This window comes from Zea mays, chromosome 5 (genome assembly GCF_902167145.1).
Source record: "Zea mays cultivar B73 chromosome 5, Zm-B73-REFERENCE-NAM-5.0, whole genome shotgun sequence".
Lineage (NCBI taxonomy): Eukaryota > Viridiplantae > Streptophyta > Magnoliopsida > Poales > Poaceae > Zea > Zea mays.
Genome location: NC_050100.1, coordinates 225241466 through 225313350, shown reverse-complemented (window position 1 = coordinate 225313350; position 71885 = coordinate 225241466). Strand labels below are relative to the sequence as shown.

General features: G+C 47.9%; 2 protein-coding genes and 1 pseudogene across 2 annotated transcripts; 2 read left to right on the top strand and 1 right to left on the bottom strand.

Annotated features, from left to right (window-relative positions):
- The first annotated feature begins 28171 nt into the window (after positions 1 to 28171).
- On the top strand, positions 28172 to 30324 carry LOC109939895 (probable polygalacturonase; annotated as a pseudogene).
- A 2678-nt stretch (positions 30325 to 33002) lies between these two features.
- On the bottom strand, positions 33003 to 33726 carry LOC103628912 (aminopeptidase M1-A). Its single transcript, XM_008649030.1, has 3 exons — positions 33618 to 33726; positions 33212 to 33316; positions 33003 to 33128 (listed from the first exon to the last, which is right to left on the bottom strand). Exons 1-3 carry the CDS (start codon positions 33699 to 33701, stop codon positions 33003 to 33005), a joined length of 315 nt encoding a protein of 104 aa, XP_008647252.1. The 5' UTR covers positions 33702 to 33726.
- A 7882-nt stretch (positions 33727 to 41608) lies between these two features.
- Positions 41609 to 44961, top strand: LOC100281557 (beta-catenin-like protein 1). Its single transcript, NM_001154476.3, has 8 exons — positions 41609 to 42682; positions 42807 to 42891; positions 43694 to 43790; positions 43874 to 43937; positions 44026 to 44082; positions 44197 to 44234; positions 44332 to 44413; positions 44566 to 44961. Exons 1-8 carry the CDS (start codon positions 41657 to 41659, stop codon positions 44653 to 44655), a joined length of 1539 nt encoding a protein of 512 aa, NP_001147948.1. The 5' UTR covers positions 41609 to 41656; the 3' UTR covers positions 44656 to 44961.
- Positions 44962 to 71885: the final 26924 nt, after the last annotated feature.

Below are 71885 nucleotides of genomic sequence, written 5' to 3'. Positions count from 1 at the left end.
TGTTACTTCTTTGACCATCATTATATAATATTTATTACAAACAAGTCCAATAAAAATCAAGGTTCATTTGTGTTTAGCCGGTTAGCCTTAATCATAAAAGTAAGATGCTCCCTTTGTTTTAAAATATGATGTTTAAGACAGGCAATTATTTCCTTTGTTAACTATTTAACCTGTCCAGGTGTCATACATTTAAAAAACAAAAACATAGGGAGTATTTAATAGATAAAGAAATAGACACCAGAAAAGGATACATAAGCATGCCTCACTGGTGAACGGAAGATAATTTCATCTCCTCCATTCAAGGTAATCTTGGCAGCCTTGTCTAAAGATTTCCCATTGACATGGACAACTTTGGATTCAAAGACTTCAAGGAGTGCACCTCACTAGAACAAAATGTCAGAATAAAAGGGGAACAAATGCAGGGGAAAAAATCATAATAACACAACTGCAGAGCGTGCACACTAAATAGAAGTATTTGCACTTTGCAGTATTGCACATAATCTGCTAAGCACAAATTTTATTAGCCATAAAAAACATTAAACTGAGTTCTTTTCTGCATAGCTCTTAGTTTAGTAAAACTGATATGGTAATGAGATCTAGATTTTATACCGTAAAATTTAAGGATTGAATTAGGATTGAGCTCTATGTCGATTTATTTTTGAACTAAAATTAATTGAGGACCCAACTTATTGTAAAAAATCGACAATTGGCACGTGGATCTAAAAGTAAAATGACATGTTATTATGTACCATATCCACTACTCAATGCAACTAACCTGGCATAGTAGCATCATTGACATTGGAAAGCAAAACTGTGTCATTGTGTTATGTTCAGAACTTTTTTGCTGATGGTTCTGTTTACAGGTGTCCATTGTCGAGTTGAATCATAATACCCACTTGCCTTCCTTCCCACAATGATCTCTCTCCAGTAACTACAAAAGCTGGTGGAAGTGTTGCCAACACAATCCGTGGGCTCTCAGTTGGTTTTGGAATACCAACTGGAATAATTGGAGCTCGTGGGGATGACAACCAGGGACTATTGTTTGTCAACAATATGAGTTTTAGTGGTGTAGCAAGTTTAAGGGCCAAAAAAGGGCACACCGCTCAGGTAGCCTAATATCTGAAGCCAGAATTTATTACCATTGTGCAGACCGACTCTAGTTAATACAAAGTTGGTGATGAAGACTATTGTGGTTATGACTATATCCTTGTAGGGCAGCTTTTAGAAGTTAGAATCAGCAACTTCGTAACTCACCAGCTATTATTCCTTACACCTCCGTCAGTTTCTAAACTTATATAACGAATTAACAGTAAAGTATTTAGAGCTGTTCAAACTACATAGCACGACCTGATACATTTTGTGAGTACCATAACATGGGCTTGCAATTTGATTGCTGAGTCAATTACCAAAAAGTTACCAAGATGTGGGGTTTCGATTGTTGTTCTGTTATCAGCTCACAGGGCGACTAACACTAATTGGCAAGTATGTATGGATGAGGTGAACCTGTAAGGAGCTGCTGTCCAAGTTACTGAAAACGTATGTGGTGTCATGGTTTGAAATATGCTGGTCACTTTTTTACCTAACACGCAAGAGTAATAAGAATATTTGCTGGCCAAATATTGAAAGACAAAATTTCAATTATCTGTTTCTGTTCAATGTTTGGAGAGATATTTTTGGTGTCGACTTTTGCAAAATTTTGCAGCTAATCAAGTAGCTATTTGGATGAGGTGAACCTGTAAGGAGCAGGTGGGCTGGTTTGGCGGCTAGGAACCCGGAGGTCGGGCGGGTGGGGCTGGGGGCGGGGCGGTCTACAATGAAGCCTTAATAGTTAGTACAGACTTGTCTGTTAAATATAGCCTTGTTTTTCTGATTTAACCCTCTGCGACTTAGAAACAGGAAGCGACATTCAGTTTTGTATCCATGAGTTATCTTGTTGATATGCAGTGAAGTAACTCACATAGATCAGCACCTATTTGTTTCAATATTAACTTCCCTGTCTATAACAGTACTTTATGTTACAACTAAATGAGGGTTAATGTCAAATCTCTGTTAAGTATTGTGCCATTGAGGTGTATCGTCTAATGACTGAAGTTGGGGGTTTCTGATGTTATTACTTTCTGGAAGTAAGATTTTGGTAATATTTTCCTGAGATGTTTTCAAAGGATCACATGTGAAAATTAAATCCTTAGAATAAAATTGTGGGGATTAACAAGGATGCATACATTTTTTCGGGTTCATCTGTAAGGAGGGCCTTGGATTTGGATATGTGTAATCACTACTACTTCATCTTATGGCATTTCAATGTTTTTTTCACTATAAAAGGAAATCTAAACAAGGTTGTAGTTGCTTAGCCCAAATGTCAGGAAGCCTTTTAAGGTGCTAGCACTGAACCATCAGACTATGTACGTGGTCTCGATCAGAAAGCAAAACGCTTGTCTCTGGGAAGAAAGCAAAACGCTCGTGTATTCTTTATAGTTTAGGTGTCAAGGAATTGAGGAACAGACAATTTTGAGCTGTATAATTTTGTGAGATCGGATGAGTGTTGATTGTTTCAGTTTCGGCCAAGAAGGAAAAAAGAAGCCATGAATTTTGGTCTTGGGCGACCAGCTTAATTTGCAGGAGTCCTAGATGAACAAGGCTAAATATGCTAGCGTCGAAATGAACTAATAAATCTTGCAGAAGGATTGGAGAGAAAACCGACACACTGCCTCTGCAACCAAGTCAGCTATGGTGAGATGGTGGCATGTGACAATGATTTCTGAAGTTTTAGACATGAATTTGTCTTGCAGAAGGATTGGGAACCAGAGCCTTTTCCGAGGGCAGAACACATTTTGCTTTTCCCCTGTATATTTTCCATTCAGTGTCAGTCGTATGGTGGTGTTGGGTCTCTTTAGACAAACTGGGGACTGTTGCTTATCCTAAAAATTCGATTGTATTGTGTGGCATGAAATGATCGATGTCAAAGAATATTTTGAACATGCTGCCACCTAATTATACTTTTCATATGAACATCATAAGGAAGAAGTGATGTTTGCATAATGTGTTATGCCCTCGGAAAAGGCTCTGGTTCCCAATCTGCTCCCATGACATTGATAACGATCGATCAATCCCTACTCTAGTTTGAGAAGCTTTTAATTTTTTGTGCCTTTGACTGAAATAACTAAAATACTTGGATCTGTTTGGATCGTCTTCTGGACAGCTAACTAAGGATTAATTTTAATTGTGTTTGGGCAACTAACTAAGGATTAATGACAACGGGATCTACCTAGGGGTGGTAATGAGATCTAGATTTTATACTATAAAATTTAAGGATTGAATTAGGATTGAACTCTGGAAAGCAAAACTGTGTCATTGTGTTATGTTCAGAATTTTTATGTGCTAATGGATACAAACGACAAACATAAAGGATTTCCATTGGGATTAAAAGCTAACAACAGGTTCACAGTAGTTTCATAGAGATCAAATATTCATGTCAACACCAACCAAACTATGGGAGGAATAAAGAATTGAAACCAAAGGAAATGGACCGTACCTCAAGAGTATTAATACCTCCAAGAACAAAAATGATAAGAACAGATTGATCGCCAAAGGCTGGTTTAGACTGCAAATAGAACAAAACTTAGAACTCTGCAATTAAATGGAAACAGACAAAAAGACTGAGGAACTTACCTGTCCAAGCCCGAATCTACTTAGATTAATAACCAGCCCGGATTGGATTGACCCTCCTTGGGCCTCAAGAGGGCCTCCAGCTTGTCCATGGCGCCGGTCAGTGCCTGCAGACCAGCCGTGTTGGGCAGTGGGCCCGCAACGGTGCCGACTTCTGCCGGCGCCATCGACGGCTTCGCGGTGTCTGCCTCCGTGCACCCAACCTACCACCAGCGAGATCGCAATAACAACAAAAACCAGATCAAAACCAGAGACCTGAAGGGGCTACATGCATGGGGGATGGAGGGAGATCCGGACCTTGGCTCGCTTCGGGGGCTGCAACGACGCGACATCGTCACCCGCCCTCGGACCCGCCCCCGCGTTCTCCGCGGGCGCCGATGCAGGCGATGCCGACATATTGGATTTTCAATTTCCGGGGCAGGCGGGTAGCGGGGCTTGCGCGACGTCTGTGCGGGCGGTTCAGAACCGGAGGGTTTCGCGGCGGCGGCGGGCGGGCGGGCGTTCGGTTGCGGCGGGTTTCGTGGGGCAGGCAGGCAGGCAGCGGGGCTTGCGCGACGTCCGTGCGGGCGGTCCGGAGGGTTTCGCGGCGGCGGCGGGCGTGCGGGCGTTCGGTTGCGGCGGGTTTCGCTGGGGCTGGGCGCGCGGTAGCGGGAGGTGTTGGGGAGCGGCGGGGGCAGTCTACACTCCTCTCTTAATAGTTGTAGAGAAGTGAATCATCTTAAAACGTAACAATTAGAATTGTTTAAGGACCTTACTTGTTATGAAATAGAGTTAGAGCAATTATTTTTGTTTATGTTATATTTTATATTAATCAAACTTTGGTCTAACATTGTTCCTCCTCTAGATCGTAACATCGTAGCCTAGCCATCGGAGTATGCGGATTGATGTTGCCGTCAATAGTGCTCCATCCACTCGATGATGTGACCTTAGTGGTTCGATTGGAGCCTAGCGGATGTTGGGATCCGACGTCGAGTGTCTTCGTGACGAGCACACCGGTCGTGGATGTGAAGTCGAGCACGGTGTGCGCCTCCTTGACCCTGGTTCACATCATCGCCTACTTCGTGCAAGCTTGTGTTGCCTCCCCCTCTTCCTTCGTGCTTGAGTGTAACCTCCTCCCTCGAGTCAGACCGACACGTTGGTTGGTCGTGCTTCTCAGACACCTTAAAAATAGTCTGTTAATAGATTATGTCTCATCCGTTAATAGATCAAAACGCCATGTCTTGTCTGGCATGTTACCGTTGAGAGCATCTAGAGGGTGTGAATAGGTGATCCTGTAAAAACTTAAATCTTAAAGCCACAAACTTGATTAAGTGTTAGAGCAATAAAGCCAAGTGGCTAGAGAGGAGTTCTTGCGAAACACAATAACCACAAAAAGATCAACACAGAGAGGCACAGTGGTTTATCCCGTGGTTCGGCCAAGTCCAACACTTGCCTACTCCACGTTGTGGCGTCCCAACGGACGAGGGTTGCATTCAACCCTTTCAAGTGGTCTAAAGACCCACTTGAATACCACAGTGTTTCTCTTCCTTTCACTATATCCTGTTTGCGAGGAATCTCCACAACTTGGAGTCTCTCGCCCTTACAAAAGATGATCACAAATGAACACGGAAGTAAGGATGGGATGAACAACACACACAAGTCCACAGCAATACGCACACACACACGACCAAGACTTGAGCTCAAATGAATATCACAAAGTTCTCACTAGAACGGATCTCAAATCACTAAGAATGTCAAACGAGTGCGCAAAGACGAAGTGTGAATGATCAAAAATGCTCAAAGTATGTTTGGTGTACTCCTTCATGCGCCTAGGGGTCCCTTTTATAGCCCCAAGGCAGCTAGGAGCCGTTGAGAGCAATCTAGGAAGGCAAATCTTGCCTTCTGTCGACTGGTGCACCGGACAGTCTGGTGCACCACCGGACACTGTCCGGTGCAGATCTCTTTCCTATTCTAGCGCAGCCGACCGTTGAAGATTTGGAGCCGTTGGCGCACCGGACACTGTCCGGTGCACACCGGACAGTCCGGTGCCCCCATCAGACCGTTGGCTCGGCCACGCGTCACGCGCGGATTGCGCGGTCGACCGTTGGCTCGGCCGACCGTTGGCTCACCGGACAGTCCGGTGCACCACCGGACAGTCCGATGATTTATAGCCGTACGCCGCCGTTCAATTCCCGAGAGTGGCCTTTACACCAGAGCCAGCCTGGCGCACCGGACACTGTCTGGTGCACCACCGGACAGTCCGGTGCACCCAGACTGAGCAGAGTCTTGGCTGCTCGAGCCAAGTCTTTTCCATTTTTCTTTTCTCTGATTCTATCACTTGGACAAATATGTTAGCACACAAAATCCAATGTACTAAGTCTAGAATCATACCTTTGTATTGATTTGCACTTTGTCCACCATTTGGCATAGTTTAACACATAACCATTTGTGTTGGACACTTAATCACCAAAATACTTAGAAATGGCCCAAGGGCACATTTCCCTTTCAATCTCCCCCTTTTTGGTGATTTATGCCAACACAACAAAAAGCAACATATAGAAGTGCAACATCAATGCAAATGAGAACAAGAATTTGTTTTGATTCAAATTTGGCATATTTGGATCATTCTTTGCCACCACTTGGTTTGTTTTTGCAAATCAAATTCAATTTTCTATCTCTAAGTCAAATTCACTTGTTGAGGCATAGAGAAAGGTATTCCACGAGAAATTTATCAATGATTCAAAAACTCCCCCTTTTTCCCATAATCAAACATTCTCCCCATAAGAGACCAAATAAGAGACTATAAGAGTATTTTGACAAAACAAAAACTCTAACTCTACTATTTTCAAAATTCTCAAGTGGTAGTTGATCCATTTCTTGCTTTGGCCTTGACTTCCCCCCTTTGGCATCAAGCACCAAAACGGGATCAATCTTGGCCCTTAAACCCCATTACCTCACCAAAATCTTCAACTTAGAGTAAAGAGGCAATAAGAGCATGGAAATGAACTTGGAGTTTGTTACCCTCTCATCGGAGTGCAGTGGAAGTCTTTCATGGTCCAAGTCCATCTTTCCCTTTCAATCCACCTTTGAGACTAAATCAAGCAAGCTCAAACACATGGTTAGTCTCAAAGGGTCAAGTTGTAGCACATCTCCCCCTAAATATGTGCATTGCTTGCAATTGGACTTGTGAGGTCCAGGGAGTGCTTGTACAACTTGAGCACCATAAATAAACAACAAAATGCATGATCAAAGGCATAAAACACATGTATGCTATAAATCAATCCAAGTTCCGCGAATCTAAGACATTTAGCTCACTACGCAGCCTGCAAAAGGTCTTCTCATCTAAAGGCTTGGTAAAGATATCGACTAGCTGGTTCTCAGTGCTAACATAAAACACTTCAATATCTCACTTTTGCTGGTTGTCGGGGACCATAATTAGGGGTACCCCCAAGACTCCTGATCTCAGCTGGTAACCCCCATCATCACAAAGCTGCAAAGGCCTGATGGGTGCGATTAAGTCAAGGCTCGGTCCACTCAAGGGACACGATCTCGCCTCGCCCGAGCCCAGCCTCGGGCAAGGGCACGACCCCGGAGGATTCACGTCTCGCCCGAGGGCCCCCTCAAGCAACGGACACACCTTCGGCTCGCCCGAGGCCCAGTCTTCGCCAAGAAGCAACCTTGGCCAAATCGCCACGACGACCGACCGTATCGCAGGGGCATTTAATGCAAGGATGGCCTGACACCTTATCCTGACGCGCGCCCTTCAGTCGACAGAGCTGAAGTGACCGCAGTCACTTCGCCGCTCCACTGACCGGCCTGACAAGAGGACAGCGTCGCCTGCGCCGCTCCGACTGCTGTGCCACTCGACAGAGTGAGGCTGACAGCAGCCAAGTCCGGCCTCGGGCGCCATAGGAAGCTCCGCCTCGCCTGACCTTAGGGCTCGGCCTTGGCCTCGGCCCCGGAAGACGACGAACTCCGCCTCGCCCGACCCCAGGGCTCGGACTCGGCCTCGGCCCCGGAAGACGACGAACTCCGCCTCGCCCGACCCTAGGGCTCGGACTCGACCTCGGCCCTAGAAGACGACGAACTCCGCCTCGCCCGACCCCAGGGCTAGGACTCGACCTCGGCCCCGGAAGACGACGAACTCCGCCTCGCCCGACCCCAGGGCTCGGACTCGGCCTCGGCCCCGGAAGACGACGAACTCCGCCTCGCCCGACCCCAGGGCTCGGACTCGGCCTCGGCCCCGGAAGACGACGAACTCCGCCTCGCCCGACCCCAGGGCTCGGACTCAGCCCTGGCCTCAGCCGACGGTCTCCGCCTCGCCCGACCCAAAGGCTCGGACTCGACCTCGACCTCGGAAGACAGACTCGACCTCGACCTCGGAGGAGCCTCCGCCTCGCCCTACCCAGGGCTCGGACTAACCACATCACAGGAGGGGCCATCATTACCCTACCCCTAGCTAGCTCTGGCTACGGGGAACAAGACCGGCGTCCCATCTGGCTCGCCCCGGTAAAACAAATAATGATGGCGCCCCGCGTGCTCCATGACAACGGCGGCTCTCAGCCCCCTTACGGAAGCAAGGAGACGTCAGCAAGGACTTGATAGCCCCGACAGCTGTCCTTCCGCAAGGCTCCAGCGCTCCTCCGACGGCCACGACATCACACGAACAGGGTGCCAAAACCTCTCCGGCTGCCACGACGGCATGTACTTAGGGCACTAGCTCCTCTCTGCTAGACACGTTAGCACACTGCTACATCTCCCATTGTACACCTGGACCCTCTCCTTATGCCTATAAAAGGAAGGTCCAGGGCCCTCTTACAGAGGGTTGGCCGCGCGGGGAGGACGGGACGGCGCGTGCAGGCCTCTCGCTCCCTCCCACGCGGACGCTTGTAATCCCCTACTGCAAGCGCACCCGACCTGGGCGCGTGACAAACACGAAGGCCGCGGGTTTCCCCTTTTACGCCTGCCTCCCTCCGGCTTTTCCCCCCTTCGCGCTCCGTCTCGCGCCGACCCATCTGGGCTGGGGCACGCGACGACAATTTACTCGTCGGTCAAGGGACCCCCCGGGGTCGAAACGCCGACAGTTGGCGCGCCAGGTAGGGGCCTGCTGCGTGTAGACGAACAGCTTCCCGTCAAGCTCTAGATGGATAGTCCCCAGCAACCTTTCCAGCCCGGGACGGTGCTCCGTTTCGGGAGTCTTGAGTTCATGTCCCTCGACGGCAGCTACGACATGATACTCCTTCCCCCGCCGCGCGACAGCGACAATGGCGGCCGACAATCCGCCCGCCGGCGACGGAATCGACGACGTCTTCCCCACGTGGCGGAAGAACAACATTCTGGTTTGTCCCGTCGCCTCCCCCGCCGACGGAGGAGGAGGCGGGGCAACCAAGGCCAAGCAGGAGGCAGCACCTCGTCGGCTGTCGAGCGAGTCGACGGCGCCGGCGCCCCAACGGGGGACACGTCGGGCATCGACCTCGCGTCTGAGACGAAGACAAGCGTTGTTTCCTCGCAACGCGCCAACTCCAAGCGGACGGATGACGCCAGCACGCTCGCAAAGGACTTGCTGGGCATCACCCTCGTACCTGAGACGACGGTGCAGTCTGCCCCTGACGTGACTTCGTCACCGCCCGTCGACCAAGAGGTACCGACCGATTCCCATCTCGTGCCTTTTGGATTCAGCCTCGACCCACCAATCGACTTCGCTTCGGTGGACGCTTTCATAGAGGTGAGTCCAAACCCTCCGGGGTACGGTATGCGGTCACCTTGGGACCGGACGACAGCCGTCTCGACCTACGAGCCCTCGGGTTCCGAGGAAGATGACGAGCCCGACTTTTGTTGGGATTTCTCTGGACTTGGTAATCCAGTGCCGCGCGAGACTTCATGACCGCATGCGACTACTGCCTCTCCGATTGTTCCGACGGTAGCCGCAGCTTCGGCGACGAGGACTGCGGCCCAAGTCGTGAATGTTTCCACGTCGATCTAGGGGGTCCCGGCGAAGGCAACCATCTTGGTATACCGGAAAACGGTGATCCCCCTAGGCCTACGCCTCGCGTTGACATCCTTCGGGAGCTAGCTGTGGTCCCAGTCCCTGCGGGGGGTCAGGACTCATAGCTCGAGCAAATCCGCGAGATGTAGGCCAGGCTCGACGAGGGAGCAGGAACACTTGAGCCGTTCCGTCGGGACATCGGGCAGGAATGGGCAGGCCAACCTCCGGCCGGAGAAGCGCGTCATCTACCCCAGGGCATCCAGCACCGCATCGCCGACGATGTCAGGGCAAGGCCGCCACCGGCTTCCAGTGGGGTCGGCCAGAACCTGGCTGCAGCGGCAATACTTCTCCGCGCGATGCCGGAACCATCAACCACCGAGGGGCGGCGTATCTAGGGAGAGCTCAAGAATCTCCTGGAGGATGCCGCGGTCCGACGGGCCGAAAGCTCTGCTTCCCGAAGGCAGGGCTACCCCTCAGAGCATCGCGTCGCGACTTCCCGATTCATGCGGGAAGCCTCGGTCCACACCGGGCGCACGCGCAACACAGCTCCTGCGGCCCCGGGTCGCCTTGGCAACGAGCACCATCACCGCAACCGTCGAGCCCACCTCGACGAAAAGGTGCGCCGAGGCTACCACCCCAGGCGTGGGGGACGCTACGACAGCGGGGAGGATCGGAGTCCCTCGCCCGAACCACCCGGTCCGCAGGCTTTCAGCCGGGCCATACGACGGGCGCCGTTCCCGACCTGGTTCCGAACCCTGACTACTATCACAAAGTACTCAGGGGAGACGAGGCCGGAACTGTGGCTCGCGGACTACCGGCTGGCCTGTCACCTGGGTGGAACGGACGACGACAACCTCATCATCCGCAACCTCCCCCTGTTCCTCTCCGACACCGCTCGAGCCTGGCTGGAGCATTTGCCTCCGGGGCAGATCTCCAACTGGGACGACCTGGTCCTAGCCTTCGCGGGCAACTTCCAGGGCACGTACGTGCGCCCTGGGAACTCCTGGGATCTCCGAAGCTGCCGCCAGCAGCCGGGAGAGTCTCTCCGGGACTACATCCGGCGATTCTCGAAGCAGCGCACCGAGCTGCCCAACGTCACCGACTCGGATGCCATCGGCGCGTTCCTCGCCGGCACCACCTGCCGCGACCTGGTGAGCAAGCTGGGTCGCAAGACCCCCACCAGGGCGAGTGAGCTGATGGACATCGCCACCAAGTTCGCCTCTGGCCAGGAGGCGGTTGAGGCCATCTTCCGGAAGGATAAGCAGCCCCAGGGCCGCCAGCCGGAAGATGTCCCCGAGGCGTCCACTCAGCGCGGCACCAAGAAGAAAGGCAAGAAGAAGTCGCATGAGAAACGCGTCGCCGCCGACGCGGACCTTGTCGCCGCCGCTGAGTACAAGAACCCTCGGAAACCTCCCGGATGCACCAATCTCTTCGACAAGATGCTCAAGGAGTCGTGCCCCTATCATCAGGGGCCCGTCAAGCACACCCTTGAGAATGCGCCATGCTTTGGTGCCACTTTCACAAGGTCGGGCCACCTGCGGAAGGTGGCAGGGCCCACGACGACGATAAGAAGGAGGATCGCAAGGCAGGAGAGTTCCCCGAGGTCCACGACTGCTTCATGATCTACGGTGGGCAAGTGGCGAACGCCTCGGCTCGGCACCGCAAGCAAGGGCGTCGGGAGGTCTGCTCGGTAAAGGTGGCGGCGCCAGTCTACCTAGACTGGTCCGATAAGCCCATCACCTTCGACCAGGGCGACCACCCCGACCGCGTGCCGAGTCCGGGGAAATACCCGCTCGTTGTCGACCCCGTCATCGGCAACGTCAGGCTCACCAAGGTCCTCATGGACGGAGGCAGCAGCCTCAACATCATCTACGTCGAGACCCTCGGGCTCCTGCGGATCGATCTGTCCTCGGTCCGGGTAGGCGCGGCGCCTTTCCACAGGATCATCCCCGGGAAACGCGTCCAGCCCCTCGGACAACTCGATCTACCCGTCTGCTTCGGGACTCCCTCCAACTTCCGAAGGGAAACCCTCACGTTCGAGGTGGTCGGGTTCCGAGGAACCTACCACACAGTGTTGGGGAGGCCATGCTACGCCAAGTTCATGGCCGTCCCCTACTACACCTACCTCAAGCTCAAGATGTCGGGCCCCAACGGGGTCATCACCGTCGGCCCCACGTACCGACACGCGTACGAATGCGACGTGGAGTGCGTGGAGTACGCCGAGGCCCTCGCCGAATCCGAGGCCCTCATCGCCGACCTGGAGAGCCTCTCCAAGGAGGCGCCACACGTGAAGCGCCATGCCGGCAACTTCGAGCCAGCGGAGACGGTTAAGTCTGTCCCTCTCAACCCCAGCAACGACACCTCCAAGCAGATCCGGATCAGCTCTGAGCTCGATCCCAAATAGGAAGCAGTGCCCGTCGACTTTCTCCGCGCAAACGCCGACGTTTTCGCGTGGAGTCCCTCGGACATGCCCGGCATACCGAGGGATGTCGCCGAGCACTCGCTGGATATTCGAGCTGGAGCCCGACCCGTGAAGCAGCCTCTGCGTCGATTCGACGAAGAAAAGCGCAGAGCCATAGGCGAGGAGATCCACAAGCTAATGGCGGCAGGGTTCATCAAAGATGTATTCCATCCCGAATGGCTCGCCAACCCTGTGCTTGTGAGAAAGAAAGGAGGGAAATGGCGGATGTGTGTAAACTACACTGGTCTAAACAAAGCATGTCCAAAAGTTCCCTACCTTCTGCCTCGCATCGATCAAATCGTGGATTCCACTGCTGGGTGTGAAACCCTGTCTTTCCTCGATGCCTACTCAGGGTATCACCAAATCAGGATGAAAGAGTCCGACCAGCTCGCGACTTCTTTCATCACACCTTTTGGCATGTACTGCTATGTTACCATGCCGTTTGGTTTGAGGAATGCGGGTGCGACATACCAAAGGTGCATGAACCATGTGTTCGGCGAACACATTGGTCGAACGGTTGAGGCTTACGTCGATGACATCGTAGTCAAGACAAGGAAAGCCTCCGACCTCCTTTCCGACCTTGAAGCGACATTCCGGTGTCTCAAGGCGAAAGGCGTAAAACTCAATCCTGAGAAGTGCGTCTTCGGAGTCCCCCGAGGCATGCTCTTGGGGTTCATTGTCTCCGAGCGGGGCATCGAGGCCAACCCGGAGAAAATCGCGGCCATCACCAACATGGGGCCCATCAAGGACTTGAAAGGCGTACAGAGGGTCACGAGGTGCCTTGCGGCTCTGAGTCGCTTCATCTCGCGCCTCGGCGAAAGAGGCCTACCTCTGTACCGCCTCTTAAGAAAGGCCGAGTGCTTCACTTGGACCCCTGAGGCCGAGGAAGCCCTCGGGAACCTGAAGGCGCTCCTCACGAACGCGCCCATCTTGGTGCCCCCGCTGCCGGAGAAGCCCTCTTGGTCTACGTCGCCGCTACCACTCAGGTGGTCAACGCCGCGATCGTGGTTGAGAGACGAGAAGAGGGGCATGCATTGCCCGTCCAGAGGCCAGTCTACTTCATCAGTGAGGTACTGTCCGAGACCAAGATCCGCTACCCACAAATTCAGAAGTTGTTGTACGCGGTGATCCTGACGCGGCGGAAGTTGCGACACTACTTCGAGTCTCATCCGGTGACTGTGGTGTCATCCTTCCCCCTGGGGGAGATCATCCAGTGCCGAGAGGCCTCGGGTAGGATTGCAAAGTGGGCGGTGGAAATCATGGGCGAGACAATCTTGTTCGCTCCTCGGAAGGCCATCAAGTCCCAAGTCTTGGCGGACTTTGTGGCTGAATGGGTCGACACCCAGCTCCCAACAGCTCCGATCTAACCTGAACTCTGGACCATGTTTTTCGACGGGTCGCTGATGAAGACAGGGGCAGGCGCGGGCTTGCTCTTCATCTCGCCCCTCGGGAAGCACCTACGTTACGTGCTACGCCTCCACTTCCCGGCGTCCAACAATGTGGCTGAGTACGAGGCTCTGGTCAATGGGTTGCGCATCGCCATCGAGCTAGGGGTCTGACGCCTCGACGCTCGCGGTGACTCGCAGCTCGTCATTGACCAAGTCATGAAGAACTCCCACTACCGCGACCCAAAGATGGAAGCCTACTGCGATGAGGTTCGGCGCCTGGAGGACAAGTTCTACGGGCTCGAGCTCAACCACATCGCCCGACGATACAACGAGACTGCGAATGAGCTGGCTAAGATAGCCTCGGGGTGAACAACGGTTCCCCCGGACGTCTTCTCCCGAGACCTGCATCAACCCTCCGTCAAGACCAACGACGCGCCCGAGCCCGAGGAAGCCTCGGCCCAGCCCGAGGCACCCTCGGCCCAGCCCGAGGCACCCTCGGCCCCCGAGGGTGAGGCACTACGCGTCGAGGAGGAGTGGAGCGGGGTCACGCCTAATCGAAACTGGCAGACCCCGTACCTGCAATATCTCCACCGAGGAGAGCTACCCCTCGACCGAGCCGAAGCTCGGCGGTTGGCGCGGCGTGCCAAGTCGTTCGTCTTGCTGGGGGACGAGAAGGAGCTCTACCACCACGGCCCCTCAAGCATCCTCCAGCGATGCATATCCATCACCGAAGGCCAGGAGCTCTTACAAGAAATACACTCGGGGGCTTGCGGTCATCACGCAGCGCCTCGAGCCCTTGTTGGAAACGCCTTCCGACAAGGTTTCTACTGGGGACCGCGGTGGCCGACGCCACTAGAATTGTCCGCACCTGCCAAGGATGTCAGTTCTATGCGAGGCAGACACACTTGCCCGCTCAGGCCCTGCAGACGATACCCATCACCTGGTCGTTTGCTGTGTGGGGTCTGGACCTCGTCGGCCCCTTGCAAAAGGCACCCGGGGGCTACACGCACCTACTGGTCGCCATCGACAAATTCTCCAAGTGGATTGAGGTCCGACCCCTAAACAACATCAGGTCCGAACAGGCGGTGGCGTTCTTCACCAACATCATCCATCGCTTTGGGGTCCCGAACTCCATCATCACCGACAACGGCACCCAGTTCACCGGCAGAAAGTTCCTGGACTTCTGCGAGGATCACCACATCCGGGTGGACTGGGCCGCCGTGGCTCACCCCATGACGAATGGGCAAGTAGAGCGTGCCAACGGCATGATTCTGCAAGGCCTCAAGCCACGGATCTACAACGACCTCAACAAGTTCGGCAAGCGATGGATGAAGGAGCTCCCCTCGGTGGTTTGGAGTCTGAGGACAACGCCGAGCCGAGCCACGGGCTTCACACCGTTCTTTCTAGTCTATGGGGCCGAGGCCATCTTGCCCACAGACTTAGAATACGGTTCCCCGAGGACGAGGGCCTACAACGACCAAAGCAATCGAGCTAACCGAGAAGACTCACTGGACTAGCTGGAAGAGGCTCGAGACATGGCCTTACTACGCTCGGCGTGGTACCAGCAGTCCCTGCGACGCTACCACGCCCGAGGGGTTCGGTCCCGAGACCTCCAGGTGGGCGACTTGGTGCTTCGGCTACGGCAAGACGCCCAAGGGCGGCACAAGCTCACGCCTCCCTGGGAAGGGCCGTTCGTCATCGCCAAAGTTCTGAAGCCCGGGACGTACAAGCTGGCCAACAGTCAAGGCGAGGTCTACAGCAACGCTTGGAACATCCGACAACTACGTCGCTTCTACCCTTAAGATGCTTTCAAGTCGTTTGTACACCTCATTCACACACAAAGTCTAACCATCAAGGGTCAGCCTTGCCTCGGCAAAGCCCGACCCTCCCTCGGGGGCTAGAAGGGGGGAACCCCCTCCGCGTCAAAATTTTCCTCGGGAAAGATCTTTCTGCCAGAACGTCTTTCGTGCTTTTCGACTACTTCGAAAGTGGGATCCTGAAAACGACGGAGTACATGTAAGCAGCCAAGGTTGACCGAGCCGAGGGACTCCTACGCCTCCGGGATACGGATACCTCACTCATCACCTTCTGCGATAAGTAACTCACGCTCGGATAGGTGATTCCGCGGACCGAACAAGTCTTCACGCTCGAAAACTCTTCTGCCGAAACGATTTTTCGGGCCTTCTCGACTATATCGATAGCAGAATCCTACGGACGAGTAAGAGTACACGTAAGCGGCAAGGCCGACCGAGCCGAGGGACTCCTACGCCTCCGGGATATGGATACCTCACTAATCACCTTCTGTGAAAAGTAACTCTCGCTCGGACAAACAATTCTGATTCCGACAAATAAGTCCAGATACTCAAAACAAGAGGAAAAGAAACACAGGTTTACAACACAACGACAATATGTTTGGGCCTCGGCGGCCGCAGAAAACATACGCACACTACAAGATAAACCGATCCTGCAGGCTCGGACCTTGACGGAGGGGGAGCAGCAGCACCCTCGGCGTCAACTACACCTTCGGCAAAGTCCGACCGAGCCTCGGACGGCAACACGGTCGGAGGATCTCTACTCCGAAGGACGACATCAGCACCGCACCCGGGCCATCGCCGCCAGGGTCTTCTCCAGGAATCCGACCCGAGCAGACGGCTCGGCCGGCCACCCCGAAGCCTCGGCCAGCTGTCCCCCGAGGACATCAGTCCGGCTCGTGGCCTCGGCAACTCGACTCCGGCGTCGGTCCCGCCAGTGGACGGCTCGGCCAGGCTCCGGCCGACGAAGTCTTCTTTTCAAGCCAACTCTGCCTCTGTCCATGCTGACACCGCTGCCTCCGGCTTCGGCTCATCGAAGAGCGGCCGAGGGTTCCTTTAACTAAGCAAGAGAAGCCTCGGGCGGCAAGGCCGACCGAGCCGAGGGAATCCTACGCCTCCGGGATATGGATACCTCACTCGTCGCCTTCGCACGAGGCAACTCACACTTGGTTAAGCGGTTCAGTTAGCCGACAGGCGAGTCCTAGTGCTCGAAATGAGGAAAAAACACGGCTCCGTGCCGAAAATACATACATGTTCAGGCCCCGATAGCCACAATGAACAAGACACCGGCACTCAAGGTGCCATTACAAACGGAACTCCGGATCCACCTCCGCAGGTACGAATAACCCCCCACGATTGGAGGGCCTGTGGAGCAACAGAAGGCCGACGGATGGCTCGCTGCCGCCCGCTCCAGCAGCGGCGACAACGACTTCTGCTCCGAGCGGCCGAACAGCAGCAGCGATGACCTCAGGGCGGATGCTGCTGCCATAAAACCCTCGCCCACGTCCCCACTCGAGGGGCGAGGACGAGCAGAATGCCGTAGAGTTGGAGGTCAGTCCGCGGGCGGCACCGACTATCTCGTCGGCGGAGAAACCTCTTCCGGCTGCGGCGGCGGAAGGTGGCACCGAAAGCAGCGCCGAAGCCGCTCGGACCGGAGAGCCGGACACGGGGCAGCTGCCAGCGCCACGAACGGCGAACGCCCTTCCTCCCGATCACTGAGGGAAGGAGCGGGCCGCTGCCCGCGCGGAGACCGACCCCAACTCGGCACACTCCCCTCCCCAGCACTAATGATGAACATCCTTGAAGCTGAGGGAGGGGCAGAGGTCGCAAACCGGCTTGCTTCTCCCCACCCAGGAGCTGGTGGTCACCGTCTTGGGTGACCACCGGCGAGGGGATGCAGCCGGGCTGGCTGATGAAAATCCTTGAAGCCGAACGATGGCTGAAAGGTACCAACTTCCGCGAAGTTGCGTTCCTCCAACGACAAGGCGGAAGAATTGTGAGTGTCCCCCATCCGTTGGCTCGGAAAGGTGGAAAGACGCGACGCATAAGGGGAGCGCGAAGACATGGTTGCCTTTCAAGGGGGTCACCCTCCTTTTAAAGGCAACTCTCCCCACTTGCGTCCTCAGCCATCGCGGGCTGAGTCTTCTCCAACACGCTCCAAGGTCCTCCCCCTACGACACGGGGGCTGGGTCCCACGCGTCATGCAAGCTGGCCCAAGGCAGAAGAAGCCAAACCGCCGCGCGCGGTGCGCGCAACTACCCAGCGGTTACGAGCATTCCTCCACTTTCGCCCAGACCAGCGGGTGAAAGGGCGGACCGCCATGCAGGCGGCATGCGACCGCACCAAGGGGGCGCACCCTTTCGACTTCAACGCGTCCAGCATGGTGGCCAAGGCCCACACGTCATGTAACTGATGCGCCGGTTGCTACGTGCAAGAAACTGCACCGCCACTCGTGCCACTATCGTGCCTCCTCGACTACGGAACCAGTACCGCGACTCGAGGCAACCCTGCGCATGACCCAACAGTGCCAACCAGGCACATCGGTCACGGGTCAGTCAGCCGCGGGAGAAGGCGTGACGGTCGATACGGCCAGAAATGGGCCGGCAGTAATGGCGGTGGCAGGCGGGCGGAAGCAGCGGTCAAGTCGTCAGCCAAGCTCACGTCCCCTCCTGGGACAGCGAGAGAACCCTCTCCCACGGCGTGAAGACGGCGCGCCCGTGTTCCGTTCCTCGAACGGCTCGCGCACGCGCAACGGCTGCCCCGCGAACCACTCGTCCCGTCGCATTAACTCTGCGGCAGGACAGGCGACACCTTTGGCGGGCGAAGAAGGCGACGCTTCACCTCCGCCATAATGACTGCATCAAAAAAGGTGTGCCACGTCATTCGATTTCGTATCCTTTTCCTCTTCCTCTTTCTCTCTCTTACAACAGGGACCGGGAAAGGGGATACCCCGAAAGGGATCCTTCTCCGCGAAGGAAACGGGCCCCGAGCCCCTCTACTGATCAGAGGTTCAAAGGCTGGCCCCTCGGAGGGGTTCAACAGCCGCCTGAGAGCGCTCGGGCTCCGCGCCCACTACTGGTCAGAGGTTCGAAAGCCGGCCCCTCGGAAGGGTTCAACGGCCACCTCAGGCCACTCGGGCTCCGCGCCCACTACTGATCAGGGGTTCGTAGGCTGGCCCTCGAAGGGTTCGACAGCCGCCTCAGACGCAGAGCGAGGGATGACCCTGGGTACGTTCGATACATAACCAAGGCTCGGGCTACGCTCCCGAGGTACCCTAGGACATTTCCGAGACCAACGGGAACAATTTTGTAACAGAATCCCATCAGAGGGAGGCATCGAGCCCTCGGACCCCGTCAAAAGGGGACCGGGTCCGGCAAATCACCCGCATGTACTTTTGGAGCGCGCCTCCGGGCCACTAGCCGACCCCTAACAAATGGGGCACGAGCGTCCACTCGGATTACCCATTAGCAGCTCACTGGAGACACCATGTTTGGCGCCCTCCAAGGGCAACATGGCGCTTTTCCCCCCTCCTCCTTGCGGAAAGGCGACGCAGGGGCGTATGTAAAAAAGTCGAGTTTGTCCTTGACCGTCCTCTTGCTCCGTGCAGAGGCTCGGGGGCTGCTCTCGCAAACCCGGCTCCGGCCAAACCGTTGACAGCGTCAACATACCAGCTCGAGAACTTGGAACTCGACTGAGCACCCGGGCTACGGCCAGCTCGCATGAGGGAACAATCAGACCGGCCGAAGCATCACGAAACGCATTTAGACCTCGAAGGAGTCAAACCACTCCTCCGAGGCCTCGGGGGCTACACCCGGCGGGTGCGCTCGCGCGCACCCACCGTAACAAAACGCAACCGAGAAAGGCCGGTCCCCTTGCAAAAAAGTGCGACAAAAGCCTCCAAGCGAGTATTAACACTCCCTTCGAGGCTTGGGGGCTACTGTCGGGGACCTTAATTCGGGGTACCCCCAAGACTCCTAATCTCAGCTGGTAACCCCCATCAGCACAAAACTGCAAAGGCCTAATGGGTGCGATTAAGTCAAGGCTCGGTCCACTCAAGGGACACGATCTCGCCTCGCCCGAGCCCAGCCTCGGGCAAGGGCAGCCAACCCCGGAGGATTCACGTCTCGCCCGAGGGCCCCCTCAAGCAACGGATACACCTTCGGCTCGCCCGAGGCCCAGTCTTCGCCAAGAAGCAACCTTGGCCAAATCGCCACGACGACCGACCGTATCGCAGGGGCATTTAATGCAAGGATGGCCTGACACCTTATCCTGACGCGCGCCCTTCAGTCGATAGAGTCGAAGTGACCGCAGTCACTTCGCCGCTCCACTGACCGGTCTGACAAGAGGACAGCGCCGCCTGCGCCGCTCCGACTGCTGTGCCACTCGACAGAGTGAGGCTGACAGCAGCCAAGTTCGGCCTCGGGCGCCATAGGAAGCTCCGCCTCGCCCGACCTCAGGGCTCGGCCCCGGAAGACGACGAACTCCGCCTCGCCCGACCCAAGGCTCGGACTCGGCCTCGGCCCCGGAAGACGACGAACTCCGCCTCGCCCGACCCCAGGGCTCGGACTCGGCCTCGGCCCCGGAAGACGACGAACTCTGCCTCGCCCGACCCCAGGGCTCGGACTCGGCCTCGGCCCCGGAAGACGACGAACTCCGCCTCGCCCGACCCCAGGGCTCGGACTCAGCCCTGGCCTCAGCCGACGGTCTCCGCCTTGCCCGACCCAAAGGCTTGGACTCGACCTCGACCTCGGAAGACATACTCGACCTCGACCTCGGAGGAGCCTCCGCCTCGCCCTACCCAGGGCTCAGACCGACCACGTCACAGGAGGGGCCATCATTACCCTACCCCTAGCTAGCTCTGGCTACGGGGAACAAGACCGGCGTCCCATCTAGCTCGCCCCGGTAAAACAAATAATGATGGCGCCCCGCGTGCTCCATGACGACGGCGGCTCTCAGCCCCCTTACGGAAGCAAGGAGACGTCAGTAAGGACTTGACAACCCCGAAAGTTGTCCTTCCGCAAGGCTCCAGCGCTCCTCCGACGGCCACGACATCACACGAACAGGGTGCCAAAACCTCTCCGGCTGCCACGACGGCATGTACTTAGGGCACTAGCTCCTCTCTGCTAGACACCTTACCACACTGCTACATCTCCCATTGTACACCTGGACCCTCTCCTTACGCCTATAAAAGGAAGGTCCAGGGCCCTCTTACAGAGGGTTGGCCGCACGGGGAGGACGGGACGGCGCGTGCAGGCCTCTCGCTCCCTCCCACGCGGACGCTTGTAATCCCCTACTGCAAGCGCACCCGACCTGGGCGCGGGACAAACACGAAGGCCGCGGGTTTCCCCTTTTATGCCTGTCTCCCTCCGGCTTTTCCCCCCTTCGCGCTTCGTCTCGCGCCGACCCATCTGGGTTGGGGCACGCGGCGACAATTTACTCGTCGGTCCAGGGACCCCCCGGGGTCGAAACGCCGACACTTGTGGTCTCTCAAAAAGTGATGCCGGATGTCTATGTGTTTTGTGCGGCTGTGTTCAACAGGATTATCCGCCATGCGGATAGCACTCTCATTATCACATAGGAGTGGGACTTTGCTCAAATTGTAGCCAAAGTCCCGGAGGGTTTGCCTCATCCAAAGTAGTTGCGCGCAACACTGTCCTGCGGCAACATACTCGGCCTCAGCGGTGGATAGGGCAACAGAAGTTTGTTCCTTAGAACTCCAAGACACCAGGGACCTTCCTAAGAATTGGCACGTCCCTGATGTCTATCAACCTTACATCCAGCATAATCGGAGTCTGAATATCCAATTAAGTCAAAGGTAGACCCCTTTGGATACCAGATCCCGAAGCAAGGCGTAGCAACTAAATATCTAAGAATTCGCTTCACGGCCACTAAGTGACACTCCCTTGGATCAGATTGAAATCTAGCACACATGCATACACTAAGCATAATATCCGGTCTACTAGCACATAAGTAAAGCAAGGAACCTATCATAGACCGGTATGCTTTTTGATCAACGGACTTACCTCCTTTGTTGAGGTCGACGTGTCCGTCAGTTCCCATTGGAGTCTTTACGGGCTTGGCATCCTTCATCCCAAACCGCTTGATCAAGTCTTGCGTGTACTTCGTTTGGGAGATGAAAGTGTCGTCCTTGAGTTGCTTCACTTGGAACCCAAGGAAGTAGTTTAGCTCGCCCATCATCGACATTTCAAACTTTTGAGTCATCACCCTGCTAAACTCTTCACAAGGCTTTTGGTTAGTAGAACCAAATATTATGTCATCGACATAAATTTGGCACACAAATAAGTCACCATCACAAGTCTTAGTGAATAAAGTTGGATCGGCTTTCCCAACCTTGAAAGCATTAGCAATTAAAAAGTCTCTAAGGCATTCATACCATGCTCTTGGGGCTTGCTTAAGTCCATAGAGCGCCTTAGAGAGCTTACACACGTGGTCGGGGTACCATTCATCCTCAAAGCCAGGGGGTTGCTCTACGTACACCTCCTCCTTGATTGGCCCGTTGAGGAAAGCGCTCTTCACATCCATTTGGAACAACCTAAAAGAATGGTGAGCGACATAGGCTAACAGTATGAGAATTGACTCTAGCCTACCCACAGGAGCAAAAGTCTCCTCAAAGTCCAAACCTGCGACTTGGGCATAACCTTTTGCCACAAGTCGTGCCTTGTTCCTTGTCACCACCACGTGCTCGTCCTGTTTGTTGCGGAACACCCACTTGGTTCCCACAACGTTTTGCTTGGGACATGGCACCAATGTCCAAACTTCATTTCTCTTGAAATTGTTGAGCTCCTCCTGCATGGCCAACACCCAGTCCGGATCTAGCAAGGCCTCTTCTACCATGAAAGGCTCAATAGAAGAGACAAAAGAGTAATGCTCACAAAAATTAACTAATCTAGAGCGAGTAGTTACTCCCTTGCTTATATCACCCAGAATCTGGTCGACGGGATGATTCCGTTGAATCGTCGCTCGGACTTGTGTTGGAGGGGCTTGAGGTGCTTCTTCCTCCATAACATGATCATCTTGTGCTCCCCCTTGATCACACGCCTCTTCTTGATGAACCTGTTCATCGTCTTGAGTTGGGGGGAGCACCATTGTTGAGGAAGAAGGTTGATCTTGCTCTTGGTGTTCCTGTGGTCGCACATCTCCAATTGCCATGGTGCGAATTGCGTCCGTTGGAACATCATATTCATCTACATCATTAGGATCAACTTGCTCTCTTGGAGAGCCATCAGTCTCATCAAATACAACGTCGCTAGAGACTTCAACCAAACCCGATGATTTGTTGAAGACTCTATACGCCTTTGTATTTGAATCATAACCTAACAAAAACCCTTCTACAGCTTTGGGAGCGAACTTGGAATTCCTACCTTTTTTCACTAGAATGTAGCATTTACTCCTGAATACACGAAAGTATGAAACATTGGGTTTGTTACCGATTAGAAGCTCATACGAAGTCTTCTTGAGGAGGCGATGAAGGTAGACCCGGTTTATGGCGTGGCAAGCCGTGTTCACGGCTTCCGACCAAAACCGCTCGGGCGTCTTGAACTCTCCAAGCATCGTCCTTGCCATGTCGATGAGTGTCCTGTTCTTCCTCTCTACCACACCGTTTTGCTGTGGTGTGTAGGGAGCAGAGAACTCATGCTTGATTCCTTCCTCCTCAAGGTACTCCTCCACTTGAAGGTTCTTGAACTCGGACCCGTTGTCGCTCCTTATCTTTTTCACCTTGATCTCAAATTCATTTTGAGCTCTCCTTAGGAAGCGCTTGAGGGTCCCTTGGGTTTCAGATTTATCCTGCAAAAAGAATACCCAAGTGAAGCGGGAAAAATCATCAACAATTACTAAATCGTACTTACTTCCCCCGATGCTAAGGTAGGCGACGGGTCCGAAGAGGTCCATATGCAGCAGCTCCAGGGGTCTTGATGTAGTCATCACGTTCTTGCTGTGATGAGCATTTCCCACTTGTTTACCTGCTTGACAAGCTGCGCAAGGTCTATCTTTTTCGAAAGACACATTTGTTAGACCTAACACATGTTCTCCCTTTAGAAGCTTGTGAAGGTTCTTCATCCCCACATGTGCTAAACGGCGATGCCACAGCCAGCCCATGCTAGTCTTAGCAATTAAGCATGCATCTAGACCGGCCTCCTCTTTTGCAAAATCAACTAAATAAAGTTTGTCGTCTAGTACACCCTTAAAAGCTAATGAACCATCACTTCTTCTAAAGACAGACACGTCTACATTTGTGAATAAGCAATTATAACCCATATTACAAAGTTGACTAATGGACAACAGGTTATACCCGAGCAACTCAACTAAAAACACATTAGAAATGGAGTGCTCGGATGAAATAGCAATCTTTCCTAGTACTTTAACCTTGCCTTGGTTTCCATCACCGAATATGATTGAATCTTGGGAATCCTTGTTCTTGACGTAGGAGGTGAACATCTTTTTGTCCCCCGTCATGTGGTTTGTGCATCCGCTGTCGATAATCCAGCTTGAGCCCCCGGATGCATAAACCTGCAAGGCAAATTTAGGCTTGGGTCTTAGGTACCCAACTTGTGTTGGGTCCTACAAGGTTAGTAACAATGGTCTTAGGGACCCAAATGCAAGTTTTATCTCCCTTGCATTTTGCCCCTAATTTCCTAGCAATCACTTTCTTATCTTTTATACAAATTGCAAAGGAAACATTGCAAGCATTGTAAATTGTAGAAGGTTCATTACTTACTTTCCTAGGTGCATGAACAATATTTCTTCTAGGCATATGATGAATAACATTTTTCCTAGCCAAATTTCTACCATGCATAATAGAAGAACTTGAAGCAATCATGGCATGTGATTTAAAAGCATTATAACTTCTATTATAATGAACATTCCTAGAATATCTCCTATCATGGTATATGAAAGCATGGTTCTTTTGAGCACTATTAGTCATAGGAGCCTTCCCTTTCTCCTTGGCGGGAATGGGAGTCTTATGACTTGTTAAGTTCTTGGCTTCTCTCTTAAAGCCAAGTCCATCCTTAATTGAGGGGTGTCTACCAATAGTGTAGGCATCCCTTGCAAATTTTAGTTTATCAAAGTCATTTTTGCTAGTCTTAAGTTGGGCATTAAGACTAGCCACTTCATCATTTAATTTGGAAATGGAAATTAAGTGTTTACACAAGCATAAACATTAACATCCTTACACCTATTACAACTTACTACCTGATCAATACATGAGCTAGATTTATTAGGTAGTTCTAACTTAGCATTCAAGTCATCATTAATACTCTTTAAGTTAGAAATAGATTCATGGCATGTAGATAGTTCACATGAAATCATTTCATTTCTTTTAACTTCTAGAACAAAAGAATTTTGTGCACTAACAAATTTATCATGCTCTTCATATAAAAGATCCTCTTGTTTTTCTAACAATCTATTTTTCTCATTCAAGGCATCAATTAATTCATTGATCTTATCAATTTTAGTTCTATCTAAACCTTTGAATAAACTAGCATAGTCTACTTCATCATCACTAGACTCATCATCACTTGAAGAAGCATATGTAATAGTACTTCTAGTATTTACCTTCTTCTCCTTTGCCATGAGGCATGTGTGATGCTCGTTGGGAAGAGAGCCGACTTGTTGAAGGCTGAGGCGGCGAGTCCTTCATTATCGGAGTCGGACGAGGAGCAATCCGAATCCCACTCCTTTCCAAGGTGTGCCTCGCCCTTGGCCTTTTTGTAGGTCTTCTTCTTTTCCCACTTTCCGCTCTTCCCTTGTTCCTAGTCACTATCATTATCGGGACAGTTAGCAATAAAGTGACCAATCTTACCACACTTGAAGCAGGAGCGCTTCCCCTTCGTCTTGCTCTTGTTGGGGTGCTCCTTGCGACCTTTGAGCGCCGTCTTGAAGCGCTTGATGATGAGGGCCATTTCATCTTTATTTAGCCCGGCCGCTTCAACTTGCGCCACCTTGCTAGGTAGCGTCTCCCTGCTACTTGTTGCTTTGAGAGCAACGGTTTGAGGCTCGTAGATTGGGCCATTCAACACCTCATCAACGTACCCCGCCTCCTTGATCATCATTCGCCCGCTTACAAACTTTCCGAGTATTTCCTCGGGCGTCATCTTGATGTACCTAGGATTCTCACGAATAGAGTTTACAAGATGAGGATCAAGGACAGTGAAGGACCTTAGCATGAGTCGGACGACGTCGTGGTCCATCCATCTCGTGCTTCCATAGCTTCTTATCTTGTTGACCAGGGTCTTGAGCCTATTGTACGTTTAAGTTGGCTCCTCTCCCCTGATCATTGCGAACCTTCCTAGTTCGCCTTCCACCAACTCCATCTTGGTGAGCATGGTGACGTCGTTCCCCTCATGCGAGATCTTGAGGGTGTCCCAGATTTGCTTGGCGTTGTCCAAGCCGCTCACCTTATTGTACTCTTCCCTGCACAAGGATGCTAAAAGAACAGTAGTAGCTTGTGCATTTTTATGGATTTGTTCATTGATAAACATGGAGTTATCGGAACTATCAAATTGCATCCCATTTTCTACTATCTCCCATATACTTGGATGAAGAGAAAACAAGTGGCTACGCATTTTGTGACTCCAAAATCCGTAGTCCTCTCCATCAAAGTGTGGGGGTTTACCAAGTGGAATGGAAAGCAAATGAGCATTTGAATTATGCGGAATACAAGAATAATCAAAAGAAAAGTTCGAGTTAACCGTTTTCTTTTTCTCCTCGTATTCGTCGTCCTTTTGAGAAGAGGAAGATTCGTCGCTGTCGTAGTAGACAACCTTCCTGATGCGCCTCTTCTTCTTTCCGTCTTTCTTCTTTTGACTTGAGCCAGAGTCATTGACTTTGTCTTCCCTTGGCTCGTTGAATATGGACTCCTTCTCATTGTCGTTGACCACCATCCCCTTTCCCTTAGGATCCATCTCTTCGGGCGATTAGTCCCTTTCTTGAAGAGAACGGCTTTGATACCAATTGAGAGCACCTAGAGGGGGGTGAATAGGTGATCCTGTAAAAACTTAAATCTTAAAGCCACAAACTTGATTAAGTGTTAGAGCAATAAAGCCAAGTGGCTAGAGAGGAGTTCTTGCGAAACACAATAACCACAAAAAGATCAACCTAGAGAGGCACAGTGGTTTATCCCGTGGTTCGGCCAAGTCCAACACTTGCCTACTCCACGTTGTGGCGTCCCAACGGACGAGAGTTGCACTCAAACCCTTTCAAGTGGTCCAAAGACCCACTTGAATACCACAGTGTTTCTATTCCTTTCACTATATCCCGTTTACGAGGAATCTCCACAACTTGGAGTCTCTCACCCTTACAAAAGATGATCACAAATGAACACGGAAGTAAGGATGGGATGAACAACACACACAAGTCCACAACAATACGCACACGCACACGACCAAGACTTGAGCTCAAATGAATATCACAAAGTTCTCACTAGAACGGAGCTCAAATCACTAAGAATGTCAAACGAGTGCGCAAAGGCGAAGTGTGAATGATCAAGAATGCTCAAAGTATGCTTGGTGTACTCCTTCATGCGCCTAGGGGTCCCTTTTATAGCCCCAAGGCAGCTAGGAGCCGTTGAGAGCAATTCAGGAAGGCAAATCTTGCCTTCTGTCGACTGGTGCACCGGACAGTCCGGTGCACCACCGGACACTGTCCGGTGCAGATCTCTTTCCTATTCTGGCGCAGCCGACCGTTGAAGATTTAGATCCATTGGCGCACCAGACACTGTCCGGTGCACACCGGACAGTCCGGTGCCCCCATCAGACCGTTGGCTCGGCCACGCGTCACGCGCAGATTGCGCGGTCGACCGTTGGCTCGGCCGACCGTTGGCACCACCGGACAGTCCGGTGCACCACCGGACAGTCCAGTGATTTATAGCCGTACGCCGCCGTTCAATTCCCGAGAGCGGCCTTTACACCAGAGCCAGCCTGGTGCACCGGTGTGCACCGGACACTGTCCGGTGCACCACCGGACAGTCCGGTGCACCCAGACTGAGCAGAGTCTTGGCTGCTCGAGCCAAGTCTTTTCCATTTGTCTTTTATCTGATTCTAGCACTTAGACAAATATGTTAGTACACAAAAACCAATGTACTAAGTCTAGAATCATACCTTTGTATTGATTTGCACTTTGTCCACCATTTGGTATAGTTTAACACATAACCATTTGTGTTGGACACTTAATCACCAAAATACTTAGAAATGGCCCAAGGGCACATTTCCCTTTCAACCGTGTTTTTGGGGAAAATAAAAACAATAATAGGACCCAAGAAACATAAACAATAACGGTAAAGAAAATACATAATCTCTACTAACTATTAAGAACCTATTGTAGACTGCCCTCGCCTCTACGCCCGCCTGCCCGCCCGCAATCCCGCCGCGACCGCCCGCAATCCCGCACGCCGCAAACCCCGCCGCGACCAATACCACCCGCACGCCCGCCCACACCTTAAGCACCACGAATCCCGCGTCTCCCCCGCCGTGGAACTCGCCTCCACCCGCACCCCGCCTGCGGAGCCGCTCCCCGCCTCCGCCCGCCCGCCCGCCCGACCTCCGAAAACCCCGCCGCGCTTCCAACCGCCTCCTCAAACCACGCCGCACACAGCTTCGCCTCCACTGCACACAACATGCACGCTCCTTCCCCGCTCTCTTCTCGTCCCCGCATCGCTCAGATCTGCTCTGGCTCCTCGCCGCGCGCGCCCTAGCCCTGAACCCTCCTGGCGGCGAAACCCGCGCGTGCAGGCGCGTGACATCCTATCGGGAGGCGAGGGGGCTCCGATGACCACCAGTGCCAACCTGATCGCTCCTTGTCGTGATGCTCTCCGCGATCCGACCCAGGCCGACGCCGACGACCCTTCTCGCCGCCGGCGGCCATGGCGTACGGCGACCGCGTCACCACCTTCGAGGACTCCGAGAAGGAGAGCGAGTACGGCTATGTCCGCAAGGTCCGCGCCTCCCCCTTCCTTTCTCGCCCGCATCGCTTGCACCTAGATCCCGCTGCTCGGTTTCGCACGATCTATAGTGGGCATGGGCTGCACGCCTGCACGACACAGTGTATGGGTCGTCGGCTTTTAGCGTGCTCGGATCGAGCTGAATTGCTCTCAGATTTGGTTACCTGTGGGTTCTAGGCTTGGGATTTGGGTGATGTTGGCGGTTACTGTCGTGGATCTCTTGGGATCTAGCCAGCATTGGTGGTCAGGTGGGGGTGCCTTGGTGCAGTGGTTCTGGAGATTTGCGGGGTGGTGTTTTGATTGCAATGTTGTGATTTGACTACCTCGATTCTCGAGAGCTATTGGGGTCTTTGGTTCGCGCTGCCATGTAATTAGTTGAATTAGTGAAAGATGTGCATAAGTTTACCATTTTGTAGAAGCTAGATTCATTTTTTGAGCTTGGTATTGATCGATCATGGCCATTTTCAGGTGAGTTTTACTGCACTAATAATGTGTGATTTAGGTGGGGCAAGTGCGTGGACCAACAGAGTGTTTTGTGTTGCATTTTGTTTGTAGAAGTATTAACATTGTTTTTCTTTGCATAATCAAAGAGAATGAAGTCCCATAGTGCACATACGACGCTAGAGGTTGGCAGTGGTTGCAACGCCGAAAGCAGAAGCTGTTGGCTAACTGGCCATTGAATACTTTGTAGTACAACCATTGATCAACCTGTTAGTAGAGCCTTGGCTTACCAAGTTCATGTGTTGTGATCCTCTTTTCCTTAGTTTCAATATAATGCAGACATGCTGGTTAGATTTGTTCTGCTACTGTCACCCACATCTTGTTTGCACCATTTGCATCCGTCCAGTGATCCCTATGCTGTTCGTGTATCTTGTGTAGGACATGAAGCATTGGCCCCTCATAGCTCCCCTGTCGTCCTACGGGAGAGGAAGGGACGAGCCTGGCCCAAGGTACAACAATTTCATCGGAGGTTCCAATCTCACTGATGTCATCATCACAGGTACAGTACGTGTGCCTGCCTTCGAGTAGCGCATCCAAGGTCAGGTGGTAGCTGCAGAAGACTGATGAGCTGCACAAATTTCAGGCAAAAATGGAACGATCAACGGGCAGGGGCAGGTCTGGTGGGACAAGTTCCACGCCAAGGAGCTCAAGTTCATCCGCGGCCACCTCCTCGAGCTCCTCTACTCTGACAACATCATCATCTCCAATGTCACCTTCGTCAACGCGCCGTACTGGAACCTCCACCCTACCTATTGCACGTATGGATCTCACTCTTAGCTCTGAAAGCCTAAAGTCACTGATCATCTATTCCCGTGGTGGTTTGTGATCATTGTTTCAGTCAGTGGTGAATCTCACATGTCATGCCACTGTTTTGCGCAGCAATGTGACCATCAGTGGCGTCACAATTCCCGCGCCAGTGAATTCGCCTAACACCGATGGAATTGGCCCGGGTAGCTAGACCAGTCAGCTTCCAGCCATGTTCCTTTGACGCTAAGTGAGAAGCACATGTTTCTGATTCTGAATTTCATTGCCTATGCGTGTGTGCAGAGTCTTCCTCGCGTGTCAAGGTCGAGGACTGCTACATCATCTCCAGCGATGACTGCGTGGCCGTGAAGAGCGGGTGGGACGAGTACGACATTAGGTTCAACATGCCGAGCCAGCACATCGTCATTCAGAGGCTGACCAGCATCTCCCCCACGCGAGCGCCATGATCGCGCTAGGCAGCGAGATGTCGGACGACATCTGTGACGTGCGTGCCGAGGACAGCGTGGCCATCAACACGGAGTCGGGCATCAGGGTCAAGACGCTTGGAGCAATTGCTGGTGTTCTGTTGAGTAATGAGCTCGTCGCTGCAGCTCTCTTCACTCATGCAATCAATCACAAACAGGTTTGCCTCATGTTTAGAAAATTGTGTTCATTCAGTCATTCATAAGCTTTGTTACCATACATGTACAATCAATCACCCTGGAGAATGCTATGTTTCTCTAAGCCCATGCGTTTCCAATTACACAATGTGAAATAGTAGTTCTTATGGTGGATACTTCCTTATTTAGATCAGGATGTTGTCACTGTGAATACAAAGCAGACCCTATGATCCAACTGAACATCATGTCAACGACCAACCAAATTGTTAATTTTATTCTTTGACTAGGTGAGTGCCCGTGCGATGCGACGGGAGTAAAAAAAATTTGTATGAAACATATATGTTACATTGCAAGAAAGGGACTAAATTAATCTGCATGAGCTCCATCTATGTTGAAGAAAAGATAGTTCATCCAAGACGCCCAACAACATGAATGGCTCTGTTATTGTGAATAGCATATATATATATATAGTGTCAACATAAGGCAACTTTGAATGATAACATAGACCATTAAAAAGCAATTGGTTTCATCTGTCTCGTCCTCATCAGAATCATCAGTCTCGTTCTCATCAGAATCATCGTCATCCTTGCTCTTCTTGAAAGCCGGACTTGATTTTGAAGCTGTAGCAACGGTCTTTTCTTGACTTTTATGTTTCTTCCCATCAGCTTTGCTCGTGCGATTCGCTCCGTGCAGGCTAGCCTGTGCGGTTCACTCCGTGCTTCAGTAGTACTACTACTACAACGCAACAGCACACGTGATCATTTTAGAAAACCAGGCCAATCTTGCCCAATGAACAAATCTAGAACTACTCTGACATAATCAAGCCACATTTTCAAGAAAAAGTAGAGGAGCAAAAGGGCATGAAATTTGTGCCACTATACTCCTCCGAGAGACAGACCAAATTAGATGTGCTTGAACCAATCTGACCGAACAGGCAAGCACTCAATATAGGAGAGGGAAGAAAACCTGATCTCGCAGATTCTATCTCCATAAAGCAACATATAAAGACATTCTATCTCAAGTCTAAAAAAACACCTCTAGTTTGAGATACCACGGATAATTTCAGAAATTAGCATAAGCATTACTGATGTTTTAGACAAAATGGAACGCCGCGAGATCGAAAAAAAACACGCTAGTTCTTCCCTGTCATCTGTCGCCAGTCCTACCAACCACGCCGCTGCTCGCTCCCACCACGTCTGCCTGCATCCCCAGCTGGGCGCCAAGTGGTCTGCTGCCTCTGGAACCCGCCACCATACGTCCCTCTTCCTGCATAAGAGCTTCTGTCATTCCTGCTGCCTCGACTTTGCGACGACTCAGCCCCATGGAAACTTCTCCCGTAGCCACGGCCGCCGCCGCCCAGCATCGTCTCGGTAGCGATGGCTCTCCCTCTCCCACGTCCAAAGTTGCTGATCATCGGCTGCGGCTCTAGCACGCTTGGGTTGGTTTCAGGTGGTCGGCAACCCAGATAGGTGTGCCACATCGGCCTCTTGGGAATCTCAGTTTCAGTTATAGTCTGCAGATCATGAAGGCATTGTTTCTTTTATATGGTGGCAAACAAATGACCATGAAACGAACGAAATGTGCAGCCAAAGAGACGTCAGGATATACCTTTTCAGGTTTCTTGACATCATCAAGCAGTCTTGGAATAACAGCATTTTCAGAAATACAAGGAAGCCTTTCTTTGAGAAGCTCAGGTGGTAGATGCTTCAGATACAATAAAATGTGATCCTTCAATGGCCCTGTAGTAATCAGTTCAAAAGATAAGTTTCAAGTAGAGGAATAGCGATTGCCCTGTAGTAATCAATTCAATGGCCCTGTAGTAATCAGTTCAAAAGCTCAGGTGGCAGATGTTTGAAAAGCTAACATGATACAACATATGTGAATTTCATATCACTATAGCTCTGCATTGTGTCAATAGTGGCCTTTAGGAATAGCGATTGCAGTAAAGTCCTTGATCTGATCCGATAAGCTTGATGGCCTATATTCATTATACATGCTCTCCATCTGTAAGTAAAAAAAGTAAACAATTTCTATGGCACACTGATCTGCTGTAAAATAACTTGTGATTTAGAGTCAGCTGATGCAGGCTAGCAATCATTCTTTACTCTTGAATGGAGTCCTAATGTAGAAACCTGATTACATCGTTTGTATCTACTCAAAGAGAACTGTGTTTCTAGGACACGACCTGCCATGCAAACACACAAGAGAACTCCACACAGAGAGTCGAAGACAGGGAACATGGAAAGAGAGAGTGGTCGGCCTTGCGCCGTTTGCCCCTGTAGTAGATGGAGAGACTCAGCCGAGACGCGCAGGGAGCTTACAACCATGAAAATAATTAACCACATGTGAACAGAAAAAAGAACACTTGTAAACACATCAAAAGACAATATCTAAAAAAGCTTGAACTGTGTGCACTTCAGCTTCTTCCAGTGGGTGACGATGGCGGGAGGCTTCCTGTTAGGGCCAGCACTCTGTACGGTCTCGCTGTCATCCGGCATGAACATAACCGCTTCAATGCCCTGCACGGAGATCCTACCGTCGGTGTAGTGGAGGATGTGTGGGAAGGGGAAGCGAACGGGTAAGGGGAAGGGCTAGAGGTAGGGAAAGGCAACGGGGAGGGGAGCGACCCCCACGGCAGCGACATCGACGGGTTGATGGGGGCGGGGGCTTCGGTGGAGGTGACCGATGTTCGACGTGGGGTCGAACGGGACAGCTCGCGGCATTGAGTAGGCCTCCCTCGCGATGCAACGTACAGGGAAGGAGTGGAAGGGGGAAGAGTGCGGATATGGCGGCCACCGGATCCTCCATCTATTTCATATCACTATATATACATATGTAAATTCCCACAAAGGACAGATATGGTCATAACATTGCAAAGTAACAAAATTTTATGTTACCTCAATTGGATGTGAACCTGCAAGAGCATCCAACTTGAAACCTATTGTAGATTCCTCTAGAAACTGAGTCCAAACATTCCATTCAGGAAAGAACTGATCAGCAGCTAAGTAAGACACCTGCAGTGGAAAGAAAAATATTATATGAACAACATAAATTATATAGATCTTTGCAATTACTTATTTTTGTTCTAATTTATTACCCAAGTCGCAAAGCCCTCATTAAGCCACAGATGTGCCCACCATTCCATTGTGACAAAATTTCCAAACCATTGATGAGCTAATTCATGAGCTACAACAACTGCAACCTGGATAGAGAAATATACAAATAGCAAAACATCATTATATATAGTTGGTGTGGCAGCACATGGGAATAAAACAGCTACTACAAATCTGATCAAACCACTACAAAATAATATTGCATCCTTTTGCACTATTGACTATTAAATTATTTGGCAAAAAGAAAATTGATGTGCGGTCACGTTCAACATTGTCCACTGTGGCATGATTCAAATGGTTTTACATGTCATGGGAAGATACATAATTACACATTATCAACTTAGTATATAAGTACAATAATTGAAATAATACAATTGCATAGTGACCAACCCGCTGCTTATTGGCAGCTGCAGAGTGCATCTCATCAAATAGCAATGCTGTTTCATGGTATGTAACCAAGCCATAGTTCTTCATGGCTCCGGCTGCAAAATCTGGAATAGCAACTATGTCCGTTTTGGGGAGGGGGTATGGCACAACAAAATTTTCTTGCTCAGAGCTGAATAAACATAAATAGTGGAAGGGGAAGAAAGAGAGGATTGGGAATGCTCAGAGCTGAATTCAATAAAATATTGGGTCCGGGAGGTGTTTTCTTGCTGCTCGTGCCACGCGTCGACGGGAGCCACATCCGCACTCTATAACCTGTAAGAAGGCCATGCATGGAAAAATTACCTCTATAACCTGTTGAAGCAACAACATTGAGAAGCACTTTCAAGACTTGGAGTACAGTACTTCAACACATAAAACCATACTTGTACTACAGAAACACTGCAATTCAGAATTTTCCCAAAAGTACTTGATGCATACGAAAAGACAAAAAAATGTGTTATTTACATTATATCACATTTGATTAATGGAGATGTCTTCGACAATGTTTTGCGTCAAGCATTTCACAAAATTATAGTTTAAAGTAATTTATTTGTGTCTAATGTGAGAGAAACATGTATCAAGAAGACCACAAAATCAAATGATGACTCATGCAGTGAAGTGTCAATGACTACCATAAATTAGGTGTGAAAAGTGACTGCATCTACGAACATACTCCACACACAGTTCATCCCATATTTTCTAAAATATATACTCGTATTAAGGGAGAAGGGAGGCGTCCACACATTACCTCTTAAGACAATGTACGCTGCAAGAAAATATAAATGAACAAACAAATATAAAAAGATTAAGGTAAACCGCAATGAAACAATAGACATAGTAAGACAATTTGACAATGTGAGAAAGTGATTCATACACGTACATGAGTTAGCTTGAAGAGATTGGCAGAAAAAAACTAAATAGAAACTTATATAAGAGGTACAAATTTTTGTTATCAGATCCAAGTATTGTACAGTGTCCAAGAAAAGATAGCTGATAACATACTTAACTAACAATTATGACATAGTATTTGTCCCTTTATCAAGTGATTATATAGTTAGTTCAGGAAAAGGATAGTATAATGGCAAGTGCATGAATATGTCACTGCTCTTTCATGGTACTGTAATGCTATTTAACAAACACTGTAGAAGTGCAAGAGGAAAATGAACATCCAGGATAAGTAAATGTACCACCTGATGAGTCTTCTTGACGCAGCGTAACATTTGCAATCCCATTGGCAGATAGAATGCAAATTGCCCTTGGATCTTGCTGAGAGAAAGATATGACCTTCATACTGACATCCTAGCAAATAAGATAAAAGTTGGTAAGAATACTGATGAAATTAAAATGAAACGTCTTGTAACAAGAAATATTACTGGATTCTAAAGAATGCTAATTCAAGAGCAAAGGACATCAATCAAGAAGCAAAAGTATGCAATGCATGAAAGTATTGAGTAGAATGCTTTTATCAAGTAGAGGACATAAATCATACTTACCTCACCAGCAGCAACATTAATAATATGCGGTGTAAAGTTAGCACCCGGAAGCACAAGCTACCAATTCACGTGCCCAACACCAAAGATCATGTCTCAGAAACGAAGGACACAACTTTTAGGAGAATGCTCACGTTGGATATTCTGTACGTCTTTCATTTTAATTAAGCACGGAGGGGTAAAAAGATTACCAGATGTCAGCCCTATGATGCATACAACAACCTTATTCAAATAATGCATCGATATATAGATCGATTTAGCTACCAGATAGCTTCTGCAATGATATATAGAAAGAAATATACAGAGAGAAATCACATAAACACAAAGAGCACTAAATGACACTGAACAAAGAGCACTAAATGACACTGAACAACATAAGAAAAATCATTAGCAGACGTTCCATTCTGCTTATTTAAGCACAATAAGTAAAATAACAACATTTCCTTACAAGTCTGTAGGTCAGGGGGTGTTACAAGGGCTAATTACACAATGACAAAAGGCATCCCCATTGTAAGTCTGTATAGGTCACATAAGTGGAAGGTTTGGAGTTCATTTAGCTGTCAAGAAACCAGATAGAGAAGTTGTCAGTCAGCATTGTTCAACGTATAAGAAGGCAATATAACCAAACATATTATAATCAGACAAGCAAACAAACAGTATATTCAGAGATAATAAAAAACCACAAGAAACTAAATCAAATAGTGTCTGATTCAATATGGCCAGCTGATACAAATAGGCAGATTCCAATAGGAAGTTTGCACCTATCCAGATTTGATTTCTTTGATGTCACAATGAAAATTGAATCTTCCTTCAAGGTCTATTGGAGAAAGGATGTGTAAACATATGTTTGCAAAAAGTCAACTGCACCTTGAAATTGTATTAGAAATTGATTCAAACTTACCTTGCCAGCAATACTTTCAAGAAGGTCTAGATCAGTGGTAGGAGAACTCCTACAGTCGATTTCTTCAGCTTAAGGAAAACGATAGGTGATAGAACATGGCTGGAAATTTCAAGCTATGGAGTTTCTGATAGTTCATATTGAATAGGTATGTGCCCGTGCGTTGCCACAAGAGTTAAAATTAATATAAAACATAGATAGAGAATAACATCACTATGATATGCAAGGAACAAAATACTAATAGTACGATGATGTTGTCAGCTTAAAAACATAGAAGCTAGTTTCATCAGCGTAAATTGCATAGACATTCTTCAGGCCACCCATCACCTCATGGCTGATAAGATCATTGTGGTCCAGTGTTCTTAAGTCGGTAAGGCGAGCAAGTAAACATGACCATCGTCTTAACGCCTAGGCGGGCAAGGTGCCTAGAATTATCCAAGCGCTTGGAGGCCTAGGCGACGCCTTAAAAACACTGTTGTGGTCCCACACAATGAAATGTGGCTGCCTTAAAAACTGAGGCCTAGGCTGGGCAGGTGTCTTGTGCCCCCAAATCCCATAAAACTCTCGCCTGGTTCTTGGCAATTGACGAGTGTCAAGGCTTTAGTGGGAGCATTTGGCCCAGCTTTACAAATTAGAACAGGTGTCGTTTCACTACTCACTGGAGAGGGATCTGGTTTGGTGTTCTGTTCCACCCATCAGCTATTTCACAGGAGACAGGCCAATCACATGGTTTCTATTTGCCCGGCACTGGATTTTTAATGCCTTAATTTGTAGTAAGCCTAGGCTACGTTGTAGTAGTATTGCATGACAAGGACCTCTTGTACTATGAATATATGATCAAATGCAAAAAAACAGGAGACACTGTATAATGGAAAATATTTACCTGTTCCTTCACTATGTTTGTCCGAAGCAGTGCAAGGTCTGAGTAAATATGCAACAAAAGTTAGCTAAAAGTGAACTCCAATTCATGTTGTAAAATGCTATGATTTTTCTTTTTGAAAGGGAAAAACATGTTTGGTCTTTGAGCAGAGTTGAGATTTCCAATCAAATAAGCTGCTTGTTTTGTTAAACCACACCATTTACCTGTGCCACTGCGAACATTCCAATCAAATAGGTATGTCACTTGTTGCCCCCTGGGAAAATGCCTTGGGTGAAGGCATCAGGGCAGGAGAATGCAGCTAGTCAAGCACGCAAGCGAGCAATTAGAAGCAGCAAAGCAAGAAATGGTAGAATTAGAAGCAGTATGGGTATGGTACAGGTAAACAGCCCTAGCCCCCACGCTATTCGGTGGCTCACCTTACGACGGAGGTGGCCCATGGAATGACGAGCAGCTCCTCGGCGGTGACGGCCGCCACCACCTTGCCTTACTCCTTTTCCATCTCCGGCTCCACGGTGGAGACCATCGAGACCGTGTCCACCCGCCCAGGACCCATTGCGCAGGAAAGACCTAGCAAAGCGGCAGATCTAGTGAGACATGGTGTGGAGGCGTGCGCTGACTCACCATGCCGCGCCAAGGATGGAGATGCCGATGGCAGAGAAGGTGCTGGAGGCGGCGGAGGGGGCACAAGCCACGGAGCGCCGCGTCACCGTCACCATCCCACGCGAGCATCGTCAGGAGGCGGTTGCAGTGTGCAGGGAGGACCGAGGACGGAGGCGATGATGGAGACGATGATGCCGATGGCGGAGAAGGTGTAGGAGGAGGCGATGGGGGTGGACGCGGGCGAGGAGAGGCACAGATCCGCCTACGGTGCCGGGGCCAAGGTGGACGGGGCGCGGAGGCTGGGTGGTTCCATGTGCGAGTGCGGGGAGGGGGCGGGCACGACTGGATCTGCGTGGACAGGGAAGGGGCGCGTGTGGCTAGATGGCACAGACAATAGAAACGGACGGTCCAGATAGATGGGAGGCAGAACGGCAGAACGAGGGGAGGCAGACTACTATTGCTTACTTAATAAGTAGTAGAGATTATGATGTTGTTAGGCTAATACGTAATGAGTATTTGGTTTTACTACATAGGTACTAGGATATTTGACATTTGCAGAAATAAGTTTTTTCTAGAGTAGTCTTCTAGCTGCAGAGGAGTATGCTGACATTGTGCTAACTTAGGCTAATATTTGCTTGCATTGTTCTGTCCATACTGCCTTAATACTGTATATTATGGCTGCATAATGGTATTTTCGGATTGACTCATTGATGCATAATGTTATTATCGTAAATCATACTGCCTTAATACAGAGGATTGGCATAATGATATTTGCTTGTGGGATATGCTTGTAGCCAGTCCGTTCTGATGATTCCAGTAGGCTCTTTCTTAGGGTTGGATCCCCTCATGGTTTTCTTTTAATTAAATAAGTTTGTGGTGCAGACACTAATTTATATGAATATAACCTATCCATCATTGCTTCACTTCAAGTCTGGCACTGCCATGTCTCTATATGCTTGATAGTCTGTCTAAACCTTGGAGTAGCAGATTGCCATGGCTTGTTGTATCGATGATGCTTAAGTATGGGTAAGCTAAATAGGGATGCAAGTAGCAGATTATGCTAGATTCTTGCATAGGGAAAATTATGTAGTATTGTGGGGGTAACAAGTAGGTTCCTTTTTAAAGGTACACGTGAGCATGCCTATACTATGCCAGATGCTTGATCAGTTCAAAAACATTTGTGTGTGGGGGAGCTGTTTTATTATTGTTTATTTATCAGTTCAAACAGATTGTCATGAACATGCTTGATTGGCTTCGTTTGACAGAGAAACCAATAGTATATAAAATCATGGGCAGAGGTCCCCAAACCATGGTGTACTATAGTGGGCCTTTGTACTCTGTATCTAATCATCTAACCTTAGATGCAGGCATTAGTTTATGTGTTGATACCGTCATACGCCGTTGTTTCATAACAACGCCCATCAGACAGATAGAGAGTGACAACAACACTAGCTCACATATGAAGTGCAAAGGTTTTCTTCCTTCTTGTGTGTTGGTGTAAAGAGCAGGTAAACATGCTTGCGCGATGGTACAAGCAGCAGCAATAGAGGTATAGGGAAAATTATGCGTTCGTGTACTTTCTGTTAATGGAATTCTTTTCGATATACCATGTTATTTTTCTTGTAAATAATCAATTGACCATTTTTCATACAACTGCTAAATGAAATAGTTTTTGCCATAGCTTTTTTTAAAATTCTTCGAATAGGCCGCCACTAAATGGCTCCATGAATAAATGGGTGTGAAGTCTTGGATGCTTGGTTTGCTCACAGGGATTGTATTCTCCTACTAGCCACATGATCAGGTGTTTTTCTGTAATGTTCCTCTTTATCTTCTGTAATTTATTATTTATTCCATGTGGACGGTAGTTTCATCCTCCTTTTTTCACATGGATAACTTTCCTGGCAGGAAAGTCCCTCTGTTTTTAGATCCCCCAAGGGTTCTCTTTGATTCCTAATCAATTGTTTGCCATTTGTAGGCTGTGGAGTATGGAGTTCACAAAATCTAGGAGATGAACAGACTCGGGGTAACCCTCTCACTGTCTCATGCCAGCAGCCGCACCCACGCCCTGTTCCGTCTCGCACGCTCTCGCCAACTTGTGGTTGTCCATTCGTCGCCAAGCACCCGGCCCCAGCAGTCGCATTGTCAGTGTTTTTTCTTTTATAGCAAGCTTCTGTTCTGAAATTATATTGTCTATGATTTGTAACTTGCTTGGTGGTATCAACAAGCTTTTGTCTGGTCCTTGATCGGGTAGGCGGTCGTGTTGTGCATGACGGACTTGAGACAGTTGATGGTTTGTCCGAAGCATTGGAAATCTGAGAGTGAGCTCCCTTGTATGATTGCTTTGGCTAATTTGGTTTTGATATGCCCGCGACTGTAGGTGCTGTTATGCTCTTGTTTATTTATTGTGTTTTCTGTTATAGTTATAGAGTTTGATACTAGATCATTTAGTTCAGTGTATTCCCCGATGAGCTAAGGGCGCCTTCCTTCCATATTTACTTCTTATTTCAACCAAACCAAGATGTTAGGTTTTAGGCCCAGAACCATGCATATGACTGATTGTAAGTTGTAGGCACATATGCCAATGTGTTTTTTTCTTCTGTTTTCAACTTTTAATGACTACATCTCTACTGAGGGTGGCCGGTGATGAGCAACCTGTCTCTTTATTTATAACAAACTCATACCAAGAATGTCAGGTGCTTTTGCTTCTATATTTGTTGATCTACTATATTTGCTTCTATATTGGGAGTTCAATATAACGATTAAGTAATATAAGTCTCGGGATATATTTTAGTTGATCTACTATATTTGTTGTCTGATTGGAATCCTAATACTTTTGTTAAGTTATTTTTGTTGACCTAATACTTTCAAGTAACTGCATATTGCTTTTTGTGAAAATTATAAGGAACAAGCAAACTGGGCACTCAGAAGGCTATGGTTTTATTGAGTTTTCCTCTCGAGCTGCTGCAGAACATACTTTGATGAACTTCAATGGGCAGATGATGTCGAATGTTGAGATGACTTTTAAGCTGAACTGGGCTTCTGCTAGCACTGGTGATAAGCGTGGAGATAGTGGTTCTGATCACACAATATTTGTTGGTGATTTGGCTCATGGTGTTACTGACTCCATGTTGGAAGATGTGTTCAGAGCTAAGTACCCTTCAGTTAGAGGAGCTAATGTTGTTGTTGATAGGATGACTGGATGGCCCAAAGGATATGGTTTCGTGCGTTTTGGAGATCTGAATAATGCATTGTGAAGATGTACATTTGTGCTTGTTTGATCTGAAAAGGGGACAACTTTTAGATATAGCATAATAGGATATGAAGATGAAAGATATGTACTTAGGAATTTGTTCATGAATGCTTTGTTTGACCTTTCACTTCGTATGCTGGCACCTCAGTGTATTAAGTGTTAATGTTACAGTTATTCTTGAATCAACATCATTCGAGTATTTGATTATTGCTTGTCACGTGCACCTGTTATTCTTGCATCACTATTTTGAACCAATTTTTAAGCTATCGTAGCAACGCACGGACACGCACCTAGTAAACAATAACATGACCTATATCAACCACGTGCCCCATCCACCAACAGATGGAGGACAGGAGACATTGTATATATCTATACTATACATAGTAATCGCTTAACTCCATGATTTAGTTGGACAGATGAGTAATAGTGAGTTTATGTTTTGTTTCCAGATAGCAGGAATCTGCACGCTCAGATTTTTCTGCCACTATATATTATCGGTTCCCGACCCATAGATTAGATACTTCTGTTATCGAAATTCCGGTAATAACGATACCATGTTTGTTTTTGACAATATCATTTCTGATACCGTTTCGATGAAAATATAAATAGTTTGACCATTTTACGACCGTTTTCGATGTCCATAGTAGTGCTGTAAACGGCCGTGCAAAATGCTATTTTATATTTTGTATGGTAGATTATACTATTTATAGAACGGATTTTGAAATAAGAAGTGAGATATATAGAATATAAGGGGCACAGTCATCAAAAACAAATTCGTTCGAAAAAACGGAAAAAGCACGAATCTTACCGCAACACAGAACAGACCGCACTTTCTCTGGCAGACCGTGTTCTCCCGCTCCGATCCGCCAGAGCAAACCCTAGCCAATGGACGCCGCCGCCGTTCACAAGCGCAAGCGACCTGAAGAGGCCGACCCAAGCGCGGGGGAGCTCGACCTCTCCGCCGCCGACGCCGTCGAGGTACTCGACCTCCGGGCCGCCAAACGCCTCCTTCTGGCCTTCGAGCGCCGCCTCCGTGACAACCTCGAGGCGCGCATGAAATACCCCGACGACCCTGCCCGCTTTGCAGACTCCGAGATCGCGCTCCACGCCGAGACCGACCGCCTCCGCCTCCTTGCCGGCGCGCCTGAGCTCTTCCCCGACCTCGTCCCCATCGGCCTCGCCTCTTCCCTCGCCTCCCTTCTCACCCACGACAATGTCGATCTCGCAGCTGCCGCCGCATCACTCCTCGCCGACCTCACCGACTCCGAGGACCCCTCCGACCTCGCCGCTGTCCAGGCCCTCGCCGACGCGCTCGTCGACGCCAACGCGCTCGACCTCCTCGTCCACAATCTCTCCCGCTTTTCCGAGACCGACCCCGATGAGGCCGAGGCCGTGCACAACACCCTCGCCGTCCTCGAGAACCTCCTCGACCTCCGCCCCAACCTCGCCGACAAAGTCTGCGGCGGAACCAAGCTTCTACGATGGCTCCTCTCGCGCGTCAAGGCACGCGAGTTCGACGCCAACAAGCAGTACGCCTCCGAAATCCTCGCGATACTCCTGCAGAACAGCCCCGCCAATCAGAAGCGCCTCGGCCAGATCAACGGAGTCGACGCCCTGCTTCAGGCGGTTGCCATGTACAAATCAAGGGACCCAAAGACGTCTGACGAGGAGGAGATGCTCGAGAACCTCTTCGACTGTCTCTGCTGCGTGCTCATGCCCCTGGAGAACAAGGAGAGGTTTGTCAAGGCTGAAGGTGTTGAGCTCATGATCATCATTATGAAACAGAAGAAGCTGGCATACAGCTCTGCGACCCGCACCCTCGATTTTGCCATGACCAAGTTCCCGCCTGCGTGCGAACGATTTGTTGATGTGCTTGGCCTTAAGACTGCTTTTGCGGCCTTCATGGGCAAGGCAAGTAAACCTTCATCCTTTGCCTCTATGATGCTATGTGCTATGCAATAATGGCCTAACTTCATTGGCAGCTTAGTAATCTATCTTGTCTGTTATTGACCTATAAAATAAAATTCTGCCACAGATTCCCGTGAACAAGAAAAACAAGAAAGAGAGTTACCAGGAGGAGCTAGAAGAGCGTATCATTTCACTTATTGCTTCATTGTTTGGTAAGCAGGCGAGTCCACTCTAGTGTGTGTCGCTTCATATTATTATTCTATACTGACTACATGTGCTCTCCTTGGTAATTTTCATTCTAAATAAATCCAGTTGCTGGGTATATGAACATGAATTTCAATAACGAACCTCAGTGTTTTTATTCTTATTATATCAGTTGAAAATTCCTAGGAATTCTACAAATATAGTCAAACAAACAATTTCACATGGGAAACTGTGGATTACCCTGTATAGGAATATCTGGGCTCAATACCTTATGGTAATTAACTAGAAAGCTAGCAATGGCAAAGTGAATGCCATTAGGGGCATATGCTCTTGTTGCCTTCAAATTTCAGATGCTCATTGAGATTCATCATTCATGCAATATAGGAGTTTTAGGAACATTTTTTTACTGTCTTCTACAGCAAACAAATGTCAATGCACATACTGGTGTAAACCACGAGAGCACATTCCCTTGAGGCAATAAACTGCCTTCAGCTGCTCATTATGTAAGAGCTTTAATTTAACTGTATATATTGATTTCACCAAGTAAGACATTATGCCTCTGTAACAGTATGTTCTGGAAGAATCCGTTGCACATGTGGATCCAATAGTTTCTCAAATAATTGATACATGCCACAATTATACTTGCATGACACGTGACAGCTGCTCACAATTATATTTATATAAGATCAACCAAACATCTCTTTGATCCATACTGTATTTTAGTGGTCCCTGTCTGTGATTAAGTGCTTTCTTGTGATTCAGTTATTTTATGTCTTTTGCCATGTTTGGTTATTTTATACCTGCCTTTAGGTGGTATTACCAAAGGCTCACGAAGGATGAGGCTACTAGGAAAATTTGTTGAGAATGAATGTGAAAAGATAGACCGCCTTATGGAGTTATACACAAGGTATATCTTCTGTGGAGAAAGAGGATTGCCTTACTTTTTTCAGGTACTCCATTTCTTGATGCCATGCTACTTGTGTTGTACAGGTATTCAGACAGAGTGAAAGAAGAGACTGAAAGACTTGATAGTCTTGATTTGGAAGATTTAGAGGTGCCTTCGTATGCCTTATTTCTTTGATCATCTCCAATTTGAGCAAACAATGAATCCTTTGATTTGAACGTGTTCCAATTTCTCTCAGATGGACGATGATGAGCGGTATAACCGAAAACTCGAAGCTGGGCTTTACACACTGCAGGTATTGACATAATGAATTTGTAGTGCTGTACCCGATATAGGTTTCTCAGCCAGTGTTGGTTTGGGTTCTTGTTTATGTTAAGATGTTTCTGAATCAAGTCTGTCTACGTATCAGTTAATTGCGCTTATTCTGGGACACATCTGGCACTCTGGGTAATATTCTGTTCTGTGTTGCCTCTGCTTTGTGATGGATATTTGGATTTCAATTCAAAAGTCATCGTCTTTCTTTTGGCATGTCACTGATTTTCAGGAATTCCCAGATGAGAGCAAGAGTAGAATTACTTCTTAAGCAGAACAAACTTACAAAGCAAGATGTGAAGAGCATACTTGAGGTGCGCCCATTCGTCTCCATGTGTCTGCTTCCGCTTTAGTTTGATTGGTGGTGCTGCTCTGAAGTATTTTCTATTACGTGTGGTCCATAGTTTGTATCAAGTGCAAAGCCTATGAAGGGGGTGGTGTAGTATGTAACCGTTTTGCGTTTCAGGAGTACCATGACAACATTGGAGATTTGGATGGACCTGAAGAGAAGGAAAGAGCACAAGTGCGGACCAAGGAAATTATTGACGCGTTGTGATGTGCATGGGCCTAGGGTAGTTGGTTGTGGAGCAAGACAGAGGCTGGTAGATATTTTGAGTATGTTGAGTGAATTTATATCCGCAGTCAGCAAAGCTGTGTAACTTACTAGGTTGTAGATGATGGATGTCAGAAACAAGGGTGCATTAATTAGTTCTGTTGTATTCTATTTTTGTGTAAACTTGCTAGTTACTATTTGTCGTTATATGCTTTGGGAAGGAATTTGTAACACCTCAAAAACTTAACTTGGGAATTTAGTAAAATTCTCCAAAGGTTTGGAGTTAGAATACCTTTTAATGAAAAGTTTCTTACCTTTGAAGCTGTATACCCTAAAATAGATATGTTTTATAATAAAAAGTCAAATGAAAAGATCCTTGTGTATCCTTGTTAAATTATATATTTAAACATAATCATTAAAAGAATTAAATTAAACGATCTCTTAATAAATATTTTATTTCCCTTTAACACAAATAAATGATCAAATATTGAATTTTGAACACATTTTTTAACTAGAATATATTTCCTTCAAATAATTTTTTTGTACATTGCATAGTTGAAGCATTGACTTAAAAGAATAATAAAAGACTTTGCATGCATGATGGAGTTCTATTATTGTTCACGATTTTAAAAGTTTGAAATTCAAAACCAAATTTGAGTTTAAAATAAGAGAATGAAATATGAAAATAGAAAATAAAATAGAAAAGGAAGTAAGAACTGCACCTCTAGGTCAAATCTCCCTCTCTTGGCCCAACTTTCTAACTTCCTGTGTGGCCCATAACTTCCTGCGCGGCTCATTCAACCTAGCTCACCTACTGGTGGTCGACGGCGATAGGCGGACCCCACCCGCCAGTCCCACAACCTTGCCAACCACTCTCTCCCACGTGCCGACAGTTGGGGCCAGATCGTAAGCCTCTCCTACCGCACGCACTCGACTCGTGGGCCTGTTTAGCCAATGGTAGGTGGGCCCTTTTTACTTGCCTAGCCATACACCGTGCGCGAGCCTGCACTTAGGGATGGCAATCGGGCGGGTAGTACACGGATATATAGTTCGCAAATCCATACCCGCGAGACAAAACTCGACCCATACCCGTACCCATAAACGTTCGTGGGTATGGATCTGTATCCATACCCGTACCCGTCGGGTATCCGCTATCCAATGGATACCCGTTACCCGCCCACCTACTACAATTTTAACATTAAACACCAAAAAACAATTTTATTACATTTCAAAATAATTATCATTCCAATAGTATTAAATGACAATTTCAGCACCAAACAACATGTTATGGATACAAATTGAAAAATAAGAATTTACGATAATATATAAATCCGGATGGCCCACATGTTAGATATCCATTGGGTAACGGGTATGGATACTGGATATCCATACCCGCGAAAAACATATCCGCGGATACCTTATTATATCCATAACCGTACCCGTGGATATCAAATTTCACCATATCCATATCCAATGGATAATTATCCGCGGTTATTTACCCATACCCGTACCCATTGCCATCCCTACCTGCACTCCTGCGTAGGGGACCTCCCGCTGACACCCAAGACTACTCGTCAGCTGAGCGTCGCACCACGCACCTTGGTTCTGTGGTTGTCCGGTACGGCCCTGTTGGGGGCCTTCGTCTTCCGAAGGTCCTCAAGAACACGACTGACATGTTTTTCGAGTATAATATATACACAGGGACCTTCGGCCTTGGGATGAAGCTGTACACGATATGAGAAGCGCAGTCCGAGAGAAGGATGAACCAGTTCCAAAGCTACGTGTGGAGAAGCTTCGGCTTAGCGGTGGAAAGTGAAACCGACTTAAAGGGGAAAAGGCTGTCTAGTCCTCGGTAGATTATCCCTAAGTCAATAGTAAATGTCAAGGACATAGATGTAATTTTACACAGGTTGTGTCCTGTGCCTATAAATAGATGAACAGTAGCACCCTACTGTTCACGCTGACTTGTAATCACTCGCACGTCACTCTTGGATTCTTACCTTCTGTCAAGTCGAAGGTACAAATATAATTTAATATCATTAATGTTTGTTCATGATCATATAATGAGACTGTTGATAATATAATGATTTGATATAATTATTCATGTTCTTTTTATGTCTCATATGTCCCTGCTTTTATTCTTACATATTGAGATGATGAAAGGTATGTTCTTCATAACCTTCGTCTGAAGATCATTATATCCTAAGGGAGATAATGCTTCGAAGGTCGAAGGTCTTTAACCATTAACATTTGTGTTGCCTTGTTCTTGACTCATAGCATTTGAGAACAAGTGACCAACATTGGCGCCCACCTCCGGTGAACTCATTCGACCACCTTCGGCAAGCTCTGACCTTCGTCATGCCGCCGAAGAAATCTTCAGCGCTAGGGGCTGCATTGTAGTCACTGGACGTCAACCAAGGGACACTACGCGAAGCTAGAAGCCAAAAGAGGAAGGCTACAAGTCCAACGCCTCAGGAGGAGTTGGACCAAGAAATCAGGGACCTCGAAGCAATCCATCAGCAGGTCCATAGAAGAAGGAGAAGATGTTTCGTCTTGCTTATCTTCAAAAGAAGATAGATGAAGCTGCTGAGGAGATGCGTCATCTTACCCAAGATGACCAGGACTGAAGACCTCAACGCAGAGAGCTTCGTCAGGACAACTCCTACAATGATGACGAATGGTATGATGATTTCCATCATGGAAATTTTGCTTTTGATGATGTTTTTCCTCTGTCAGCAGAACTACAGGCTACCCCATGACCCTCATCAAACAAGCCACCCCAGCTCCCCATGTATGATGCGCATTCAGATCCGAAGCAGTTTCTGATGAGCTACGAAGCAACCATATCTTCATATGGGGGCAACACTGCAGTCATGGCAAAATCCTTCGTCATAGCAATCAAGAATGTCGCGCAAACCTGGTACTCTTCTCTCCGGCTAGGAACAATCACTTCATGGCAGAAGCTAAAGGACATGCTGATCACCAGTTTCCAAGGGTTCCAGACGAAGCCAGTCACTGCTCAAGCTTTGTTCCAGTGCACGCAAGACCACGAAGAATACCTCCAGGCGTATGTCCAAAGGTTCTTGCGTTTGAGAGCACAAGCGCCCACAGTGCCCAATGAAATCGTCATTGAGGCCATGATCAAAGGGCTTCGGCCAGGACCTATGGCTCAATACTTTGCCAGGAAACCCCCTCAGACCTTGGAGAAGCTTCTTCAGAAGATGGATGAGTACATCCGGGCTGATAATGATTTCCGCCAGAGAAGGGAAGAAGCTTACATGTTTTCTGAGATGACTAGGGGCTTTGGAGGAAGAATCCACCCTAGGCATGTCAGATCAATCCATAACTCCAGTCAGAGTGATGACAGAGGAAGCCAGCTTCAGAGGCCATAACATAGCTCACAATCCTCAGGGCAACAGCAAGGCTCCTTCAGGCCACCATCCTCAAGGGGCAGAGGCGGCAGGGGCTTCGGAGGAAGGTATGGGGATCAGCCCAGAAGGCTCTATTGCTTATTTTGTGGTGAAGACAAGGGCCACACTACAAGAACATGTCAGGTCACCATTCAGAAACAAAAGGAGATTGCCGAAGCAGAGGCGCAACAAAATCAGCCGAAGCAGGTCTTACATACTGCTTCATGCTATTCTCCCTACGTACCAGAATACGTAGGTAATCAACCTGCGGCTTCTGTTGCTTCAGCAAATCATTCACAAGCTTCCTGGGCTCAGCTCCCATTACCACCACCACTGCCACCTACTCACACACGAAGCCAGCAGCCAGAAGGGCACCAACACGCCCAACAGCAGCGCGACTTCAGGGAGGAGTCCGAAGCTCGTACAATCAATAGCACTGTACCAGAATTGAAGCATATATACTGAGGAATATCTTACTTTTGATGTACCTTTATCTGCTATGCCATTTTATTTCTTGTACGAGAAACAAGTAATGAAGAACTTAATGTCAATTCCCTGCAATAATTGTGTCGACATCAGAGTAAAATATATCTTCCTCATGGATTTACGAAGCATGAAGGATGCTTTTAAGAAAGCAAAGCAAATTCCGAAGCTCAAAAGTCGTTCCTAAAGGAATGCAGAGCCAAAAACTATGATCTGAAGTTGCAAAAGTCGTTCCTAAGGGAGCACAGCGTAAGTTTTCTGCTCAAAAGTCGTTCCTAAGGGGATGCAGAGCCAAAAATTATGATCCGAAGCTACAAAAGTCGTTCCTAAGGGAGCGCAACGTAAGTTTTCTGCTCAAAATTCGTTACTAAAGGAATGCAGAGCCAAATACCACCAAAATATAAGGTGAAGAAGCTCAAAAGTCGTTCATAAAGGGATGCAGAGCTTAAATGCCATCGAAATAGAAGGTGAAGAAGCTCAAAAGTCATTCCTAAGGGGATGCAGAGCTTAAAGACTCAAAAGACGTTCCTAAGGGGATGCAGAGCCTTGTATATTCCAGTGTGGGTGCGCGCGTGTGTGTCTTCGGCATCACCATCATTTTGCATCATGACATCATATCATTTCGCATAACATTACATCATACATCATATCCCATCAAAGGCACAACAGACTGGTTACGAAGCAAATCTTCGGCAAATTCTTTCTTAAAATGCAAGTGCTAAGGCACGAAGTGAACTTCGGAAAATACAACATTATCAGACTTGCCATAGAAGGGATTTCTTTCTTTACGAAGCATGAAAAGAAGGGAAGGTGTTTTTTCGCCGAAGGCTCAAAAACGGTACGTGTGCAAATTTCACGCATCGTAAAGAAATATATTAGAGTAATTTACATGTCTCATCAATTGTTCCATACATCAAATGTTACAAAAATATTCTTACAATAAAGTCACAAAGTATTATTACAACAAAGTCTACTCTTCTCTAAGAATCTTTTCTGCGGCTTCGTTTAATAACTTGTTGACAACTTTGTCGATAATAGAGTTAGCAATGCTTATTGCATCTAACGCTTCCTTCACGACTGGATCAGCCAGGGGGTTGTACGGCTTCGGCAGCGGCGACAGTTCAGCTGTAGTAGGTAAACTATTAGTTCAAAGCCATAAAGTAAGCGCCAAAACTAAAATTCAAACATAATACTTATGCGCTTTTCGCGCTCAGCAGCTTCTTCAGCTCGCTTAGCTTCTTCTCGGGCGTCATGGGTGTCTTTTTCATTCTTTTTTATGATTTCGCTGGCCAATTCTCGGCCACCATGCACCCAGACATCAGAATAAAACTTTCTGCCCACCAAAGTCGCTTCGGCTGAAGGGTCTTTTGTGTCGTCTATGGAGAAGGCAGCTTCGGCTTGAGCTGTAGTTTTGACGTGATCACATCCAGCCTTCTCCAGTATAGCTGCGATTCCCTGAGCGCCGGAGAAAGCACAAATATCCCCACGATCATATAGGATTTCCTCGAAAGCTTCGGCGTCCTCACTTATCCATTCAATGACGCCCTCGGGGTCGCCTCGGATGAAGTTTTCCTCAGAGGAGTAAGCACCCACTTTGGAAAAGATAGATTTTAATTTCTTCACACAATCAAAGGATTTTTTAAAACACCTTTCCTTGGACTCGCGAAGCTCTTCAATATTTTTCTCTAGCCTAGCTTGTGACCATTCACTAATCTCTTTGCTGGCTTTTGCAACTGCATAGTTTTCATTAGCCTCGGCCAGTTTTTTCATAAGTTCTTCGATCTCAGATTTTTGAGCTTCGGCCTGAGCATTATATCTAGCTTCATCTTCTTTCACTTTATTCACCAATGAAATTAGAATTTTGTCCTTTTCCAGGGCTTCGTTTCTTAGTTGAATTACCTCCGATCGAAGGTTGCCAAGAGCTATTGTGCAGCTTTCGTCCTCGAAATTCTTTTGAGCCCTCAAGGCGTTGCTCAGAATTAAGCCCTGTGAAAAAGAAAGATAAATGTTTAGCATGAGAATAAAAGTTTTATTCCCAAATTCATAAATTTTAAATTTACAATTCATGTACCTTCAGGCTGTTGTACGCAAGGCTATCTGCGAGGTCATTCTTTGACATGGCGGAAAGGCCAACTTCGAGTTTTGGAAATCCCATGCTTTTAGCCATCTCCCGGCAGATAGATATCTCTTTGTTGTCCGAGAGACAGTACATGAAATCATCTTCGTTTGTGCCATTAAACACCAAGGCCCCCTCTGGATATTTCAGTTTCTGGGCGTAATGTTTGGCTTCCAAGACTTCTTCTTCGGATAATCTTTTCCCCGAAGCATGTCGAATAATGTAATTAATATCTTCAGAAGGAGCTTCGGGAGCAGGAGCTTCAGCTTTTTCTGTTACGATCTGCCCCGCTGTCGTACCGGTATCCGGAGTTTGATGCTCAGCCTTATCTTCAGGCGTGACAGGCTTCGTCTCAATGGGCACTGAAGGCCCAACTTTGGCTTCAACCTGGGCTGTGGCAGCTTCGGCAACTTTCTTCGAAGGAGCAGGGGTCAAGACTTTTGTGGTCTCCATGACAGCGTCTAGCACACTGGCCATCCTCCTTCTCTTGGGAGTTGTGGCAGGAGCCTTTTTCACCTTCGACAATTCTACCTTTGCCGACGGGCTCAGAGCTTTTGGCATCATCATTGTTTTTTCCAATTCTGGCTCTCTGGCCGTATCATCTTTGGCTTAGGCTGGCCCGACTGTAGGCACCTTCGGCACTACAATCGATCCTTCAGCGCTTCGAGCGGTGAAAGCAGCCTATTTTGCTTCAGCAGTGGAGGAGGTCCCTTCGCCAAATTCGGGCACTACGACCGGTTCAATATATCGTGGCTGGTGGGTTAGAACCTTCATTTTCTTGCCCTTCGGCGCATCAGTGGTGGCCGAAGCGGCAATTATTCTCTTTTTTCCTTGCCTTCGCAATGGGTAGCAATACTCAGGGTATATGAAGTCAATCGCATCAAACACCCTGTTCAATCTTTTCTTGCCCCGACCCCCGAAGGCCGAGGATAAAGCATCATCTTTGGCTCTACTATATGTCCCAAGTAGCTCGTCGCTAATAGCCTCAATACTTTTCAGCCAATCGTCATTCGGCTCGTCAAACCGGTCCCTGAATCTGAAGGTATACTTCAATTGAACTAATCCACCTTCGGCAGACCCGACAGCACTGTCCTTCGGCATCTCCCAGCTATCTACAAGTGGCCACACTATATAGGCTATGTGCTTTTGAATTATGTCTCTTGTGACAATAAAAGAACAAACATTGCTGAAAGCCTTTTGGCATGCTTCAGTGTCATTGTCAATCGTTACCTTCGGCCTTCGAAGGCTGAAGCGAGACGAGATGGGGCACTGGATAATTTCTTTAATGTCCTCCCTCTCAATCAGATTATTTTAAACATAAAACCATTCCTCCATCCAGGCTCCGGGCCACCTCTTCTGAAATGTTGGAACTGTGTAGCTTGCATTGGGACGAGCAATAAATCCATAACAACCGAAGTTGTTGTTGTACTGTTCTTTGCCAGTAGCCTTCGTCTCGTACAATAGTTCGTGCATATTGCAGAAGCACTTTGCGCTCGGCTCCAGCCCTTGGCTTCTTGCAGCCTAAACAAACATCCCCATCCTAATTACAGCTTCGAGAGTAATTCGATGAAGAAAGATCTGGAATATCTTCAGCACTTCAACCACAAATTTGCTTAACGGGAATCGAAGGCCTGCCTTCATAAAGCTTTGGTAGACAACAACTTCATTTTCCTCAGGAGCAGAGGCGGTGCTGTCTCCTCCAACCCTCACAATAGACATGTCGCGAAAGTATATCTTCCTCTCATGGTGTCAATATGACTTTGTTTAATAGTCAATTTTCCGAAGATGGTATGGCTTGGCCGCTAGGGCCGGTCCTTAGAATCTTCATCTCCACTTTCCACATCATAATCATCACTGTCATCAGAATCTTCAGACAAACTATCTCCTTGGTAATTTTCTCTGTATTCGTTTTTGCCATAGATTCATAAAATCCAGCAATAAAAGGATCCGCAACTTTCTTCTCTTCATACAGATTCTCTTCCTCGGTCATCTTCTCCTTAGTCATCTTCTTTTCCTCAGTCATCTTCTTCTCCTCAGACATGGAGCAAGCACTTGTCTTTAAACCGAAGCTCAAAAATCAGGCGAGGGCTGGTAAGCAAGAGTTAAAATTTGAGAAAATAACGCAAATAGCAGAAATGACATATCAAATGCTGCCGTTGTGGGTTCCTATTTATACGCCTAGCACTTTGCAGCTGGCGGCCCCATTTGTCATTGACTTTCGCTATTCTAGCAAAGGGAAGGTGTTTTTTCGGACCTTTGGCTTAAGGCCTTCGTTCACGTCGCAGTCTTAATTCGCTATTGCAATAGCAAATTAATACTGCAAGGGGCTACTGTTGGGGGCCTTCGTCTTCTCAAGGTCCTCAAAAACACGACTGCCATGTTTTCCGAGTATAATATATACACAGGGACCTTCGGCCTTGGGATGAAGCTGTACACGATATGAGAAGCACAGTCCGAGAGAAGGATGAACCAGTTCTGAAGCTACGTGTGGAGAAGCTTCGACTTAGCGGTGGAAAGTGAAACCGACTTAAAGGGGAAAAGGCTGTCTAGTCCTCGGTAGATTATCCCTAAGTCAATAGTAAATGTCAAGGGCATGGATATAATTTTACACAGGTCGTGTCCTGTGCCTATAAATAGATTAACAGTAGCACCAACGCCCGCACGATTGGTGTGCTCGAGGCCAGAGTGGGTATAGTGGATCTCGCCCAGGTCCAGGCGGTCCCCACCCGCCAGTCCCACAACCCTGCCAACCACTCTCTCCTGCGTGCCGACAGTTGGGGCCAGATCGTAAGCCTCTCCTACCGCACGCACTCGACTTGTGGGCCTGCTTAGCCAATGGCAGGTGGCCCCTTTTTACTAGCCTAGCCATACACCGTGTGCGTGCCTACACTCCTGCGTAGGGGACCTCCCGCTAACACCCAAGACCACTCGTCAGCCGAGCGTCGCACCACACACCTTGGTTCTGTGGTTGTTCGATGGGGCCCCAAGGTCAGTGTTATCCGCTTCGCCTATAACTGATTCTCATATGATCATCGTGCTATTGAAGCTACCTCTGCCATTATCGGGGCTGATTGGGTTGATTCGCCTCACCCCTTGGAGCATAAAAGTCATGCACAGTGTGCCGCATCAAGGGAAGACAAGCACCATGTCAGCTCCAAGGGAGAAGGTACATGCGAGGGAGCAGAAAGACATCTGAATGGCGGTGGGAATCAGAAATAGATGTAGAGGAAAGTGTTGGGCCGTCGTGTACCTAGGCCTAGTGGGCGATATCCATCAGACATATGGTCCATGTAAGAGTGTAGTGGTGAGTTACTAAAACTAAGTTTGGCTATGGTGAACACTAAGAAATGAGAAAACATTATCGTTCTCCTCCTATCTCCTACCTCATGTTCTCCTCTTGTGTAGTAGTCGTAGTAGGCTCGTAACAATTGGTATCGGGTAGGGTTTCCTCGATCTGGCATACTACACACACAGCAAGCACATGGCGGCCGCCTTTGATCCCATCATATCGGTGGCATTGGAAGCTAAGTCCAAATCCATGGCGACCCAATCATGTTTCCTTCAACAGATCGCCGAGCGGCTCGACGCACAGGATAGCCATTAGGCGACGTTGGAGCGCCGAGTCACCACCAACGCCCACACGTTTAGTGTGCTCGAGGCCAGAGTGAGTATAGTGGATCTCGCCCAGGTCCAATCGGATCTCACGCGCACCCATGTTTCTTAGATGGACTCACATGTTGCCGAGTTCCAAGCATCCGCCTGGGAGCGCCTCGACGTAGTCGAGTCTGCGCTGACCACGCGCGTGGAGGCGCTCAAACATTCGTTAGCCACCTGCGGGTCCTGGAGGCCTTTCATCGAATACTTCGTGGGCTTCAATCACTCCTCCATGGAAGCGCTCCGGGCTGACATCTTGAGGATCGCCGCGCACGTCGAACTTCCTCCACACGCCAGCATCCTCGGTGCATACGAGTCGACGGGGGACGCCCACTGGTTCCCGCAGCACACGTCGATGGCCCTTGGGGGCACGACTTCCACAACTACTGTCGGGAGGGGGGCCAAGGGTTTTCCTACACCCAAGGTCCACTCCCGCCCAATGGTATGCAACCTGAATCTGACCTCGTTCCGTTCATGTCGTCTGTTCCGCATCATGATGCATTAGCTAGATCAATGTATCCCCCAACTTCACACCTCCTCGGCCAATTGCCTAAAGTGCCTTTTCCTCCTTTTGATGGGGACAATCCCAAGCTGTGGCAAACTCGCTGTGAGGATTATTTTACCATGTATTCCGTTGATCCGAGGGTTTGGATCCATGTAGCTATAATGCATTTCACAGGGCCTGCAACCCGTTGGCTTCAATATGTAGAACTACAACTGCCACATATTTCCTAGGTTGATTTTGGGGGACTGATTAGGGAGCGTTTTGGTCGAGATCAACACGAAATCCTCATTCGCCAACTCTTCCATATCAAACAAACAACCACTGTCGTTGTTTATATCGAGCAGTTTTCCCAATTAGTTGACCAACTCAAAGCTTACAGCACCATTTCCGACCCACTATACTATACAATGCGATTTATCGATGGTCTCCGTGATGACAAAAGTGTTGTATTAGTTCAACGTACTCACACATTGGATTCTGCCTTTGTTTTGGCACAATTGCAGGAAGAGTTGGCACCACGCGTAGATATGCTCGGAAGTTCGATGCCTCAGTCACTTCGAGGTCCTTCTCGCGCACAGCTCTACCACTACCTCCACCCCCTCCTCGGCAACCAAGCAATTTCAAGCCAGATGTGGAACCTATGCCCAACATGTCCAAGTCTTAGTCAACTGATGACAAGTTCTCCACCTTATATGCTTATCCCAAAGCTAAAGGACTTTGCTACAAGTGTGGGCTTCATTATTCTCGCGGTCACCGTTGTGGAGATACTGTCTCCCAGTAGGTTGTGGAAGAATTATGGCAACTCATAAATCCACTAGCGTCATACACTGAATGTCAGTCTGAAAATGAGGGCAAACTTCAGTCCATGCTGCTGTCCCAAGCTGCTCTTCAGGGTACCTTGGCTCCTCGTACGATCAAATTTCATGGCACTATCCAAGGCATTGATTTATTGATGTTACTGGATTCTGGTAATTCACACTCATTTATTAGCTCACAAGTGGCAAAACATATTCAAGGGGTGTTTCCATTACCAAATCAATTATTTGTACAAGTAGCCAACGGTGAGAGACTACATGGTATGCAGCATGTGCCACATGCCATTTGGACATTGGGAGGTTGCAAATTTCAGTATAATCTCCGCATTTTGCCACTGCAAACATACGATCTAATTGTTGGTATGGATTGGCTCGAGGTTTTCAGTTCAATGATGGTCCACTGGGCAGCAAAATGGTTGGTCATCCCATATCGTGGCTCCACTGTCAAGCTGTTTGGATTGTCTTCGGCTACAGGCCATTGCTCGGTCATTGAATTCTGTCAGCTATCTGCAATGTCGGATAAAGAACAGTCTTTTCTCACAGCCTTACAGCCTGACCTTCAGTCGCTGCTGCACAAGTACAATTCTATTTTTTCCATACCGCAAGGGTTGCCTCCACCGAGAGAGTACGACCACCAGATCCCTTTATTACCCGGTGCTCAGCCCTTCCGCATGAGGCCCTATCGTTATGCACCGGCTCTGAAATCTGAGATAGAACACCAAGTGGCCAAAATGTTAAAGTCCGGTATTGTTCAGCATAGTCAAAGCGAGTTCTCATCCTCGGTAATTCTAGTTTAAAAGAAGATGTCAGTTACCGTTTTTGTGTGGACTACCGCCATCTCAATGCTTTGACTGTCAAGACTCGCTTTCTGGTTCAGTCATCGATGAATTTCTGGATGAGCTTCATGGCGCGGCTTGGTTCTCCACCCTAGATCTCCGTGCTGGTTTTCATCAGATACGAATGGCACCACAAGATCAATACAAGACATTGTTTCAGACTCATCATGGACAGTTCGAGTTCAGGGTTATGTCCTTTGGCTTGACCGGGGCACCAACGACATTTCAGCACACCATGAATCGCACACTGGCTTCATTACTTCAGAAATGTGCTCTGGTATTTTTTGACGATATACTCATGTACAGTCCTACCTAGGAGGCACATTTATCACACTTGGAGTTGGTATTGCAGCTTCTCTCCCGTGATAGTTGGCAAGTCAAATTATCCAAATGCAAGTTCGGGCAGCAAGAAATTGCTTATCTTGGCCATGTGATCAGCAGTGCAGGTGTGGCAACTAACCCAGCAAAAATTGTTGTCGTGTCCACCTGGCCAGTTCCTACCTCATGCAAAGAATTGAGAGGGTTTCTGGGACTTGCGAGATACTAGAGAAAGTTTGTGTGTCACTTCGGACTGCTAGCCAAACCACTAACTACTCTCCTCAAGAAGCATTCAATATTTGTCTGGACATCTGTACAATAGACAACTTTTGAGGTCCTCAAGGAGGCATTGTCTTCAGCCCTAGTCTTGGCTTTACTAGACTTTACACGCCCATTTTCTATTGAAACAGATGCGTCAAGCACAGGCATTGGAGTTGTATTGCAGCAAGATGGCCACCCGTCGGGATTTGTCAGCCAAGCTCTGGGACCTAGGAATTTGGGACTATCCACTTATGAGAAAGAGTACATCGCTATTTTATTGGCTGTTGATCAGTGGTGTGCCTACTTGCAACATTCAGAATTTATGATCTACACGGATCAACGCAACCTTTCTCACCTTATAGAGCAACGACTCCATACTCCGTGGCAACATAAAGTTTTTTACTAAGCTACTCGGGCTCAACTATCACATTGTGTACAAGAAGGGCATCGACAATACTGTCGCAGAAGCTCTATCGCGACGGCCACACCAAGTTGTAGACTGCTATTCAGTTTCGATTGCATCGCCCATGTGGTTACAAGAAGTAACAACTGCATACAAGGCAACCCCCAAGCTATGAAGCTGCTGACAGCATTAGCTATTTCTGACTAGGCCCCTTACACGCTTAAAGATGGAATTATTAGGTTCAAAGGACATGTTTGGTTAGGGCACACTTCTGAAATGCAAACCAAGGTTACTATGGCCCTTCATGCCAGCACCATTGGAGGACATTCTGGCTTCCGAGTGATGTATGCTCGGGTCAAATAGTTGTTCTATTGGCCACATATGAAGCAACATATTCGGGATTTCGTTGCTGCATGTGTTGTGTGTCACCAGGCAAAACCTGACCGGTCTCGTTATCCTGGTCTGTTACAGCCACTGCCCATACCCAACTATACATGGTAGGCAATTTCTCTGGATTCCATTGAAGGTTTGTAGCAGTCGGGCCACTACAACTCCCTTCTGGTTGTCGTGGACAGACTCACTAAATATGAACATTCCATTCCATTGTGGCACCCTTTCACTGCCCTCACCGTGGCCTAGGCTTTCATGGTCGTAGTTTACCGCCTTCATGGAATGCCAGAGTCTATCGTCTTGGATCGTGATCGTATTTTCACGAGTTCCTTATGGCATGAACTCTTTCGTCTATCTGGTACTCAACAATTGATGAGTTCGTCATACCATCCATAAACGAACGGCCAGACCGAGAGGGTCAATCAGTGCTTGGAAACATTTTTACGTAGCTATGTGCAGTTCTGTCCTTCAAAATGGTCCTCATGGTTGTCTGTAGTTGAGTTCTGGTACAACACATGCTCTCACTCATCCTTGGGTCTTCTCCATTTGAGGTTCTTTATGGATGTGCACCTCGTCACTTTGGTCTTTCGGTGGAGGATTCTGTGCAACACACTGATCTCAGTTCTTGGCTTTCACGATGTGAGCTGATGCTACGCATTATCAGGAACAACTTGCTTCGTTCCCAGCAGAGGATGAAACATCAAGCTGACAAGAAGAGAGCTGAATGTGTGTTTCAGGTGGGCGATAAGGTATATTTGAAACTCCAACAGTATGTCCAGTCCTCTGTCGCAACTTGGGCAAATCATAAGCTTTCATAGAAGTATTTTGGCCCTTACGAAGTCTTGCAGAAGGTGGGTGCAGTTGCATACAGACTCTGTTTACCACATTCTTCTACCATTCACCCGGTGTTTCATGTCTCCCAGCTCAAACAGTATATCAAACCTACTTGTGCGGTGAGTGCTACACCAACATCGGCTGCTACTTCCTTGTGTTACCCATTGTAGGTGTTGCAGAGGCGCTCAATTTCCCGTGGCAGCCACCAGGTCGATCAAGTATTGGTCCGCTGGTCTGACTGTGATGAAGCGCTGGACACATGGGTAGATGAAATCACTCTGTGGCGTCAATTTCCAGCAGCCGCTGCTTGGGGACAAGCAACCTCTAAAGGAGGAGGGAATGTCAGCTCCAAGGGAGATGGTACATGCGAGGGAGCATAAAGACATCTGAATGGTGGTGGAAATCAGAAACAACTATAGAGGAAAGTGTTGGGTCGTCGTGTACCTAGGCCCAGTGGGCGATATCCATCGGACATATGGTCCGTGTAAGAGTGCAGTGGGGGAGTTACTAAAACTAATGTAAGGAAAATGGACCCCGAGCCATTTAGCTCAATAGTTTTTGGTGTTTGATGATCAACATAACCTGCGGACTAATGTATTTCCCAAGTGTTTGTGTGTTGTAGTTCACAGGATGCGAAGTGGATTAGACCAAAGGTCTGATGATGCAACACCTCAAAGAAGACATTATAAGACCCATAGAAGACATTAAAAAGTAATATTGAAGACACTTTATACATGCTAAGAGTCCAACACATCAAGAAGTAGAAGTGAGATACAAAGCTACAAAACAAAAGTGAAGTTGACAAGGTTGAGAGGAAGGGCTGACTGAATTGGAAGTGTTTCACATAATCAAATCTACTCAAACTGACATGGCTTCAACTCTAAGATGTACAGAATTTTATAAGCTTTCCAAAAAGTCCAATATCATCAAAATCGAAGTTCGGAGCTAAACGTTATGCCCACAATACGAAGTTGTAATTGCTGAAAAAACTACATCAGCATATGGGATGTCCAGTGCACACCGGACTGTCCGGTGTGCCAAATTTGCTCAAACTGATATGGCTTCTACTCTGGGATGTAGAGAATTTCATAAGCTTTCCAAAAAGTACAAGATCATCGAAATCGGTGTTTGGAGCTAAAAGTTATGGCCAAAATACGACAAACTAGCATGGGCTGTCCGGTGTGCCATCTTCGGAAGCTCCAACGGCTATCTTCAACGACTAGTACATGTGGCATGTCCGGTGTGCCACAGAAAGTTGCAGAACTGCTTTCCAACAGCTATATTTGAGTTGGGGCCTGTATATACTTCACCCAACCGGCCATTTGGAGGTGTGGGAGCCCAAGAGACATACCAAGGCACATAGTTCACATTTCCAAGAGCTCATACACCCAAGTGCTTAATAGAATCACTTGGTGATTAGCGTAGGTGCTTTGCGAAGTGCTTAGGTTAGTTAGACCGCTCTAGCGCTTGCTCTAGGTGAATCCTAGTTAGTTGAGTGAGTTTAGATAAACCACACAACTACTAGTTAGTTAGATGGCGGGGAGCGTCCGAGAGGAGCCGAAAGTGGAGCGCCACTTGCTCGTGGAGAAGGCCCATGGCTCTCTACGAAGTTACTCGACTGAGGATTAGTCGGGACCTTGCGTGGTTCTAGATACCTCGGTAAAAATACTGGCGTCATCCACGAGAGTTTGCATCTCTACCTTGCTCTTTAAGCTTCCGCATTTATATTAAGCATTTAAGTTTCAATCTTGTCTTTATACTTATATAGTGTAGATTGAAACTTAGCCATTGCGGTAGAGATAGCAACACTTAGACAAAACCTAGTTTGCACATTCTAGTTTGATTATTTGCATAGATTTTGCTCTAGGGATTTATTTGTGGCCTAGTTTAGTGAAAGTTTTAGAAGTTCTAATTCACTCCCCTCTTAGGTGTCACCTGTTTTCTTCAATTGGTATCAGAGCCTGGTTTGGCTCATCTGAAACACTTTACCTTCACCGCTAAAAGAGCCAACACTTTTCAGAGGAAGGGATGGATACCCATAGGCCACCACACTTCGATGGCACTAACTTCCCATAATATAATATTAGAATGGCTTGTTACCTAGAGGCCGTTGATCTAGGTGTTTGGAGAGTCACTCGTGACGGGATGAAACACCCGAAGAATCCCGAGAAACCCACCATGAGTGAGGAAAAATAGATTCATTTAAATGCTAGAGCCAAAAATTGCTTGTATGAATCTGTCACACCCGGTTTTGGAAGGTAAACCGAATGCGAACCATGTACGTGCCAAGATCAGAACTCACGTACACAGCGATTACATAATTGGACATCATCACACAATGCTCGAATTAAATAACGGAAAGGTACTTAATTACATAAAGATGTATGCGACATCCATAGAGTCTTATACATATTCCATAGTGTTTAACATTAACATCAAAGTGTGGAGTAAAGAAACGTAGAAGAAAAGCCTACACAGGCAGCTGACTAGGGGTTTGCCACTAAAGTAAACTAGAACTCGTCGTAGTCCTGGAACTCCTCAAAGTCCGCCATGTTGCCAGCTTCACCTCCTGAGCACTGAGTATAGTGGGGACAACCTAGGGTGGGTGGTTTGTAAAGCAAGGGTGAGTACACATCAACATACTCAGCAAATGTCCCATTTGGCTAAAGTGGACTAGCTGTATGTGGAGTTAAGGTTAAGTAGTTGCTTTTAGTTGGTCAAGTTTTATTACTATAAGTAGAGCCAAGTTTTAGTAATAACCCAGTTATTACCCAGAGGCACTCCCTCCAAGAGGAAATACCAGAGATCAGATTTATAACCATCATTGCTATTCATCATCATAAAAGTAATCAAAGTTCTTCTAATCGAAGAGGATCCCAAGGCTGCTCTTAACCGTGAGCACGGCTGATATACCAGTTTCTAACACTCTGCAGAGGTTGCACACTTTACCCACAAGCCGTGATTCCCATTCCGCCCGGGGTTCTAGCCTCCCCATTGATCACTACCAAGGTGACCTAGCAGGGTCTCACTACGTAGCCTTTACAAAGATTTCCCAGAGGTCATAGCCGCCTGTTAGGTTTCTCCAGTTTGATAAACACAGTACATCTCCCCAAAGGAAGGGTGACTAACAAAACCAAATCAAAGAACCTCTGCAACCAGCCTCGGCAGAGCAAGTACTGTGCCCGGACCCCATTGACGGCCCTACGACGAAGCCAACTACTCCTCTGGTTCCTTTAATTAATCAGCTAAGGGCGTCCCATTCCACCCTCATGGTTGCACTGTTATCCCGGGTTGTCACTCCCCAAACAGGTCCTTACAGAGAGGTACTCAGGAAACAGCTTGAGCCCCCTAAAGTAATCACAAGAACCTCATCGGGATAACATCATGGTATCATAAATAATCCCATCAAGTTCATTGATTAAGTTTAAGCAATAGCATAAGCGAACCATGATTAACCCAAAAAGGTAAACAAGGGTAAGGTAAACACAGACTAGTCAATCCTTAAGTTTCAGTAATGTAATGCAGGACAGTGAATTATAAAGTAAAGTAGGACATGATAGGTCTGAGGACACTTGCCTTCACCAGGTTGTTGCTCAGAGGGATCTTCGGCAACACACTCAGGAACCACGAGCTGCTCGTTGTCTAAATAAAGCGAGCATACATTCAATACATTTGGAAAGTAAAATGAACATCACATCAAACATGTACAAACATTGGAACATAACTCAATGGAGGTAATACTACATAAAAGAGAATGAGATCAAGTTATAGAATGGACTGATCTTAATTGAGGATTACTTACTCTCTAAGTGTTGGAACATAGCTCAAAAAGGTAAAATAGTAATTAAACAAAGAAAATATTAAATTATAAGATGAACTACTCTCATTTAGGAATTTGATTATCCTTTAAGTGTTATCCATAACTACATAACCTAATTCTATTCAATTCATTAAGACCTAAAGGTTAAACCAAAAATGAATTCATGCAATGCATATCACTAATCTCACAAGATTAAATATACTTTAACTCCTAGGGTTCTCCTTTTATTTATTTCATTAAATGAATAAATCAACATATACTTTAATCCTATATTCTAAGTGTAAAATTAAGGTATACAGACTACAGTTGGTCATATTTTATTTGAACATAGAATAATTTTATGAACATTTTGCAATTTGAACTACTAAATTTGGAGTTCAAATGAAAAAGATATGAAATAAACAAGTTTTGAAGTTTGAAATATGTAATTAGGGCTAAATCTGTGATTAAATAAAAGTACAGGGGGCTATCCAAAAGAAACCAGGGGCCTGCGCGCTAAAACAGAGGACTGCGTTTTGATTTCCTAAAACTAGGGGGCTCTTAAGCAAAATTCACACGCGAAGGGGTACGGGGTAACCTTGGCCATCGGATCAAAGATCAGCGGCCCAGATTAGATCGCGCGGGCGCGCGGATGCATCTGACAAGCGGGGCCAGGGCATCAGCGGGCCAGGGCGGGCGGACCAGCCGGGCCCAAAGGCAGAGACGCGGGGGAGGGGAAGAGAGAGAGGCGGTTGGATCTAGATCGGAGGGCTGGGATTAGATCCGCTCGGGTTGAGTCTAAACCGCCCGATCTCTTACGGACGCCCGAGATCTAACGGCCAGGGGCGGACATGGGCGTGGTGGCGCCGCTTGGTCCCGCGGCGAGGACTCGCCGGAGACGAGGAGACTGGCCTCGGCGGGGCTCCAAAGGCTTGGGGGCTAGCCTAGGCGCGATCAGGACGGTCTAGCGGACTCGGCCATTGCCTTCACGCTGGCGTAGGGGTACCAGAGGGCGCAGACCACGGCGAGGCGGCTAACGGCGGCGTGAGGTAGCTTCGGCCAGCAATCGCGCGAGCAATAGAGCAGGAATGACAAAATTAAGGGCACGGGCGGGTTGCTCACCTTGAGGTGAAACGCTAGAGTCACGAAGCAACGGCGGAGGCGCAAGGACGCGACGGGGCGACGACGGCGGAGCTCCGGCTGCACAAGAATCGCTCCGGTGAGTGCAGACCGAACGGACCAGAGAGGGGACGGGCACAACGAAGGGTGTCCCGAGCAGCTGACGGTGAGGCAGAACTCACCGTGGCACAGGACGGGGCGCGGACGCGACGGTGGCCGCAGAACGGGCAGCGATCGACGGCGGGCGGTGGTGGGGCTCTCTGCACGCGTGGGCAGAGCGAGAGGGTTTGGCAGAGGGCGCAAATGAGCGAGGGGCGCGTGCGCAGGAGCGTGGCCGGAGAACGCGCGGTCGTGGGCGCGTCCACGGTGGGGAGATCGTGGGCGAGAGATTAGGGACGGCTGACAGGTGAGGACGGCAGGACAGAGAGAGAGATAGAGGGTGCGAGGGAAAAGAACGGCGCCGACAGCTCGGCCCCATAGAGCAGCGAGAGAGAGAGGGAGTAAGCGCGCTCGGGTTGGCGCCGACAGGCGGGGCTCGCTTGTCACGCACCGAAGGCGTGCGCGCGGGGGCTGGGCTTAGTGGGCCGGTTTGGGCTGAAATAGGTTTTCCTTTTTCTAGGGATTTTCTAATTGCTTTTTCTATTTATTTTCTCTAGGGTTTTCAATTCAAATTCAAATCAAGTTTCAAATTCAAACCAAATCAAATTTATGCAACAATTCAAAGAGTATTTAGGCTCAATATGATGCAACATTCCATGACTCATATGTTTTGGGCAAAATAAAATAAATAATCCTTCACTAATTCAACTAACCCTAATTAAAAGAAGAAGGGAGGGAGAAAACTAGAGAGAGAGTGAAACTAGAGTGAGATAGAGAAGAGTAACAACTGAATTTGGATGATCATAAGAAAGAAATTTTATACCCCCAAATTCAGGGTGTTACAGACCTATCCCCCTTAAAAGAATCTCGCCCTCGAAAATCAGGGCTGGCTAGCAAAGAGTTCAGGGTACTTGGCTCTCAGATCATCTTCTCTTTCACAGGTTGCTTCTTCTTCTGAGTGATGGCCCCATTTGACTTTGCACATCCTGATGGTGTTCCTTCGAGTGACCCGATTTGTTGTCTCCAGAATTTGCGTTGGCTTCTCAATGTACGTCAGGTCTTCCTGAACTTCAAGGTCTTCCGTTGGCAACTGCTCTTCTGGTACCCGCAAGCATTTCTTCAACTGAGACACCTGAAACACATCATGCACTGCGGATAGATTCTCTGGTAAGCTAAGTTGATAAGCCACTTCTCCACGTCTTGCTTGAATCTGATACGGCCCGATATAGCGAGGTGCTAGCTTGCCTTTGACTCCAAACCTTTTGGTTCCTCTGATGGGTGACACTTTCAAGTAAACATAGTCTCCTACTTCAAAACTGAGTTCCCTTCTCCTGGTGTCAGCATAGCTTCGCTGTCTGGACTGCACTACCTTCAGATTTTCCCGGACCATTCTGATATTCTCTTCAGCTTCAAGCAAAATCTCCGGGTCAAATACCTGTCTTTCGCCGGGTTGGTCCCAATGCAATGGAGTTCTGCAATTCCTCCCATAAAGCGCTTCAAATGGTGACATCTTCAGACTGGCCTGATAACTGTTGTTGTAGGAGAATTCTGCATACGGTAGCCTCTTGTCCCAACCTAACTTGTCTTGCAAAGCACAAGCTCTAAACATATCCTCAAGAATCTGGTTGGTTCTCTCAATCTGGCCATCTATTGCGGGTAAGCTGAACTGAATTTCAAGTGTGTACCCAAAGCTTCATGTAGCTACTACCAAAAGTGAGAGGTAAACTGGGTGCCTCTGTCCGATATTATCTTCTTTGGAATACCATGCAAGCACACAATCCGAGACATGTATAACTCTGCCAACACTGCACTGTTATAGGTGGTCTTGACTGGTATGAAATGGGCCACCTTTGTTAAACGGTCCACTACTACCTAGATGGAGTCATAACCGGCTCGAGTGCGGGGCAGACCGACTATAAAGTCCATTCCAATCTCATCCCATTTCAACTGCAGAATCTGCAACCGCTGCAACAAACCTGCGGGTCTCTGATGTTCGGCCTTAATCCTCTGACAATTGTCGCATCTGGCCACATATTCTGCTATCTCTCTTTTCATACCATACCACCAGAATCTCTTCTTCAGGTCTTGGTACATTTTCTCGCTACCAGGGTGTATAGAGTATGTTGTCTCATGAGCTTCCTTGAGAATAAGTTCCCAGATCGATTTGATGTCGGGAACGCACAACCTATCCTTGAACCATACCACTCCTTCTGCATCTTCACGGAAATCTGGACCTTTCCCATCGATGATTAGCTGTCGGATCTCGTTGATCATCTCGTCATATTTTTGACCTTTGCTGATGTCTTGCTCTAGAGTGGGTTCCAACTCAATTGCCACTCCTTGAGTGTTGTTCAGAAATCCGAGACTCAGCGTGTCGAATTCCTTTGCTAGCTCGAACGACATTGGGTGAGCGACCAACATATTGACTTGACTCTTCCTGCTAAGAGCATTTCCAACTATGTTTGCTTTGCCTGGGTGATAATGAATCTCCAGCTCATAGACTTTGATCAATTCTAGTCATCTTCGCTGCCTCATGTTTAACTATGACTGAGTGAATATGTACTTGAGACTCTTGTGGTCCGTGTAGATATCACACTTCTGCCCATAAAGATAATGTCTCCAAGTCTTCAGTGCATGAACCACTACTGCTAGCTCCAGATCATGAGTGGGGTAATTCTTCTCATGAACTTTCAATTGTCAGGACGAGTATGCCACTACTTTCCCTTGCTGCATTAACACACATCCCAGTCCGGTGTACGAAGCATCGCAATATACTGAGAATGGCTTGTGAACATCTGGCAGAACCAACACTTGTGCTGTTGTCAACTTCTGCTTCAACATTTCAAATGATTCTTGGCACACTGGGGTCCACTTGAACTCAACCTTCTTTGCTAGCAATGCTGTCATTGGTCTGGCAATCTTGAAGAAACCTTTAATGAAACATCGATAGTAACCGGCCATTCCAATGGAACTCTTGATTCCTCAGACATCTTTTGGTGCTTTCTAGTCCAGAATCGATGCTGCCTTCTTTGGATCCACGGCTAGTCTGTCTCGGTTTATAATATGACCCAAGAACAGAACTTCGCTGATCCAGAACTCGCACTTGCTAAGCTTGGCATACAACTGGCAATCTCGTAACCTCTGAAGTACTTTCCTCAAATGTTCCTCATGCTCTTGCTCATTCTGGGAATATACGAGAATATCATCAATGAACACCACTACGAACTTGTCAAGGTAATCCATGAACACACTGTTCATCAGATACAAGAAGTAAGCTGGCGCGTTCGTCAATCCGAATGACATAACGATGAAACCATATAATCCATACTTGGTGATGAATGTTGTCTTCGGTATATCTGCGGGTCAGATTCTGAGCTGATGGTAACCTGACCTCAGATCTATCTTTGAGAACACACTAGCTTCTCTCAACTGATCAAATAGGTCTTCAATTCGAGGCAGGGGGTACTTATTCTTGACAGTGACTTCATTCAAAGCTCTGTAATCGATGCACATCCTCTTCGTGTCATCCTTCTTCTCCACAAATAATATTGGGACTGCCCAAGGTGAGGTACTTGGTCTGATGTAGCCTTTCTCTAACAACTCATCAATTTTCTTCTTGAGTTCCACCAACTCTGGTCCGGACACTCGATAAGCTCTCTTGGAAATAGGGGCGGTGCCTGGGATAAGCTCTATGGAAAATTCAACTTTCCTTTCAGGTGGCATGCCTGGTAACTCCTTAGGGAATACTAAAAGTCGCCTAGAGGGGGGTGAATAGGGCGAATCTGAAATTTATAAACTTAAGCACAACTACAAGCCGAGTTAGCGTTAGAAATATGAACGAGTCCGAAAGAGAGGGTGAAAAACAAATCACAAGCAAATAAAGAGTGAGACACAAGGATTTGTTTTACCGAGGTTCGGTTCTTGCAAACCTACTCCCCGTTGGGTGGTCACAAAGACCGGGTCTCTTTCAACCCTTTCCCTCTCTCAAACGGTCACTTAGACCGAGTGAGCTTCTCTTCTCAATCAAACGGGACACTAAGTCCCCGCAAGGACCACCACACAATTGGTGTCTCTTGCCTTGGTTACAATTGAGTTGATCACAAGAAAGAATGAGAAAAAGAAGCAATCCAAGCGCAAGAGCTCAAATGAACACAAGTCACTCTCTCACTAGTCACTATTTGATTGGGAATGATCTATGGACTTGGGAGAGGTTTTGATCTCTTTGGTGTATCTCGTATTGAATGCTATAGCTCTTGTAAGGTGTGGGAAGTTAGAAAACTTGGATGCAATGAATGGTGGGTGGTTGGGGGTATTTATAGCCCCAACCACCAAACTAGTCGTTTGGTGAAGGCTGCTGTCGCATGGCGCACCGGACAGTCCGGTGCGCCACCGGACACTGTCCGGTGCGCCTGCCACGTCACCCAGCCGTTGGATTCTGACCGTTGGAGCTTTTGTCTTCTGGGCCACCGGATAGTCCGGTGATGCACCAGACAGGTACTGTTCACTGTCCGGTGCGCCATCTGGCTCTGCTCTGACACTGGCGCGCACTGTAGTGCATTGAATGCCTTCTGCAGACGACCGTTGGCGCGAAGTAGCCTTTGCTCCGCTGGCACACCGGACAGTCCGGTGCTACACCGGACAGTCCGGTGAATTATATTGGAGCGGCCTCCAGAATTCCCGAAGGTCAGCAGTTCGGAGTTGGAGTCCCTGGTGCACCGAACACTGTCCGGTGGCACACCGGACAGTCCGGTGTGCCAGACCAGGGCACACTTCGGCTGTCTTTAGCTCTCTATTTTTGAATCCTTTCTCGGTCTTTTTATTGGTTTGATGTGAACTTTTGGCACCTGTAGAACTCATAATCTAGAGCAAACTAGTTAGTCCAATTATTTGTGTTGGGCAATTCAACCACCAAAATCAATTAGGAAAAAGGTGTAAGCCTATTTCCCTTTCAATCTCCTCCTTTTTGGTGATTGATGCCAACACAAACCAAAGCAAATATAGAAGTGCATAATTTAACTAGTTTGCATAATGTAAGTGCAAAGGATACTAAGAATTGAACCAATAATCTTTCATAAGATATGCATGGATTGATTTCTTTATTTTTAACATTTTGGACCACGCTTGCACCACATGTTTTGTTTTTGCAAATTCTTTTGTAAATTCTTTTCAAAGTCCTTTTGCAAATAGTCAAAGGTAAATGAGTAAGATTTTGAGAAGCATTTTCGAGATTTGATATTTTCTCCCCCTGTGTCAAATGCTTTTCCTTTGACTAAACAAAACTCCCCCTCAATAAAATCCTCCTCTTAGTGTTCAAGAGGGTTTTAGATATTAGTTTTGAAAGGGTTGTACCAATTTGAAATTCTATCAAAAGTAAGATACCAAATTGAAAAATCTTTTCTTAACTCAAAATTATGAAATTGTGGTGGTGCGGTCCTTTTGCTTTGGGCTAATATTTTCTCCCCCTTTGGCATGAATCGTAAAAAACGGATACTAGAGTGAAATATAAGCCCCTTGTTACTTTCTATCCCTATGGTAAATAACATATGAGTGAAGATTATACCAAAGTTGGAGAGCGGCGCGAAGCGACGACGAAGGATGAGTAATTTCGATGGAGTGGAGTGGAAGCCTTGTCTTCGCCGAAGACTCCTTTTCCCTTTCAATCTATGACTTGGTTTGAAATACACTTGAAAACACATTAGTCATAGCACATGAAAGAGATATGATCAAAGGTATATTTATGAGCTATATGTGCAAGACATCAATAGAAATTCCTAGAATCAAGAATATTTAGCTCATGCCTAAGTTTGGTAAATGTTTGTTCATCTAGTGGCTTGGTAAAGATATCGGCTAATTGTTCTTTGGTGTTAATATATGCAATCTCGATATCCCCCTTTTGTTGGTGATCCCTTAAAAAGTGATACCGAATGGCTATGTGTTTAGTGCGGCTATGTTCAACGGGATTATCCGCCATGCGGATTGCACTCTCATTATCACATAGAAAAGGAACTTTGGTTAATTTGTACCCATAACCCTAAGGGTTTGCCTCATCCAAAGCAATTGCGCGCAACAATGGCCTGCGGCAATATACTCGGCTTCGGCGGTAGAAAGAGCTACGGAATTTTGCTTCTTTGAAGCCCAAGACACCAGAGACCTTCCCAAGAACTGGCAAGTCCCCGATGTGCTCTTTCTATTAATTTTACACCCCGCCCAATCGGCATCTGAATAACCAATTAAATCAAATGTGGATCCCCTAGGGTACCAAAGTCCAAACTTAGGAGTATAAACTAAATATCTCAAGATTCGTTTTACGGCCCTAAGGTGAGCTTCCTTAGGATCGACTTGGAATCTTGCACACATGCATACGGAAAGCATAATGTCCGATCGAGATGCATATAAATAGAGTAAAGAATCTATCATCGACCGGTATACCTTTTGATCTACGGATTTACCTCCCGTGTCGAGGTCGAGATGCCCATTGGTTCCCATGGGTGTCTTGATGGGCTTGGCATCCTTCATCCCAAACTTGTTTAGAATGTCTTGAATATACTTCGTTTGGCTAATGAAGGTGCCCTCGTGGAGTTGCTTCACTTGAAATCCTAAGAAGTACTTCAACTCCTCCATCAGACATCTCGAATTTTTTGTGTCATGATCCTACTAAACTTATCTTCAAAGCCGGGAGGTTGCTCAACATAGACCTCCTCCTTGATTGGTCCATTGAGGAAGGCACTCTTCACGTCCATCTGGTAAAGCTTGAAGCCATGGTAAGTAGCATAGGCAAGTAAAATGTGAATTGATTCTAGCCTAGCTACGGGTGCATAAGTTTCACCAAAATCCAAACCTTCGACTTGTGAGTATCCCTTGGCCACAAGTCGGGCTTTGTTCCTTGTCACCACACCATGCTCATATTGCTTGTTGTGGAAGACCCACTTGGTTCCTACAACATTTTGGTTAGGACGTGGAACTAAATGCCATACCTCATTCCTTGTGAAATTGTTGAGCTCCTCTTGCATCGCCACCACTCAATCTGAATCTTGAAGTGCTTCCTTTATCCTGTGTGGCTCAATAGAGGAAACAAAAGAGTAATGTTCACAAAAATGAGCAACACGAGATCGAGTAGTTACCCCCTTTTGAATATCGCCGAGGATGGTGTTCACGGGGTGGTCTCGTTGAATTGCTTGGTGGACTCTTGGGTGTGGCGGCCTCTGAACTTGTTCATCTTCCTTATCTTGATCATGGGCATCTCCCCCTTGATCATTGCTCTCCTCTTGAGGTGGCTCATCTTCTTGTTCTTCTCCTTCAACATCTTGAGCCTCATCCTCATCTTGAGTTGGTGGAGATGCTTGCATGGAGGAAGATGGTTGATCTTGTGCATTTGGAGGTTCTTCGGATTCCTTAGGACACACATCCCCAATGGACATGTTCCTTAGCGCGATGCACGGAGCCTCTTCATCATCTAGCTCATCAAGATCAACTTGCTCTACTTGAGAGCCGTTAGTCTCGTCAAACACAATGTCACAAGAAACTTCAACTAGTCCAGAGGACTTGTTAAAGACTCTATATGCCCTTGTGTTTGAATCATATCCTAGCAAAAAGCCTTCTACAGCCTTAGGAGCAAATTTAGATTTTCTACCTATTTTAACAAGAATAAAGCATTTGCTACCAAAGACTCTAAAATATGAAACATTTGGCTTTTTACCGGTTAGGAGTTCGTACGATGTCTTCTTGAGGATTCGGTGTAGATACAACCGGTTGATGGTGTTGCAGGCGGTGTTGACCGCCTCGGCCCAAAACCGATACGAAGTCTTGTATTCATCAAGCATGGTCCTTGCCATGTCCAATAGATTTCTATTCTTCCTCTCCACTACACCATTTTGTTGTGGCGTGTAGGGAGAGGAGAACTCATGCTTGATGCCCTCCACCTCAAGGAAGCCTTTGATTTGTGAGTTCTTGAACTCCATCCTGTTGTCGCCTCTAATTTTCTTGATCCTTAAGCCGAACTCATTTTGAGCCCGTCTCAAGAATCCTTTTAAGGTTTCTTGGGTTTGTGATTTTTCCTGCAAAAAGAACACCCAAGTGAAGCGAGAATAATCATCCACAATAACTAGACAGTACTTACTCCCGCCGATGCTTATGTAAGCGATCGGGCCACATAGATCCATGTGTAGTAGCTCAAGTGGCCTGTCAGTCGTTA

Coding starts and splice junctions, on each gene's coding strand:
- LOC103628912 (XM_008649030.1), bottom strand. CDS start 33,701: ATGAAGAACTATGGCTTGGTTACATACCATGAAACAGCATTGCTATTT. Junction 33,317..33,617: donor CAGCTGCCAATAAGCAGCGG/GTTGGTCACTAT, acceptor TTCTCTATCCAG/GTTGCAGTTGTTGTAGCTCA. Junction 33,129..33,211: donor ATGAGGGCTTTGCGACTTGG/GTAATAAATTAG, acceptor TTTCCACTGCAG/GTGTCTTACTTAGCTGCTGA.
- LOC100281557 (NM_001154476.3), top strand. CDS start 41,657: ATGGACGCCGCCGCCGTTCACAAGCGCAAGCGACCTGAAGAGGCCGAC. Junction 42,892..43,693: donor ACTTATTGCTTCATTGTTTG/GTAAGCAGGCGA, acceptor ACCTGCCTTTAG/GTGGTATTACCAAAGGCTCA. Junction 44,083..44,196: donor CTGGGCTTTACACACTGCAG/GTATTGACATAA, acceptor TCTACGTATCAG/TTAATTGCGCTTATTCTGGG.